Source organism: Capricornis sumatraensis, chromosome 13, assembly GCF_032405125.1.
Source record: "Capricornis sumatraensis isolate serow.1 chromosome 13, serow.2, whole genome shotgun sequence".
NCBI classification, from domain to species: domain Eukaryota; kingdom Metazoa; phylum Chordata; class Mammalia; order Artiodactyla; family Bovidae; genus Capricornis; species Capricornis sumatraensis.
In genome coordinates, this window is record NC_091081.1 from 64,601,611 (window position 1) to 64,673,699 (window position 72,089).

Sequence of the window (72,089 nt, forward strand, 5' to 3'; positions counted from 1 at the left end):
CTTTAGTTTTCTGGTGGCAAGAGACTGACCCAAGGAAGTGTTTCTCTATCCTTAGTGTCTCTGACTCATCTAGGGGTCTTGTTAAAATGCAGATTCTGATTAAATAGATTTGAATCCAAGTGAGCCCTAAGTTTCTGCATTTCTGACAAGATCCCAGCTGATGCTGTTGGTCTACATGAAACAGGGTGAGTAGAAATGTGCTACAGTATTCCTGGAGGCCTGTTCCCACCCCCTCACTTAATTATCAGCCCAGTCTAAGCCCTTTCTTTCCCTGCCATTTGCTGTTTTACCTGCTTTCTGACTGCAGAGTCAACCATGTCATGTGATGGAAACCTTTCTCAGTCCTGTGGGTTTGCATGGCTTTGGAAACATTCAGTCATTGGGAAGTGTTAAACAACAAGGAAAAATGAGTGGATGGAGAGGGTACTGTGTGAATGGAGGAGGAGAGAGAGTGGTGAGTGTGCGTGTGTGTGTGGGGGGGGTGGGGTGGGGAGGAAAAGGATATAATAGGTCTCATTGGAATGTGGAAATGTGTGTATATAAAAGACCTGTTAACTCTTGTCTAAAATAGCATAACACCCCAGCATGGTTGGGCAAGTATAGCAGCAAGATGGAAAAAAAAAAAATCTAGGGAATGTCCAAGAATATTTTGGAATGATACAACACTCATGGTTTCTTTTTATCCTGTTGCAAGTTGGATATAGTTTTCTGCTGTTCAGAGTTTACTCTGTTCCCTATTCTGTCCTGCAGAGATGAGGTGAAAGGCACTACAAAGGGAGAAATTTCTACTGTCTGTGGCCAAACAGTATTCAGGATGTCACTATTCTAGTTTCACCTAAATCTTCTTTCCAAAGTGTTGTTACGTAATTTCTCTGCAGAAATCCCACTTAATGCCTCAACCTTCATGATTTTGCTCTTTTTACTGTTTTTAAACCTTGTTTTTATAAAAATTGTGTATCAGTGGTGGGGAATTATTTTCTTTTCTTAAAAATAAAGCAGCACCAAATTTCCATTGTCAATTTCCATCCCTTCCCCATGTCAGTTCTCTTCAGTGAGGAATTTTTTTTTACTATTATTTATTAGTTTTCTCTTATTTATCAAAGTGTCTCCTACAATACTTACTATTACCAGGCTTTAGAGAATGAAGATATTTTAGAATAATGCAAATAATCAAAATCTCCAATGATCAAATGGCTGTAAAACAGTTCAAAGAATTTTCCCTTATAGAAGTTTTCTGAAGACCTGGTCTTTCGCTAAGAGACTCAGGAAGTATTTGGTAGGCCTGTCTGTAAAATAGTTTCTGTGATTTTTATTTTCCTCTCATGATGGGAAGAAAACCAAAATGCAATATGCAATAAAAACAACAACAACAAAAAGAAGATTGCTAGATGTATTGAGATAAAATTCCAACATTTAAATTCAGATTTCATCACACAGCTCTGTTTTTCTATCAGGTTTATATTTCACATCTATGTGTGCAGTACTGTAGTTTAGGCATCTCTGTGGAAAATTTATACCTGTTCAGAAAAAAACTAGCTTTCATGGAGATGTCACTGGGAAATGTTACTTTTTATTGCTTGGACTATTTAGGATTTTATATGTGTAAAGTGCTATACAATCCCCATCAGTGGTTATTCCTATAAATAATTTCATGACTTGGTTTATTACTGCTATATCCATTTTACAGATGGTAATACAGAGGAATGGATTACAGGAAAGCTGAAAGTAGGTCCTACAATCACAAAAGTTTCCTAGACTGTTGTTTAAACTGTAGACTGCAAATGTGTCTCCTTGTGTTAAATATCTGATAAAAAAAAATGAAATATGTGTGGACTTGGCATCTCTGGAGCTGTGTCTGGGTTTGTTAAACGAAAAATGAGGAGATGTGAGTCAATTACATAATATTATGGGGAGACAAATCCCTCTTAGTAAAGGAAACCGTGGGTCCTGTTGGCCCAATGGTCTTCCCTGGCAGGATGAAGTCTGCTGGAACATTGCTCAACTCGTTTGTTTTCATAAACATCACTATCCTATCCATCATGGTACCAGAAATAGCTGCCTTGCACATTCTTCTTGTAATTATAATTCCAGTCCTGAAAATGTGTCCCTTAGATTCTTAAAGGTCATTTTAAGAATACACTGCCGGGACCTTAGAGAACAAGGTTTGGACAAGAAAGTCTGTCTCTAGAAAACATCCACTGAATTGAGTGGAGGTATTTTAACCATCTTGTTCTGTTTGCCTCTGGCTATGAGCATTGGCTTTAGAAACTTTATTCTAAAGTGAATGAGCTGGTGGGATCAGTATGTATTCACATGCAGAAGGTGGTAGGGATCCTCCATACCCTTGTATCAGAAGGTGGAGTCCCAGAGGTTCCCAATAAGATTGGCCTCTCACTTCAATGGGGCTCTTGCCAGGCTCTCAGCTGATGTAGGGCCCTCAATTTTTCCTCTCTATGGGGAACAAGCCCCCATGTGTCCAGCCTCATGAAATTCATTTTGTTCTTCTGACCACCAGAACTGTAAGATAATGATATCAAGTTTGTCCTAATTTATTACAACAGCAGCAGGAAACTAATACAAGCAATTTTGCCTTCATGAACTTTTCCTCCCTTAAAAGAAATGTTAAAAATTATTTTATGATTTTGTTAATACAAAGATGAATGTATTAATATTATAAATTGAAACATTCTTTGGCTTAACAGTTTCCTTTGTCTCCTGATTTTAAAAGAAATTGGAACATTTTCATAGGTACTTAAAAGTATCCTGGGCTCTGGGCATAGGGCCAAGTGTGCCTATTGGACAGGTGGGCTCTCCCTATAGGTGTGTGTGCGTGCTCAGTCATGTCTGACTTTGTGACCTCATGGACTGTAGCCCGCCAGCCTCCTCTGTTATAGAATTCTCCAGGCAAGAATACTAGAGTGGGTAGTCATTCCCTCCTCCAGGGAATCTTCCTGATCCAGGGATCGAACCCAGGTCTCCTGCACTGCAGGCCGATTCGTTACAGTCTTAGCCATCAGGCATCTCTATCCAAATCTTTCCCATCGTTTACCATTCAGTACAGTCAAGTACATGCCAACTGAGGGATTTCAGAGATACTGGCTTCTTGCTCTGTTGTCTCACCTCTTTGCGTTTGAATGGGGGGATGTTTTCCACTAGTGAGGATATGTATTTCAAGCAGGAGAAGTGAAGTGGAGTGAAGTTGCTCAGTCATGTCCGAGTCTTTGCGACCCCATGGGCTGTAGACTACCGGGCTCCTCTGTCCATGGGATTTTCCAGGCAGTAGTCCTAGAGTGGATTGCCATTTCCTTCTCCAGGGGATCTTCCCAACCCAGGGATCGAACCCGTGTCTCCAGCATTATAGACAGACGCTTTATAGTCTGAACCACCAGGAAGCAGGAGAATGTTATTCAAAGTGCCTCTCAAGTCCCATGACATCAGTATACACAATAAACACACAATACCCTCACTGTATACACCATAAACACACAGTAAATACTGGTTGAGTGAAGAACTGTGACAAGACTTGTCTTTGAGTCCTGTTTCCTGGAATATTTTGCCTGATCAGTTTACCTTTCTTTACTTTTGTTGCAAATAAAAGAAGAGATTATGGTTAAAATTTGAAAACAGATGTGGATATCCTTTATGTTTAAATAGCATCCACTGTTTGCAAGACATTTTCACGTACATCATCTCTTTTGATGACCTGTAAAGAAATTTATGATTTTAGGACAGAAATATTTTATCATGAACTTACATAAAAATGTTGGACTTCCCTAGTGGTCCAGTGGTTAAGAATCTGTCTTGCAATGCAAGGGACACCAGTTCGATCCCTGGTCCAGGAAGATCCCACAGGCGACGGGACAACTGAGCCTGTATACCAGCAGTCTGGAGCCGGTGAGCCACAGCTACTGAGCCTAAGTGCTGACATTACTGAAGTCCAAGTGCCTGGGGACCATGCTGAGCAACAAAAGAAGTCACTGCAACGAGAAGCCTGTGCACACAACTAGAGAGTAGTGCACACAACTAGAGACTAGTGCCCGCTTGCCACAACTTGAGAAAGCCTGTGCATAGCGATGAAGACCCAGTGCAGGCAAAAACAAATATTTTAAAAAGTTTTAATAGTGACAGCAGTTTTAATTTTAGAGATAAGTCACTTATAATCCTAAGAACGAATACTTAGATATCTGACTTTTGTCACTTTATAATTTGGCCTATGTGCTCACAGTTCAGTTCAGTTCAGTTCATTTCAGTCGCTCAACAGGAAAGCAAAAGTGCAGAATAGCACTTATACTCCTTAGTCATATATATTGCTTTCCATACTGTGTGAAAAATGATACATCACAAGCTGATGATGATAAACATTAATGCTGTGAATTGGAAATGACAACCTACCTCATTAACTGTTTTCACTTCTCTGACAATTAGAAGCCAAAAAGGCATAATTTCTAGCTTAAAAGCAAAGTTAGATTGAGGGAAGTTCAGAGACAGCTGAGGGAATCTGCAGCTATAAGGCCTCGATGCTTATGGAGCTCACAGGGGTAAATGTAGCCACGTTCCTGAGTTATGATCCTAATTCAGGATCTGCAGAGTCTATGCTAATTTGTCACTGTTCTGGAAAAGGCTACATGGAAAAAGATCTGTTTCTAGAGATTTTCAGGAAAGTAGCCAATTCAAACTGCTCAATGCTGAGACATCATTTCTGGCTGGTAGCAAGTTCTTTCTGTCATCATGGGGCTGGCTTGAGAATGAAGAAGAATGTCTTCATAGCAACTGTTTCCTTTTTTTTTTTTTTTTCAAGTTTCAGACTATTTATTAATCCGTGTAAACCCCAACAGAAAACACCAACATGATTTCATGCATTTAGAGGGGAGATATTTCCTGATTAAGTGGAAAATTCTGTGGACAGCTTCTGGGAGACCTCCATTCTAAGCAGCTTTATAGTGAAATGCTTCATTTAGAAGTCTGGACCTTCTTTATTCAGTTTTCTGTAATCTACCTTCACTGAATAGAACTTGTATTGATCATTAGGACCCAGCTGGTTCCAGGGTTCTGGGTTACTCTTTTTGGCCCACCTGACATCGTGATTGAACAAGGCCAGGTACAAGACGTGCAGTGTTGCTCCAGTACCTCCTGCTCCAGTAAATATGAAGGGGGATCAAGCTATGATGCTTCTTGGCCTGACTGATGATCTGCTGGGGCATGGTTGTGACAGAGGCCTCAAGTCCAAACAGAGAGAAAAACTAACCTGCAAGATCCAGGATTAAACAGCCTCAGATACCGACTGTTTCTGAATTCATATGTGCTCCCCACACAAACGCGTGTGTACACATTCACACATACACACCAGCACCCACATCTTTAGCTCTGTCTTCCACACCAAATGTATGAACTCATTCACTAGCCTTCAAGTGTCCTCGTCAGACCAGTTCAGTCCAGGTCTGGAGAAACCGGTGAGATAGATGGATACATTCCATCAAATTAATTCCTCATTTCACACTTGAAGTTTTGACAGGATGTCCATCTCGAGAATCCCTTGGACAGCAAGGAAACCAAACTGTTCAATCCTAAAGGAAATCAACCCTGAACATCCACTGGAAGGACTGATGCTGAAGCTGAAGCTGCAATACTTTGGCCACCTGATGTGAAGAGCTGACTCACTGGAAAAGACCCTGATGCTGGGAAAGATTGAGGGCAGGAAGAGAAGGGGATGACAGAGGATGAGATGGTTGGATGGCATCATTGACTCAATGGACATGAGTTTGAGCAAACTCTGGGACATAATGAAGAACAAGGAAACCTGGTGTCTGCAGTCCATGGGGTCACGAAGAGTCAGATATGACTTAGCAACTGAACAATAACTGGCCTCCAACTGTAAGAAGGCCTTGTACTCTGTTCAAGGGCAACCAAAGGAAGCAGAGGACTCCAGAATTAAGAAAATTGAGTGGCTGTTCAAAGATCCTCCCTTCCATTATTCTCCCATCTTAATGCCTTCCCAGGCTGCCTATGGTTAGGCGCCTTTTAGAAAGTTACCCTCATTCAAGTTACACCCTGCCACACCTCCAGGCCCCAGGATGCTTGTGTCTGAGTTCCCAGCAGTCTTAAAGCCTTGCCAACAGCAGACAGAGACGTCCCGCGGAGCCCTGGGTGGAGAGAAAGCCTGGAGTTGCACAACAGTGACCCACTTGGCACAGGGGCTGAGCCATCCTGCCGGGCCCTAGGGACTCCTTCCATATCCACATCCTCTGGGATTGTCCCTTAGAGAGCTCTCACAAACACACTCACCGAGCCACAGTCGGGGGACATCAACAGAAACCCATGGAAACAAGGCCCTGCCCCTGTGGCATTCTGAGTCAGCTCCGTAGTGTGATTTATCAGCCGCCTGAAAAAAGCAAATACTGCTAGGGCTGGGCTGGGACCACGAGGTGTAAAGGTGTCATGGAGTTGAAAAAAACAGGGGCGGGTCTAAATCTCCCCCCGCCCCTCTTTCCTGCCAGAGAAAATTATTCCAGCGTAAACATCTCTCTTTAAATTTAGAGTATCTTTGTGCAAGGAAAACTACTTTATTACTCAACATTAGTGACACTCACTTTGAACCTTAATTCTAAAAACCACAGAATTTAAAAAATGCTGTAAATAGCTGACATGAGTGTTCTTCCCCGGCTTTCAAAGGAATTGTTTTTGTAATTACTGAGCAGGGTGAAGCTGAATTGTCCCCCGCAACCTTTACCCTTCCACCCCTACCTTCCCCCCACACACACATAGTAAACAGGAGAGGGTAATGAGATAGCTCAACTAAAAAACATTCATCATATTCAGATGAATTAATAGTGGAAAAGTTTCAGTGCATTCCTAATGCTTAAAAAAAAATCTTTTTTGTTTTAAGTAGTTAGGTCTCTATTCTAGTTCTGAGTACAAATAAATGCCTGATGTAGGGTGTAAGCCAAATTCCAAAATGTAGCAAAAACAGTGCCTGCATATTTGGCAGGAATTGAAACCAGTTCAGGTCAGTGTCTGTTTCTGTCCAAAGAAGAGTTTCTGCATTTACACTGGGCTAGGAAAACAACACAGGAAGACCTGGGGAACAACAAGTAATACTGTCAGCTCCAGGGCCGGGCTGGCCAGAGGAGAATGTTGAGAACAAGTCTGGAATCACGGCTTAAGCTCCAGGTTGGGTTGGCATAAGGTTTGGGGTAGGGAGTGAGGGGGGCAGTGAGCAAGAGAAAGAGAGGGGCTGGATGCATTGTTGTAGCAAAATTGCCTTCTCCCATCTCAGGCTCTCACCTTGCAAATCACCCTCTCTTAGCAAAAGCACATCTTACTTGTTAACTCCTCCCCTGCTCGCTAACCTTTTCAATCATCCCCCTTCTTCGTTTCAGAATGGCCTTCGGAACAAAGCAGCGTTTTAAAGCCTTTCCCACTAAAAGTTCGCCCCTCCCCCCCTTTAAAGAGGCAGTGTGGGGGTGATTTTCTTTTCTTTTTTTTTTTTAATTTGTTTTTCTGCAGTCTCCTCTCCTGAAGCTGTCATTGTTTGGAGGTTGATGGATATTTCTTCAGAGATACCATCATATCGCTTGTTATTGTAACACTTATTGGTGATAAAGTTCAGCCTAAAAATTAAGCAGCTGCAATGTAGCAGCACAAATTAGTTTAATGTAAGCAGTCAGGAGCAGCTGGCTGGCTCAGGACTCGAATTTAGCTGTGGGGGGAAGGGTTCTGTGACGCTGACAGTGTTTTTTCCCTCTACATAAACATTTTTGGCTCTTGCTGCTTTTGTGCTGATCATGTGACAGTGTCCCTAGGCAGATAATTTATTTCTGTGGCTTTCATGAGCAATCATTAACCTTCAGACATTGAGTTTGCTTTTTTTTTTGCTTTGTGGCATTTGTTATTATTATTATTATTATTTTTGTATACTAACTAATTCAGAAAGTGTCAGGAGAAAATTACAACCAATTTATAATAGACTGCAATGCATAATACTTATGTTTCTATTAAAGCAGACCTTGCTTACAAGACCGTTCTCATAGTTTAGTTGGTGTTGGTGGATCAGAATAATTATTTTCACTGTGGCTGTTGTGGGGACGCTCCCTCTGTCTCCTTCCGCTTGCAAGGCCGCTGCAAGCTGGTCTCCCAGAGATTGGATTTAGAGATCACCTCCAGTGGTCTTCACTGACTCCCTAGGAGGCTGGAACCCCAAGAGCCTCCACCGAGCTGGGAACCAGACTTCTGGAGTGGGAGGTGGACTTGCTCGATTCCATCTTCCTTCAACAACTGACACCCCAGCCTTCTGTAAACAGTGTGGCCATTTGTAGTCAGTCACTGGAGCTAGAATAGACTGAGATTGAAAAACAAAGAAAATCAGAAACTGTGTCCTGCGTAAATCTGTGGGGGTGGCAGGGGACAGAAATATATTTCTGCCATCTACTAATCATGCCCACGGGTTTTCTGAGTTTATCTGTTGTATCCTCCTCGGATCTGTTTGTATTGCTCAGCCATTTCTGCCAACCAGTAATTCAGGAGTAAAACGCACAGGGTCACTCCTTGGTGTCTATCATACACGATATCTTCAGACACTTGCAGCATGCCGATTATCTCGTGGGTATTGTGCGGGCCCTCTTAGATATTCATTTATTCATTCTCTCATGGTGCAGGGTTGGTGGGGGAAACACTCAGGACTACTTGCACAGAGGGATTTGATAAAGTGTATTTATAAACCCCAATGGATTGTGTTCAGTGCAAAATAAGAAGGAAGAGCAACTCCGTGTCTTTCTTACTTGTTCAAAAGATTTCAGTGATAAGAGTTCTTCTTAATTGATCCTAATATTTTGTAAGAATAGATGTATAGGTCTTATTTAGGTTGCAGCATGAAAATTCCATTCTTCTAAATGAATGATTCAAGAGCTCAAAACAAGGAAAATTGATGCTGTCATTTTAAAAAACATTTTGAGGCAGTATCAATGAGCTAGGTATTTCACAGGCCGAACATGAGGAAGAGCTTGAGCAAATGATAGAAACAAAGATGCCAAAGTGCTTGGGTCATCTTCGATGTTGCATGAAAATGACTGAATGGGTCCCATAGGTGTAATTAATGTGGGTGGATACAAAGCTGTACCCTTGCTGAGGTGGCGGGTGGGGCTGGGGGGGTTGTGGGCAGAATCTGGCATCTTCTTTGTCCTCACCCCAAAGAGAGATTTCTTTTCCAAACATAGGTCCCTCGTGTTCTGGGCTTTTCCCAAGTCTTTTTAAGCATTTCTTGTTCACTGAGTCCACCCCACACGATTGGCAGGACTGCATTATGACTTTGGTGCTTTATCTAGAAAGTAATTCCCTCACTAAGCTGAGGACTTTTGCCTTCAAAGACCCCTTCCTCCACATTGATAATCATAGTTTAGGACTGTGTTGATATAAAGATGTGTACAACATGGGGTGGATTCATTTTTATGTATTCATTATTTTTATGTTATTTTTCTCTTCCAATTTGAAAAGTAATGAAAATGAAAATATTTGCATGCACCACTGAAAGTATCTTAGACCCTGGGCACTGTGCTTTCTCTGCCTAATGTAGATGTTGGCTGCAAGGGTGGGCACAAGCACATAGCTGATCTTGGCCCAAAGGGAAGAAAATGTAGGTGAAATAACCAAGTACAAGTGAGAAATGCCACAGGGGTACTCCTTCCCTCAGATTAAAGCAGTCACAGCTTTATTTCCAGACACTCCTTTGTCACAGGCTTCAGGGTGGTGTTTATCTCCTGGGATGAGACTCACCTGGGGGGTGCTCTTACTTGCTCATTGTGTTGAACTCTTTTCCAGCCCATCTTGCTCTGTTTGGTCCTGTGTGCCTTATCTGAACCAATATGCCCTCAAACCCCATTCTAGAATGCACTCTCCTGTGTTGTATTGCTCATCCCTTCACCCCGAGCGTTGCTCACCAGGATCACAGCATCCTGCCATGATCTCTGTCTGTGCAGCCTTCCCCCTTGTATGGACCCAACAGGACTGTTTCTGAGACCCTCCTCTTCGAGTCAGCTTACCTGTGTTACTCCCACTTCAGCCTTGTCATTTTACCATTTGAAACCCTCTTAACTTTCTGCTACTTCAGCCCTACCTCTCAATTTATCTCTGAGTGATCTTGGATAATATATTTGTCTTTTTTTTTTCATTTTAATTTTTAGTTGGAGGATAATTACTTTACAGTGTTGTATTGGTTTCTTCCATACAACAACGTGAATCAGCTCTAACTATGCATATATTCCCCCTCTTGAGCATCCCTCCTTCCTCCCCACACTCCCACCACCCTGCCATCTCACCCCTCTAGGTCATCACAGAGCTAGTGAGAAGTTCCTATATAAAACAGGATAATTTATTCTTTAGCACGTATTCTTATCACTACAAAATAGATTGGTAGCACTAGTGGTAAAAAACCTGCCTGCCAGTGGAGGTACGGGTTTGATCCCTGGGTTGGGAATATCCTCTGGAGGAGGGCACAGCATCCCACTCCAGTATTTCTGCCTGGAGAATTCCATGGACAGAGTTGGACACTACTGAAGCAACTTAGCATGGCACAGCATAGCCAACTATGTATTAAGTAGGGGCTTCCCTTGTGGCTCAGATGGTAAAGAATCTGCAATTCAGGAGACCTGGATTTGATCCCTGGGTTGGGAAGATCCCCTGGAGAAGAAAATGGCAGACTACTCTAGTATCCTTGCCTGGAAAATCCCATGGACAGAGGAGCCTGGTGGACTACAGTCTGTGGGGTTGCAAAAGAGTCAGACAGGACTGAGCAAGTAAACAGGAAATGTACTGAGTATGCACAGTGGGCCAGGGACTGTGCTAAGGAATTTGCTTAGTGATTGGTATGCATTCTCTCTTTTAATAAGGATGAAAGATATAAGCAATAGATATGTGGTTTCATTAATCTCATTGTATAGATGGGGAAACTGAGGCATAAAGAGATTTAGTAACTTAAAGTTTCCCAGAGAGAATGGGACATCAGGATTACAGCCCCGACAGTTAGATCCTAGAACATTAGTCTCAATCTTTATTGCTATGCTCCTATGCTATTTGTAACACCTACCTCATAGAATTATTGGGATTCACTTTCATACTGAGCAGTATGAAAAGGCAAAAAGATAGGACACTGAAAAATGAACTCCCCAGGTCGGTTCAGTTCAGTTCAGTTCAGTCGCTCAGTCGTGTCCGACTCTTTGCGACCCCATGAATCGCAGCACGCCAGGCCTCCCTGTTCATCACCATCTCCTGGAGTTCACTCAGACTGATGATCAGTGGAGAAATAACTCCAGAAAGAATGAAGAGATGGAGTCAAAGCAAAAACAACACCCAGTTGTGGATGTGACTGTTGATGGAAGTAAAGTCTGATGCTGTAAAAAAGCAGTATTGCATAGGAACCTGGAATGTTAGGTCCATGAATCAAGGCAAATTCAGTTCAGTTCAGTTCAGTTCAGTCGCTCAGTCGTGTCCGACTCTTTGCAACCCCATGAACTGCAGCACGCCAGGCCTCCCTGTCCATCACCAACTCCCGGAGTTCACTCAGACTCACGTCCGTCGAGTCAGTGATGCCATCCAGCCATCTCATCCTCTGTCGTCCCCTTCTCCTCCTGCCCCCAATCCCTCCCAGCATCAGAATCTTTTCCAATGAGTCAACTCTTCCAGTGAGGTGGCCAAAGTACTGGAGTTTCAGCTTTAGCATCATTCCTTCCAAAGAAATCTCAGGGCTGATCTCCTTTAGAATGGACTGGTTGGATCTCCTTGCAGTCCAAGGGACTCTCAAGAGTCTTCTCCAACACCACAGTTCGAAAGCATCAATGCTTCAGTGCTCAGCTTTGCAAGTGGCCAAACAGGAGATGGCAAAGTGAACACTGACTTTTTAGGAATGAGCGAACTAAAATGGACTAGAATGGGTGAATATAACTCATATGACCATTATATCTAGTATTATGGAGGAAAATCCCTTAGAAGAAATGGAGTAGCCATCACAGTCAACAAAAGAGTCTGAAATGCAGTAATTGGATGCAATCTGAAAAACAACAGAATGATCTCTGTTTGTTTCCAAGGCAAACCATTCAGTATCACAGTAATCCAAGTCTATGCCCCAACCAGTAAAGCTGAAGAAGCTGAGGTTGAATGGTTCTATGAAGACCTACATGACCTTTTAGAACTAACACCCAAAAAAGATGTCCTTTTCTTTGAGGGGACTAGAATGCAAAAGTAGGAAGTCAAGAGAAACCTGGAGTAGCTGGCAAATTTGGCCTTGGAGTACAGAATGAAGCAGGTCAAAGGCTAACAGAGTTTTGCCAAGAGAATGCACTGGTCATAGCAAACACCCTCTTCCAACAACACAAGAGAAGACTCTACACATGGGCATCACCAGATGGTCAATACTGAAATCAGATTGATTATATTCTTTTCAGCCAAAAATGGAGAAGCTCTATACAGTCAGCAAAAACAAGACCGGGAGCTGACTGTGACTCAAATCATGAACTCCTTATTGCCAAATTCAGACTTATATTGAAAAAAGTAAGGAAAACCACTAGACCATTCAGGTATGACCTAAATCAAATCCTTTATGATTATGCAGTGGAAGTGACAAATAGATTCAAGGGATTAGATCTGATAGACAGAGTGCCTGAAGCACTATGGACGGAGGTTCATGATATTGTACAGGAGGCAGTGATCAAGACCATCCCCAGGAAAAAGGAATGTAAAAAGGGAAAATGGCTGTCTGGGGAGGCCTTACAAATAGCTGAGAAAAGAAAAGATGCGAAAGGCAAAGGAGAAAAGGAAAGATATACTCATTTGAATACAGAGTTTCAAAGAATAGCAAGGAGAGATAAGAAAGCCTCCCTCAGGGATCAGTGCAAAGAAATAGAGGAAAACAATAGAAAGAAAGACTAGAGATTTCTTCAAGAAAATTAGAGATACCAAGGGAATATTTCATGCAAAGATGGGCTCAATAAAGGACAGAAATGGTATGGACCTAACAGAAGCAGAAGATATGAAGAAGAAGTGGCAAGAATACACAGAAGAACTGTACAAAAAAGATTTTCATGACCCAGATAACCACGATCGTGTGATCACTCACCTAGAGCCAGACATCCTGGAATGTGAAGTCAAGTGGGCCTTAGGAAGCATCACTACAATCAAAGCTAGTGGAGGTGATGGCATTCCAGTGGAGCTATTTCAAATCGTGAATGATAATGCTGTGAAAGTGCTGCACTCAATATGCCAGCAAATTTGGAAAACTCAGCAGTGGCCACAGGACTGGAAGAGGTCAGTTTTCATTCCAATCCCAAAGAAAGGCAATGCCAAAGGATGCTCAAACTACCACACTACTGCACTCATCTCACACACTAGCAAAATAATGCTCAAAATTCTCCAAGCCAGGCTTCAACAGTATGTAAACCGTGAACTTCCAGGTGTTCAAGCTGGTTTTAGAAAAGGCAGAGGAACCAGAGATCAAATTGCCAACATCCGCTGGATCATCGAAAAAGCAAGAGAGTTCCAGAAAAACATCTATTTCTGCTTTATTGTCTATGCCAAAGCCTTTGATAATGTGGATCACAACAAACTGGAGAATTCTGAAAGAGATGGGAATGCCAGACCACCTGATCTGCCTCCTGAGAAATTTGTATGCAGGTCAACAAGTAACAGTTAGAACTGGACATGGAAAAACAGACTGGTTCCAAATTGGAAAAGGAGTACATCAAGGCTGCATATTGTCACCCTGCTTATTTAAGTTATATGCAGAGCACATCATGAGAAATGCTAGGCTGGATGAAGCACAAGCTGGAATCAAGATTGCTGGGAGAAATATCAATAACCTCAGATATGCAGATGACACGACACTATGGTAGAAAGCAATTAACTAAAGAACCTCTTGATGAAAGTGAAAGAGGAGAGTGAAAAAGTTGGCTGAAAACTCAACATTGAGAAAACTAAGGTCATGGTATCTGGTCCCATCATTTCATGGCATATAGATGGAGAAACAATGGAAACAGGGAGAGACTTTAATTTTTTGACCTCCAGAATTACTGCAGGTGGTGACAGCAGCCATGAAATTAAAAGACACTTGCTCCTTGGAAGAAAAGCTATGAGCAACCTAGACAGCATATTAAAAAGCAGAGACGTTACTTTGCCAACAAATGTCTGTCTAGTCAAAGTTATGGTTTTTCCAGTAGTCATGTATGGATGTAAGTGTTGGACTGTAAGGAAAACTGAGCGCTGAAGAATTGATGCTTTTGAACTGTGGTGTTGGTGGACTGCAAGGAGATCCAACCAGTCCATCCTAAAGGAAATCAGTCCTGAATGTTCATTGGAAGGACTGATGCTGGAGCTGAACCTCCAATACTTTGGCTACCTGAGCCAAAGAACTGAATCATTGGCAAAGACCCTGATGCTGGGAAAGATTGAAGGCAGGGGGAGAAGGGGACGACAGAGGATGAGTTGGTTGGATGGCATCACCAACTCAACGGGCATGAGTTAGCGTAAGCTCTGGAAGTTGATGATGGACAGGGAAGCCTGGCGTGCTGCAGTCCATGGGGTCACACAAAGTTGAACACAACTGAGCGACTGAATGGAAATTCTTAGCAAATACGTTTCACGTCTCCTGTGTGTTGAATCTCCTGTCTCTGCTCAGGAGACAGGTCTAGAGAAAGGTCAGCAGACCTAGAAGGAGAATTGAAAGTGCTGGATCACATGTACTAAGAACTTCTCAGGGAAAAAAAGAAGATAAGTTAATCAGAAGTTAGGAGCAGATGGGAGGGTAGCTGGGAAGGCTTTTTAGAGAAGAAAAAGTTTAGACCTTCAAGCAGGGATACATTGTAGATAGTTGAGAAAAGAGAGAGGGAGTTTCTTGGTCAAAGCAAAGGTTAGGCAGGAGGCCAGGTATTTTTCTGGTTTCAACCATAGGCTTTAAAATAGTCAACACCTGGCAGTTACAGTTTTGCCTGGAAACTTCTGTCCTTCTTTCAATGGCTAGTTATCAAATTAAAGTTACTTTAAGCAGGTAGAGAATGAGACCAGAATGAGATTCACATACGATTAAGGAGAGTGAGTCAGAGTGAAATCATTTATTCATTCACTTATTCATTTTTCATCATTCCTTACTGAATACTATATTCTGAGTAGTATAGGAAACTTCCTGCAGATCACACATGAAAAGACAGTTCCTGTTTTCAAAACCTAGTAGGGCAAAGAGATAGGGAAATATAAACAATTACTACTGAATATTATCAAGGCCCTTAGCAAAGTATGCAACAAATGCAGAAGCTACCCTGAGCAAGGAGCTCCCGTCTCTTCCTGTCTTTGGATCAGAGAACACTTTATTTAGTTAGAGGTGTCATTTGAGTTGTGGCTCAAAAAATGAGTAGGTGTCATTGACTTAAAAAGGTAAGGAAAGGTGTCCCAGGCAGAGAGATCAACATATGGGAAAGAGAGCCTGACAATGCAGAGACCTCCAACAGTTTGTTATCACAGGAACTTCAAGTGCTTCTTTGGAATCTGGAGATGAGGTGTGGCTGCAGGCACAGTGTGATTTCAGAGGACAGAGTGTTCAGCAGGGGAAGTTCCCACAGTTCACATGGGCAGTGGAGGAGGGGTAACTAGGAGGAGAAAGATGGAAGTAAAAAGACAAGTTAGGAGCTCATGGTGATCTTTTTGGTGTTAGATGATGAGGACATGCCTCACCAGCATGTCAATGCAGAGAGGCAGGAGATACGGGTTCCATCCCTGTTGTTATTGTTGTTCAGTCGCTCAGTTCAGTTCAGTTCAGTTCAACCGCTCAGTCATGTCTGACTCTTTGCGACCCCATGAATTGCAGCACGCCAGGCCTCCCTGTCCATCACCAACTCCCGGAGTTCACTCAAACTCACGTCCATGATGCTATCCAGCCATCTCATCCTCTGTCGTCCCCTTCTCCTCCTGCCCCCAATCCCTCCCAGCATCACAGTCTTTTCCAATGAGTCAACTCTTCCAGTGAGGTGGCCAAAGTACTGGAGTTTCAGCTTTAGCATCATTCCTTCCAAAGAAATCCCAGGGCTGATCTCCTTTAGAATGGACTGGTTGGATCTCCTTGCAGTCCAAGGGACTCTCAAGAGTCTTCTCCAACACCACAGTTCAAAAGCATCAATTCTTCGGTGTTCAGCCTTCTTCACAGTCCAACTCTCACATCCATACATGACCACTGGGAAAACCATAGCCTTGACTAGACAGACCTTAGTCGGCAAAGTAATGTCTCTGCTTTTGAATACGCTATCTAGGTTGGTCATAACTTTTCTTCCAAGGAATAAGGGTCTTTTAATTTCATGGCTACAATCACCATCTGCAGTGATTTTGGAGCCCCAGAAATAAAGTCTGACACTGTTTCCAGTGTTTCCCCATCTATTTCCTATGAAGTGATGGGACCGGATGCCATGATCTTTGTTTTCTGAATGTTGAGCTTTAAGCCAACTTTTTCACTCTCCTCTTTCACTTTCATCAAGAGGCTTTTTAGCTCCTCTTCACTTTCTGCCATAAGGGTGGTGTCATCTGCATATCTGAGGTTATTGATATTTCTCCCGGCAATCTTGATTCCAGCTTGTGTTTCTTCCAGTCCAGCGTTTCTCATGATGTATTCTGCATAGAATTTCAATAAGCAGGGTGACAATATACAGCCTTGATGTACTCCTTTTCCTATTTGGAACCAGTCTGTTGTTCCATGTCCAGTTCTAACTGTTGCTTCCTGACCTGCATACAGATTTCTCAAGAGGCATGTCTGGTATTCCCATCTCTTTTAGAATTTTCCACAGTTTCTTGTGATCCACACAGTCAAAGGCTTTGGCATAGTCAATAAAGCAGAAATACATGTTTTTCTAGAACTCTCTTGCTTTTTCCATGATCCAGTGGATGTTGGCAATTTGATCTCTGGTTCCTCTGCCTTTTCTAAAACCAGCTTGAACATCAGGAAGTTCACGGTTCACATATTGCTGAAGCCTGGCTTGGAGAATTTTGAGCATTACTTTACTAGCCTGTGAGATGAGTGCAATTGTGCGGTAGTTTGAGCATTCTTTGGCATTGCCTTTCTTTGGAATTGGAATGAAAACTGACCTTTTCCAGTCCTGTTGTGCCCAACTCTTTGTGACCCCATGGACTGCAGCATGCCAGGCTTCTCTGTCCTTTACCATCTCCTGGAGCTTGCTCAAACTCATGTCCATTGAGTTGGCTCTGTTGTCCCCTTCTCCTCCTGCCTTCTGTCTTTTCCAGCATCAGTGTCTTTCCCAATGAGTCAGCTCTTTGCATCAGGTGATCAAAGTATTGGAGATTCAGCTTCAGCATCAGTCCTTCCAATGAATATTCAGGGTTGATTTCCTTTAAGGTTGATTGGTTTGATCTCCTTGTTGTCCAAGTGACTCTCAAGAGTCTTCTCCAGCACCCCTGTTCAAAGGCATCAGTTCTTCGGTGCTCAGTCTTTTTTACTGTCTTGCTGTCACATCCAAACATGACTACTGGAAAAACCATAGCTTTGAATAGATGGACCTTTGTTGGCAAGTAATGTCTCTGCTTTTTAACATGCCATCCAGGTTTGCCATTACTTTTATTGGCATAAAAGATGCCAAGCATCTTTTATTTCTGTGGCTGCAGTCACCATCTGCAGTGATTTTTGGAGCCCAAGAAAATAAAGTCTGTCACCATTTCCATTGTTTCCCCATCTACCTGTCGTGAAGTGGTGGGACCGGATGCCAAGATCTTCATTTTTTGAATATTGAGTTTTAATCCAGGTTTTTCATTCTTTTCCACCTTCATCAAGAGGCTCTTTATTTCCTCTTCACTTTCTGCCATAAGGGTGGTGTCAATTGCATATCTGAGGTTATTGATATTTCTCCCTGCACTCTTGATGCCAGCTTGTGCTTCATCCAACCCAGCTTTCGAATGATGTGCTCAGCATAGAAGTTAAATAAGCAGGGTGACAGCCTTAAATAACCTTGATGTACTCCTTTTCCAATTTGGAACGAATCTGTTGTTCCATGTCCAGTTCTAACTGTTGCTTCTTGACCTGCATACAGATTTTTCAGGGGTAGGTAAGGTGGTCTGATATTCCCATCTCTTTAAGAATTTTCCACAGTTTGTTGTGATCTACACAGTCAGACTTTAGCATAGTCAATGAAGCAGAAGTAGATGTTTTTCTAGAAATCTCTAGCTTTTTCAATTCCTGGGTGAGGAAGATCCCCTGAAGAAGGGCATGGCAACCCACTCCAGTGTTCTTGCTTGGAGAATTCTGTGAACAGAGGAGCCTGGCGGGCTATAGTCCACAGAATCAGACAGAGTCAGCCACAGCTGAAGCAACTGAGCAGTCATGTACCCACACAGAGAATGGCAGCAGTCATTTCTCTTATTAACCCCAGTTCTGTTCTATGAAGTTGCTACAAACACTGAATTAGAGGAAATACAGGGTTATGTTCATGTGAGCTTTTGGTCATGACATTTTCATTAGCTGTTTAATACATATCCTTGTTATAGGTGTGTTTCTATTTAAAGACACTGTGTTGGTCAGAGTTCTCCAAAGAATATATATTAATATATATGTATATAGAGAATATATATGCAGTATATATATAATTATATATATATTATATATACACACACACACACACACACACACACACACACACACTATATATATATTGTGCTTCCCAGGTGGCTCAGTGGGTAAAGAGTCAACCTGCAATGCAGGAGACGTGGGAGAGGTGGGTCCTGTTCCTGAGTTGGGATGATCCCCCGGAGGAGAGCAGAGCAACCCACTCTAGCATTCTTGCCTGGAGAATCTCCCATGGACAGAGGAGCCTGGCGGGCTATAGTGCATAGAATCGCTAAGAACTGGACGTGACTGAGTGACTGAGTGTGCACGCATACTATATATTATGTATATGGAGTATATGTGTGCTAAGTCGCTTCAGTCATGCCTGATTCTTTGCGACCCTGTGGACTGTAGCCCACCAGGCTCTTTTGTCCATGGGATTCTCCAGGCAAGAATACTGGAGTGGGTTGCCATTTCTTCCTCCAAGATATCTTCCCATCCCAAGAACTGAATCCTTGTCTCTTATGTCCCCTGTATTGGCAGGCGTGTTCTTTACCACTAGTGCCACCTGGAAAGTTCATATAGAATATATATACTAATATAGTAAATATGTATATATATATATATAAATAAATTTATTGCAAGGAATTAGCTCATATGATTATAGAGGCTGAGAAGGTACATGAGTTGCCATAAGCAAGCTGAAAATTCAGGAAAGTTGGTGGTGTAATTCCAGTCTGAGTCCCAAAGCCTGAGAACCTGGGGAACTGGTGGTGTAAATCCCAGTCCAGGAGTAGAATTCCTAGCTCCAGGCAGGCAGGAGGAACAAGTGACAAATCCCTCCTTCTACCTTTTGTTCTATGTAGGTCCTCAAAGGAGTGGGTGATGCCTGCCCACACTGGGGAAGGCAATCAGCTTGACTGATTCAAATGCAAATTGCATCAGAAAACACCTCACAGACACACCCCCAAATAATGTTTAATCTAGGCACCCCAAGGAGCAGTAAAAATGACACATAAAATTAACCGTCACAGACTCCTTGTTCAACATATAATGTTGGTTCACTAACATTGATCTCGAAGCCAATGACAATAGAACTCACGCCTGAACAGGGTGTACCTGACACAGCTCTTTTCCCTGTCAGCACGTCTCTGTCCTCTTATGCTTAGGAACACTAGGCAGCCCTTCAGTGGTCTTCATTTGGAAAGTGAAATCCCCAACAAAATACACAAAAATGTGGAAAAGGTGGCTCTACAAAGAGCACTTGTTTACTGTGAAGTGAAGTCGCTCAGTCATGTCCGACTCTTTGCGACCCCATGGCCTGTAGCCTACCAGGCTTCTCGCTCCATGGGATTCTCCAGGCAAGAATACTGGAGTGGGTTACCATTTCCTTCTCCAGGAGATCTTCCTGACCCAGGGATTGAACCCGGGTCTCCCGCATTGTAGGCAGACGCTTTACCGTCTGAGACAGGAGACCCTTAACCAGAAGGCAGAGCACTGCCTCGATCCCCCTCTCTGGGAATGTGGGGTCCAACCCTTCAGGTTCTTTTCCATTCGTCACACATCTGTGAATGATCAGGGAACATCGTGTGTACTGATTTGAGGATTATAAATAATTTATAACGAGCAGGCAAATGAATGAATAATGAATTCATTGAATAATGAGGATGGGTTGCATTTCTTTAAGATTAGAAAAATTTCGTTTATGACATGCCTTTAAGACATGAAAGTCAAGTGAGTTGTTGGATTAGAAAATAGGTACTTGAGACACATTAGTATTTAAATGGCTGAACTATGCTGACTGTGTAAGAGACTGTTATGGGCTGTAGGAAATTGTTTTTGTCGTGTTTAAGCACATGCATGATGTTAGGATGAAGAGCGATGGTGGCTGTTGTGAGCTCAGGGTCAGGGCTGGCTGAATATGTCAGACATTGGAGGAACCCTGGCTCTTCCTGAGGTGAGCTTCTATCTGTATTACTGCCCTCTCTGTCCCACCATGGAATTTAACATACGTTGGGCTCTGGGTGACATCCCAGAGAGGGATCCAGGAGACTGGATTCCAGATCTCTACAGTTCAAGTCACTTTCAGGGTTAATGCTTCAAGGAGGTCTAAAGTCTCATGGGAGGGGATCTGAAGTTGACAGAGAGCTCTGATAAGAATTCATGCCCCACCCTTTGTGTTACTTTTTTTTTTTTTTTTTTATAAATATACCATCTTATCCTTAAAAATTTTTTTTTATTTGGCTGCCTTGAGTCTCAGTTACAGCGCATGGGATCTAGTTTCCTGATCAGGGATCAAACCCGGGCCCCTTGTGTTAGGAGCATGGCGTCTTAACTGTGCTGCACTTGGCTTATCATGCAACATTTAAACCCGAGGTGTTTAGATTCTGTGGAGAGATTTACTGAATAGAAGGGAAGATGCCGGCCTGGGGAAAAGGACTTGATAATACCTTGCACAATTGAACACCAGCTGGAGAGAAGCCCCTCTGCTTTCTGTTGTTATACTTGGATTTAACTGAATGACTCCATCTGAAAGCCACCACTGTGCCCTGTGAGTAGTAGCAGAAGCTCATGTATTGCTCTGGGTCCCCAAGAACATCTGAGAGAGACCAGGAGACCACATTTGAAATACAAAAGTTGAGTTGCTTTACCAGAGGTAAACATAGTGCCGAAATCTTGCATGTGCAGCAATTTCTGGAAATCAGCTCCCTGCCTTCTCAGATACAGATCTCTTGAAAGCATGAAGTGAAGCATGAATCCAAATAAAAATTGTTTTTCAAATAAGTATTAGGTAACACCCAGTGGGGGCGGATAGTTCTTCTACCATGCAATGCACATGTGTGGTTCAGTGTTTCACTATTAGCAGAAGGGAGCTTAGAGAGATATTATAAATATTTACTATACTTTATTAAATTTAGGGTAAACAGGTACCTCCACCAAAGGGTTTTTTTTTTTTTAAAGGGAAAAAATTATAGCCATCACAAAAGAATCCTCTTTCGTTTATTTTATGGCTAAAGTGATAGTTGGTCAGTCATGTCTGACTCTGTGACCCCATGGACTATAGCCTGTCAGGCTTCTCTGTCTGTGGATTTCTCCAGGCAGGAATACTGGAGTGGGTTGCCATTCCCTTCTCCAGGGGATCATCCTGACCTGGGGACTGACCCCTGGTCTCCTGCTTTGCAGGCAGATTCTTTACCATCTGAGTCACCAGGGAAACCTAAAGGACGGCTCTATTTAAATTAATAACCTGTTATGATTCTGTGAGAGAGGCAGGTGGAATCCACAGGGGCAGGCATGGCGCTTGGTCTTGGCATTGCCCTTGTTTGCACTTAGACATCAGAATTCATCTCTCTGGCACTTACTCTGCATACGAAGAGTGCATGGCAGCAACGCCTATCCCTTGTTCTTGCCATGGATGGTTGTGAATCATGGTCGAGCGTATGGTGTGCTTGAGAAAGGTTTGCTTCTAGTGCAAGCCTACCATGGAGTAGGTTTTGGGTTCACAAGCATATTTAGAGCTGTGACTAGAACTGAGTTGAGTTACTAAAAAATGCAAGACATTTAGATTCCTGGGAGTACCTGATCATTATAAAATGATAATGGTAAGAAAACCACCGCTAAGACTTTCCTGACTCTAGAGAACCTGATAATGTACATGAGAGAGGGCGTTCTAGTTCTTTGGAGTTCTCTTTCTCTGTTTTCTGTGCTGAACTGTTCTCTTTTGCCCTTTCTGCTTCCTTCCCCTGGTTTTCCACTTCCTTCATCCGGTATATATACGTTTTTCTTTACTCATTTCTCTCTTACTCATAAGTGTGTGGAATCCACACTTAAAGACTCAACATGTAGTGAGGCTGAGGAGTCTAGTGATGGACTTTTATTGGGAACGACAGAAAGATTATATTACAATGTTATAGTTGCCCAAAGCAGAGAGGTTTTGCCATTCAACAGTTTAGCTGATTTAAGGAAGAGTGGGTATGGAGGGTTGTGTCTGAAGAGATAACAAACAAAACCCCAAAATGAATGCCATCTGAGATGCCAAGCCATTGAGGGTCTACTATCAAAGTCACAACACTCAGGAAATGCCCAGATAGTGTGGTTTTCATTATTAGTATTTGTATTATTTTTGAAATGTATGGGGTACGTGTGATAAAGTCCACACGTAAAACTGGCTCTCTTGTGATTTGGTGAATGAGATCTCCTAAATTAAAGAAGTTTGATTGAAACATAAACAGTAGGTAAGTGCAAAAAAAAAAAAGTTACTGAGTTGAGAAAAACAGTGGTTTGTAATTGAGTGAAATAATACTTTGTTTTATTTTTTTTGATTTGTTTTTAGTGTAGAATTATTTTTGATGAATTAATTTAAATTTAAATATAATTTAGTTTATTTCACTTCTTAAAAAAAAACAAACTTCAAGGTTTCAAGTTCTTGTGTTCAGCCCCTTCAAATGTTTATGTGTTATAGATATGTTATGAATATCCCCTCATATTTTCTGTCTTCTTTCAAGGCTCCTCTCCGGGGTCAAGGCCTCTTTTCAGGCATTCTGAACTTTGCGGGTAGGCTAATCCTTTCCCATGAGGGACCCTGAACTTTGTGCTCAGACTGCTACTGTAGCAGTAGCTACATCTCCAACGAAAGCACATCTGCAGTCATATGCTATTTCCTGTCAGGAGGCCCTCTTTGAATTTCATGGCCCCTTTTGGGGCCATTGTCTTATCTCCCCATATCAGCCCCTTCCCAGCACTTACCCCCTTTTGTATCATTGTCTGTTGGTCTCTCCTGGCTGAACTGTAAGCTCTGAGAGGACTAAGACCACCTTGCTTGCCCTGTACTTGTGTTGTAACACTTACCATGACAGTTGGTCCTTGAGTGGAATGAATATTTCACCTGTCAACCAAAAATATGTTTTATCAAATTGTTTCTGAAGTAAACAAATTTTTAAAGATTTGCATGTCAAGTTTTCAATCAAATTTATTGGAATTGCATTCCAAATGCAAATGATTCTGTCCATTTGCCAGTGTTAACACTGAGGAGTCCTTCCTTTTCCAGCCATCAGTGTTGTTGGTCGACTCCTACTCATCCTTTCTATCTCAGCTTGAACGCTGCCTTTTTTTTTCTCCTGGCATCTTCCTCTCTCCTCTTGCCCACCTAATCTGAAACAACTTCTCAGAAAATAATCACTCATCATACCCTTTATTCTCCCCACATCTTTTATCAAAAGTATAAATGATAGATTTTTTTTTTTCTTATGGTTTGTCTCTTCTACTAGATTGTAAATTATGTGAGGGTAAAAAATTATATATTTAGTCAGTATTATATCTTAGCACCTAGTACAGAGTCTGGCACATACCAAATTTGCAATAAATCTTTGTAAAATGATTTTTTAAAATATTTTCTGTTGTTTAAAAAGTGCTATAGGAATACATAGAAAAATAAGATATTATCTTTAGCCTTAAGGGGATTCAGGTGTCTCTGATGTCTTCAGGTTGAAAAAGACACATAGTGTATGAGATAAGGAGGAATGAAAATGTCCAGAGATTGTGTATGGGAATATTTTCTTACCATAAAATATTTAATAGTTGTACATTTATGAAACATTGATTAAGAAAATTCACAAAACTATATATTTATTCATTAATGCTATTAAATAAGTTTATAAATTGTGAATCAGAGCATTATATTATTTTGAGGGATATAGTATATATGGTAAGAGATATATACTAGCAATTTTTGCTAAATTTAAAGTTTTGTAGCTACATCAGTTCAGTTCAGTTCAGTTGCTCAATCATGTCCGACTCTTTGCAACCCCATGAATTGCAGCATGTCAGGCCTCCCTGTCCATCACCAACTCCCGGAGTTCACTCAAACTCATGTCCATCGAGTCGGTGATGCCATTCATCTCATCCTCTGTCTTCCCCTTCTCCTCCTGCCCTCAATCCTTCCCAGCATCAGGGTGATATCAAATCTCTTGCAATAACAGCCCCAGGATCCCCAAACTTTGATTGCTGGTTGTCTAGGGAATAATGCCAAGATGTGAGAAAAATCCCAGAGTGTAGCTGAAAGAATATCCATTCAGGGAAATGCCGACTTTTAGTTCTTGTGGCATTTAGGAAGGCCCCTAAATTTGGAACTGTTTTTACAATTTCATCTTCTCTTCAATACTATGTGTATTAATTTCCTCCTTAAATAACCAGCAGTTGCTCTGACATGTTTAGTGATGACCATGTTTAGTTAAGAACACACTGTTATCTCTTTGTTTTAAGCTGTGATAGACAGTATGGAAATAAACACTTGAATGTACAACAAGCTATAGCATTGTGTAATAGGTAGAAGCAAAACCCATAAATAATCAAATGAATGCATAAATATTTACAGAGTTTCACTGCTTAGGGAATTGAAATAAAAAGAAATACTGTCACCCTTCTTTTAAAATTTTAGTCAGTAAGCCTTCAGGTAAAGCAAAGACCTTCTAGGCAATAAAACTGAAGTAACAACTAACACTTATCTTGGGCTAAAATACGCTGGGTGTCATCCTAAGTGATTTATAGGTATTAATTCATTTAATCTTTATGTTAACTGTAGTGGATGCTGTGGTGTGTCAAACAATATCTCCCCCAAAGGACTAAGACATTCATTCCCTCATTTCCTGAAGTGTTGTCCTGCTGACAGCTTTTAGTTAAATCTCTGCCCAGAAATTGCCCTTGGCAGAAAGCAGCTGCTTTGCCCAAGGCTGCATACCTTTCCAGGGATAAGTGAAAGTGTTAGTCACTTAGTTGTGTCTGACTCTTTGGGACTCCATGGACTGTAGCCCGCCAGGCTCCTCTGTTCATGGAATTCTCCAGGCAAGAATACTGGAGTAGGTAGCCATTCCCTTCTCCAGAGGATCTTCCCAATTCAGGGATTGAACCTGGGTCTCCTGCCTTGCAGGCAGATTCTTTACCATCTGAGCCACTAGGGAAGCCCTGCATCCAATGATTGGTCAATTCAGAGATACAAAGATCTGGTTAACTTGCTGCAATCCAGGATATCTCTGCAGGACCATTCCAGCTTCAGAGCTCTTCTGTGGGATCAGCTGAGGCACTGCTGCAGCTGCTTCCCTGTTCAACTTCATCCTCTCTTACAAGTGGCTGCCCTCACTGCCTTTCTGATGTTTCCCCTCAGAGAACTCTCTATACACATTTCTATCTCAGAGTTTATTTCCTCAGAAACTGGAAGATAATCATTATCAACTTTGTTAATTTTTTTTTCAACTTCTTTATTATTCTCATTTTATAGGTAAGTAAACTGAGGCATAGAGACGGGTAATCATCCACATTTACTTGGTCAGGATTCAGACCCCACTTCCCTAGCTCCAGAATGAATGCTTGTAGCCACTGTGCTCTGTCTTAAAGTAAGACGAGGAAAAGAGATGGGCTCTGCCCGTTGTGACTCTGCCCTCCTCTCAGGTGTAATCACACTCTGTGTCCTCTCATCTCCTCCTGTTTCAGTCAAACTGGCCTTCCTTCAGTCCCTTTACTGGCCACGAATGAGTGAATGAGTTACTAAGGGTACAGACAGTGGGTTGGAATATTAGAATCTAGGCTGGTAATGATTAGAATCTAGGGAGAGGATTTGACTGCAGCAAAGAGAAGAAAAAATGAAATGTAACTGATATTATGGTTCGTAAGTAATAATTTATGAAATGTAAATCTGAAGTTCTCAGCTTGGGGGTAAAACATTTTGTGCTCAGCACAGTATTAAGTTCTTATTGTAAGGCATACAGGAAATAATGTCTGTGTCCTTTGGAAATTTGTAATCATTTGGGGAAGAGAAAAACACTAAAACACTATATAAGGAAGAACAAAAGAATACCAGAAGTTAATATGTAATCAAGAGTAAGATAATGTGACATTTTCTAAATATATTTATGAGAGTACGTAGATGAAATTAAGAAACAAACCACAAAATATTGAGATAGAATTAATTACTTAAAAGTTAGTGTTGAGTTTGTGGTGTATTTTCATAACTTGAAAGGAGACAGAAGATTATTCTTGACAGAGGAAACAGATGGAAATCATGTGAAGAGAGTCATTGTCTCATTTAATCTCATAACATTTCCCTGAGATGAGTGTTATTATCAGGATTTATGAGAAAGTTGAGGTGCAGAGAGGTTAAGTAACTAGCTGGCACAAGCCAGGTTGGTGAGCCAGGGTGCCAGGGGCTGAACCTAGACAAGCTGCTTTCAGAGTGCATGACCTTGCCCACCACCTTTGGGGGCACAAGGTTTGTGGTGACGTAGTAGATCAGGTAGGCCAACTGACGAGGCTCTCAAATTTGTAGGCTGGGAGAGTTTGGAAAGATCCATTAGGTAATCAGAGACCTTCATGGTCAGGTAAAACAGGCACTTGAAAGTGAAACTGATGGGCATTTTGATTCAGCTCTAGTCATTACTGGAAGAGTTGCTTACTCATTTTAAGACTCACTTTCCTCTATTCTAAAATGGAATAGCAAAATTTAACTTTTTGAATGGTAGTGAGGATTATATATAATGTATGTGAAGCAATTTGCATGGCACTTGTGATGATTGTTGTGGGTACTCTGCTAATGGATGATAGTTGTTGTTTTAGTGTAGATGATTAAACCTGAGTGGAAATTTCTGGAAAAGATGGGATCATAGGGCAAAATACTAAACATGGAATTTTAAGAAGACAGAGATGGCTACATGGGGCATGGTGGGCTGAAAAAAAGGATGGGGTAGAGGAGCTGGGTGTGGGTAAATTATCATGATTTAGGATTCTCCCATAATATAAGGACACGAGTGGGGAGTGGGGGCAGTGGCGGTGGAAACATATGGAAGGAGTAGCGCTGAGGAGGAAGGGTTGACAAGATTCAGGACACAGAAGACAAGAGAAGAAGCAGTGAAAACGGTCAGATGATCTGGAGATCAAAAGGTTAAGGGAAAGGAAATACCATTGAGGAGAAAATGGGGAAACTGAGGAAGATGTAGTTCTTGAGTACATGGTGATAAATTCTGATGTTGAAATAAAGAGAGCTAAGATTTATGAAAAAGATTGAGAGGAATTTGAACGGTGAAATTAAAACAATTTTTTAAGCCGATGATTCCATTGACTTTGGTCTTGTGAAGATGGGATTTCTGGTTGTAGCTTTTCTGCTAAAATTTTGAGGAAAAGAGAACCAAGAAATATGGCTGCTTGACCTAGTGCCGTTGTTGTATAATAGGGAGCTGAAGTCATAGGAATGTATAAGACTGGGTACTCAAAGAAAAGCAAGATAGATTCACATATGTAGATCACATAAGGGGTAGATCCTTATGTGAGCCTTTCCTATGTGGATTCCATGGTATTCTTCCTCTGAAGCCTACAGTTCTAAGATCAACTCTATGATTTTTTAGATTTTTCACTTTTGGGGGTGATTTTAGAATAAAATTTCAAGGCCATTGTGTTTCTTCTGTTCTTTAGCTTTAACAGCAACAGGATAGAATGCCTTGCAACACCAAAGGATTCAGGAGAACTATTTCTGTTTTTCCAGAGGGCTTAATAAGGAAGCAACTTATTCTCTCTGAGGAGAATGACACTTCACAGAGGCCAAATATATTTCTGTAAATTGTAAAGGATAATATTGTTCCAATTAAGCACTTCATGCTCACAGCATAGAGGCCAATTTGACCTTATACAAATAGGACAGAAGGAGAAAAAAGATGCAATTGCCAAAAATGCTCTCACCTGAAAGATAAATGTCACAAATAAGCAGGTGCCAAAAAAGTTCTAGAGAAACTAGAAGCATCACTTTATTTTTTCAAAGTGATGATGGATAGATGAATTCATAAATTGAGAAACTATAGGGAGCTGGAATCAGGGAATTTGAAAGTATCAGCCATGCTGAGCCAAGTAGACTCTAGAATTTCTTATTTTCCAATAACAAAGCCTAAAGCCCTCTGGCAAGCAGCCCTATAAAAATTTTTTATTATTAGTTCATCAGATGAAGTTAACTCTGAACACTTAATATGTATTTGTTTTACAGTTGGTGATGGCTTCTAGAAGGTTTCCCCAGAATTTACCTGCTCTAAAAATGGTCAAGGCCAGGTGCTAATTAAGGTCCATGCTTTTCCCTTTCTTGCAGACTTCTAAAGAAAGATGGAGAACAAAAACCCCAGAAGAAGCCTTTCCTTAGTTCATCTGTGAGTCATAGTGTTGTCTGTTTTTGTGTTTTTAAAATATACAGTGAAAAATTCTTTCTACAGTCACTGAAATATCTCAGAGGTGGGAAAGACGAGGAACTCACCACTGTACTTAAAATTCAATTAGCTTGACTGCAGGCTTGGCATAAGATTAGCTTGTGTAGTGATCTTTGCCTCTCCTTATAAACTCAAATTTTATTCTCAAACATGTAAATGTTCACACTGAAGGATCAATAAATGCCCTGCAAACTTTTTTTTTTTTTAAATTAAAGAAATGTTTCCTGTTCGAGGAAAGAAACATACTTGGGAAAGAAAGACAGTACAATTTCATATCCATTGATCAGGCATATTCTCATGCTACCTGTGACTCTTTTGGAACAATTTCTCATTGAAGATTCCCAGTTTCTATTCTGTAAGAGGAACCAGAGAGCAAATTGCCAACATTCACTGGATCATAGAGAAAGCCCAGAAAAACATCTACCTCTGTTTCATTGGTGAAGTGTCTGTCTACAACGCGGGAAACCTGGGTTCAGTCCCTGGGTTGGGAAGATCTCCTGGAGAAGGAAATAGCAACCCACTCCAGTATTCTTGCCTGGAAAATCCCGTGGATGGAGGAACCTGGTAGGCTACAGTCCATGGGGTCGCAAAGAGTTGGACACGACTGAGCGACTTCACTCACTGTTTCATCGACTATGCCAAAGCCTTTGACTGTGTGGATCATAACAAACTGTGGAAAGCTCTTGAAGAGATGGGAATACCAGACCATCTTACCTGTTTCCTGAGAAACCTGTATGATGGAAGGAAGCAATAGTTAGAACCTTATATGGAACAACTGATTGGTTCAAGATTAAGAAAGGAGAATGACAAGGCTGTCTATTGTCACCCTGTTTGTTTAATCTGTATGCTGAGCACATCATGAGAAATGCTAGGCTGGATGAATTACTAGCTCAAATCAAGATAGGCGGGAAAAACATCAACAACCTCAGATATGTGGATGATACCACTCTAATGGAAGAAAGCGAAGAGGAACTAAAGAGCCTTTTGATGAGGGTGAAGGAGGAGACTGAAAGAGCCGGCTTAAAACTAAATATTAAAAAAAACTAAGATCGTGTCATCCAGCTCCATTACTTCAAGGTAAATAGAAGGGGAAATGGTGAAAGTAGTGACAGAGTTCCTCTTCTTGGGGTCCAAAATCACTATGGATGGTGACTGCAGCCACGAAATCAGAAGATGTTTGCTTCTTGGCAGGAAATCTATGACAAACCTAGACAGTGTGCTGAAAGCAGAGACATTGCTGACAAAGGTCCATATAGTCAAGGCTACAGGCTTCCCTCTTAGTTGGTAAAGAATATACCTGCAAAGCAGGAGACCTGGGTTTGATTCCTGGGTTGGGAAGATCCCCTGGAGAAGGAAATGGCAACCCACTCCAGTATTCTTGCCTGGAGAATCCCAGGGACAGAGGAGCTTGGCAGGCTACTGTTCATAGGGTCACAAGAGTCAGACACAATTTAGCAGCTAAACCACCACAGTGGTCTTCCCAGTGGTCACGCATGGTTGTGAGAGCTGGATTGTAAAGAAGGCAGAGTGCCGAAGAATTGATCCCTTTGAACTATGGTGCTAGAGAAGACTCTTGAAAGTCCCTTGGACAGCAAGGAGATCAAACCAGTCAATCTTAAGGGTAATCAATCCTGAATACTTGTTGGAAGGACTGAGGCTGAAGCTGAAACTCCAGTATTTTGGTCATCTGATGCGAACAGCTGACTCCCTGATGTTGGAAAAGATTGAGGGCAGAAGGAGAAGAGAGCGTCAGAGGATGAGATAGCTGGATGGCATCACTGATGCAATGAACATGAATTTGGGCAAACTTTGGGAAATGGTGAGGGACAGAGAGGCCTGGCATGCTGCAATCCATGGTGTTGCAAAGAGTTAAGCAAGACTAGCAAGGAATGATCCTAAAGCTGAAACTCCAGTACTTTGGCCACCTCATGCGAAGAGTTGACTTATTGGAAAAGATTCTGATGCTGGGAGGGATTGGGGGCAGGAGGAGAAGGGGACGACAGAAGATGAGATGGCTGGATGGCATCACTGACTTGATGGACGTGAGTCTGAGTGAACTCTGGGAGTTGGTGATGGACAGGGAGGACTGGCGTGCTGCGATTCATGGGGTCACAAAGAGTCGGACACGACTGAGCGCCTGAACTGAACTGAACTGAACTGGGCAACAGAACAACAACAATATGTCATACAAAGATGTAATATATTGAATTTAGCGGTCAGATTTTAGCTGTTTGGCTTCTTTGGTTGATGACTGTCAAGTATGTCAGTCATGTCAATGGTGGTAAAAAACCTTTGCAGCATCCTAAACAGGCGTCTTCGCTTGTGACATCCTCCCTCTTGCAGTGGTTGCTCATGGAGATTACTCCTCCAACTCCTCTTTTCCTCCCAGGGAAAAGGCTCCAAAATGGTTTCCAGTTGTCTAGATTATCTTATATTTGGGTTAATTGGGAATCTGTCAGTTCAAATATTCAATCCACATACTTCTTTTTAAAAGTAACATCTTACAGGGAGCCCCATGGACAAAGGAGATCCTGGGATGTAGTGCTGGGGAAGGATGCAGATGCAAGGAGGTGGGGATGAGTGTATTAAACTTTTTCTTATTCTAACGCCCAACTAGTGCTGACCTGTATTGTTGCTACCTATGAGAAAGAAGAGAAATAACACCCCAATTCTTCTTACCTCATGAGTTTCTGCTCATGAAACAAGAATGATTTCAACTCAGAGCACAGCCTTTGCCTCTCAGTCTTCATGTTAGGCATGGGTGCCAGGTCTTGCTTCTCTATCTACCTGTGTTTGCCCCAAAACTCTTATGCCTGCAGTAAATGAGCAGCAATCCTTCTTTATTCTTTGCCCAATGCTGTACAAAAAATAACCTGCTCTTATAGAGAATTACTAAGCTAACATTGATGCTGTATTCTTTCTTTAGAGGAAATTTTAAAAAGCATATTTCTCATTAAAGCATCAATATTTTTGAAACAGTTAAATAGGAGGCTACTTTAAAAATATTCTAGCTGGTTAAATGTGGGATATGAAAAGAGTCAAACCTAAGAAGTTTCCTTTGCTCTGTGCTTATTTATTTTCACCATATTATGAGTTAGTTTTGTTTGCTTCAAGCCTTTGTGTTTTGTTTTGTTTGTCTGATTTGGTCCTTTGATGACATAAGTTAGGTCAAACCTGATGACTCTCTTTTTTTACATGTTCTCTTTCATTTGCATCATTGCTGGCTTAAAAAAGGGCTCCTCCTCACAGATATTTGTTATTTATTTGTGTTCTTATTTACTTAGCAATTTGTTAAAAAATGTTGATCTTTTCTTATGCTAGTTTGCCTCTTCTATCACTTTTCTGGTCTATTTTAATTTTATTTCTTTATAGGCTTTCAATTTCTTGTTGATACTTCTTTTAAAATGAATATGCTCAAATTCCAAATTGTATGACCTTTTTCTCTAGTTTTTAGCTTTATGAGTGCTATTAAAAATAATTTATTGTTTTAGTTTGTTAAAAAATACAGGTTTGAAAAATTAGCAGAACAGTAATTACTTGTTTAAAAAAAATGGGGAAAATGCAAATGTGACAAAATGGGCATATAGTGAAACTTTTTAATATTTCTTTAATTCCACTCCCCAGATGCAACCACTGCAAATAGTTTGGTATATATATACACTTTCAGGGGACTTCCCAGGTGGCACTAGTGGTAAAGAGCCTGCCCACCAGTGCAGGAGACGTAAGAGCCACAGGTTCGATTCCTGGGTTGGGAAGATCCCCTTGAGGAGGGCACGGCAACCCACTCCATTATTCTTGCCTGGAGAATCCCCATAGACAGAGGAGCTTGGTGGGCTATGGTCCATAGGGTCTGCAAAGAGTCAGACATGACTGAAATGACTTAGCACATACACTTTCAGGTATTTTTCTATGTATAAACAAATTTATATCTATCTTTATCTACCTATTATATATTTTTAAAAACAAATGGGACATACTTTATGAGGTCAATCCTCATTACCTGCGATAGTTACATTCTATAAGGGTGCTATGAATCCTGAATCAGTGAAGCTCTGCTCCTAGAGAAAATATAGGGATAGGTTCCTATGAGCCTCTGGTCACAACACTTTTGTCAACTGATCAATAAGTATTGGTTTATAGGTATTTCTGTTTAAAGATACCTAAGTTAATATATATAGTTAATTCACTAACCTTGGCCAACAGCACTGTGACTCATACCTGAACAAAGCTTATCTAAAATATCCAGGTATTTTCTTTGAAAAACACAGACTTCTTATGCTTAAGAATACCAGGCAGCCCTTTTGCAGTATGTTTGGGGGCCATTTTAAACAGAAAAATCAAATGCAAAAGCCATGGCAGCAAATAGACCATGAGAAGAACACGTATTTATAGTATGAGAACTGGTATGAGAAGGAAGTCACCTTGTCCAGCCTCAGCTGGGAACATGCACGTTGAGTGACTCAAATATTTTTGCTACTCTGTGCATATCTGTGAATGATTGCCAACGTGCTGCAAGTATTGACTGTGGGGTTATAGGCAGAAAATCTGCAAATGCAGAATCTGTGGATAATGAGGATTGACTGAGTATCTTTCTATAGTGTGTAATTCGTTCCCTATAATTATCGATAGACATGGAACTGATAGACATCCTTCCACGCTATTGCACACGATGTTTAGTTCATTCACCCCATGTTTCTTGAGCATATCTCAGGTACTGTGCTTAGTGCTAGGATACTGCGCTGAACAAAACAGAATCTGTGTTCATAGAACCTACGTTCATTATAAATAGATAATATAATGCTTGGTGGTACTCTGAAGAGAAACAGGACAATTAAGGGTAGAGAAGGACAAAGAAAGTGATTGGCTAGCATGGTTAGAGAAGGACTTTCTGATTAGATGACATTTGAACAAGACTTGAATGAGCCAAGCAGATTGAAAAACTAGTGATTATATTTTAGGGGTCCTTACTTACATGGTTCTAGTGGTGGCCTTATGTCTTTCTAAGATTACAAAATAAGATGTTTAACTGCAGTCACTTATGACTACTGCCTCTTTCCTCTCCAGCTTCCCCTCTGGCATATTTCTGCTTGTATTGAGTGTTGCTGACTGTGAGCATTTGGGGGACTAAGGTAAGGCAGTGGTATGTTGGTGAATGTTTAGCAACAGGTGCTCAGGAAATGAAACCCTAGTTTGTAGCACTTGTCACTTTCTGTGGTGTAGATACTCCTACTACAGACAATTTCAAGCTTGACAAGAGATGTCCAGTAGTATATAATTTCCACCATGCAATACAATAGATGTAACTTCAGTTCATTCTAAAGGAGATCAGTCCTGGGTGTTCTTTGGAAGGAATGATGCTAAAGCTGAAACTCCAGTACTTTGGCTACCTCATGAGAAGAGTTGACTCATTGGAAAAGATTCTGATGCTGGGAGGGATTGGGGGCAGGAGAAAAAGGGGACAACAGAGGATGAGATGGCTGGATGGCATTACCGACTCGATGGACGTGAGTTTGAGTGAACTCTGTGAGATGGTGATGGACAGGGAGGCCTGGTGTCCAGCAGTTCATGGGGTTGCAAAGAGTCGGACACGACTGAGTGACTGAACTGAACTGAACAGGAGCATAAATTAGTATAGTCCTTTGAACTTTGAGTTTTCTGTAAAGTGGTAGTTAGATCTAGAGACTTGATCAGATTAAGGTTGTTTGTTTGTTTCTTTGACCAGACTACGTCATTGGTAGTATCAGTCTATCCCATACATCCATCAGTAGATCTATTGTATATAATAGTCTTGCCTTAAATATTTATCAACTGTAAAGTCAAAAGGGAAGTTGCTCAGTCGTGTCAGACTCTTTGTGACCCCATGGACTGTAGCCCACCAGGCTCCTCCATCCATGGGATTCTCCAGGCAAGAGTACTGGAGTGGGTTGCCATTTCCTCTTCCACATAAAGTCAAAGGACAGCTGTAAATGATTTGTTGAACATTCTTCTGGAACAGTGAGTCTATAAAAATAGGCAAATTTAGGTTGTCTTTGTAAGGATGTTATATTATGACCATAATCTCAAGAAGCAGCAGCACTGACCAAAGTGATTCTGACTCTGGAATCTTGGCAATATAGGTAGAGGAGATGATGTCATTTCTAGTCATTGGTGAACTAGTAGGAGAAGAATCTAAAGTCTTCCGTGTTTCTCAGTGTTGAAGTTAAAGGACTGAAGCTATTATTTATAGCTATCTTGATTTTTCCCTGGAGGAGGGCACAGGAACCCACTCCAGTATTCTTGCCTGGAGAAATCCATGGACAGAGGAACCTGGTGGGCTACAGTCATAAGGTCACACAAAGCTGAACGTGACTGAAGTGATTAGCATGCATGCACGTCTTGATTTTTAAGGTAAAAGAAATAGCACCACATTTCCTTATTACTCTATAGCAGGAAAAGCTAATAAGGCTATAAGAGATGCTTTTTAAGCAGTGTTTTCACCCTGATGGGTGTCTATGAGGTCTCCTCTGTGGCTCAGCCTTGGTGTGTTCATGACTATCATTTTTGGCTCAGCCTTTTCCATTCCTGGGAGTCTCCATCTCCCTTCTTGCTTTGCATTCTTGACGTCAGTCCATCTATGACTCTACTCTGGTTGGTAACTCTTAAATTAGACAATCTTTTCTCCTTTGCCTTCTAGGATCAACAACACCACCCTCTCCCTGCTGCTGCTGCTGCTGCTAAGTCACTTTAGTTGTGTCCGACTCTGTGCGATCCCATAGACAGCAGCCCCCATCCCTGGGATTCTCCAGGCAAGAACACTGGAGTGGGTACCCTCTCCCTCCCTCTCAACAAGTACACACAAATCAGCATGTTCTCATTCTTCTGCTGTAATCATGGATTACCCTGACAGAACTATCAGCCTAGACTCCATCCTGCCCCACCTGGCATCTTCTTCCTCCCAGTTGACTTGGTAGTAAACCTCTGTGCATGACCCCTGGTTAGTAAATTTGTGAGGACAGCAGCTGTATCTGTTATCTATTTTAACCATTAAATCCATAGTATTTATTGCAGACCCAGATTAGTAAATAAGTATTGCATAACTGAATAAATGAATGTTCACTTAAGTTACTATATAAGATTCTATTAACTCCTACATTTCTTTCTTGGCATGTCTGAAGCTCTGATGCTGATACTTTAATGCAATTTAAGATGTGCCCAACAAGGTGGCCAGAGTGGCTTTGCCATAGAATACTCAAAAATGATGCACATACTTCAGATACTTCAGTCGTCATGTACAGTTGTGAGAGCTGGACCATAATGAAGGCAGAGTGCTGAAGAATTGATGCTTTTGAAATGTGGTGCTGGAGAAGACTTTTGAGAGTCCCCTGAACAACAAGGAGATCAAACCAGTCAATCCTACAGGAAATTAACTCTGAATACTCATTGGAAAGACTGATGCTGAAGCTGAAGCTCCAATACCTTGGCCACCTGGTGTGAATAGCCAACTCATTGGCAAAGACCCCGATACTGGGAAAGATTGAAGGCAGAAGGAGGAGAGAGTGACAGAGGATGAGGTGGTTGAATGGCATCACCAATTCAATGGACAGGAACTTGGGCAAGCTCCGGGAGATGGTGAGGGACAGGGAGGCCTGGCATGCTACAGTCCATGGGATCTCAAAGTCGGACGTGACTTGGTGACTGAACAACCACTTCAGATTTAGAGGGTGGGGTTTCCTCAGAGATATGCCCCTGCTCCAGAAATGGTGCTCTCCAAAGGTCTGGGCTCGGCATAATTTGCAGTGCCTCTCCCATGCTTCCTGCCTTTCCACAAGTTGCAACTACTCCTCTTCTCCAGACACGCTCCATGAGGAAAGCCGTTGCAGACTCCTGCCCTGACTCCAGTCTTTCACATTGTCACCTAGTGAGGTCCATGGAAAAGAGTCTAAGAGTGCCTGTGGACTCTCAGTGTCTGTGACTCCCAAGGCTTCTGTATTTAAGCTATCACATGCATACAGCTATTCTGTATGTAAGCTATCACATACTCAGCATTTTAAATTCATTAAATCTGTTAGCTGAGTTCTTCTTTCCTAATTGTATCTCTTCCTCCTATGACTGGCCCAAGATGAGGTAGTATTCATGTCCCTTCTTTATTTGGAAGCACTTTTCTTAGATTTCAGGCTAGTTGGTGTCACTGTAATCTCCATTCCTTCATCACTGTGATTTTGTATATTATCCAGCTTTTCCTTGTTAGGATGAAAGAAACCCTCTTTCTAACTTTCTAAGCAGAAGATGGAAGTCCTCGGAATATTTCCTATGTCATGTCTTCACTTTGCCCTTACTCCTTTAATTATTCAGGGATTTTAGTTTATAATCAATGACAAAAGCAAAATGTTACCTCTACTCATGACCATGTTAGTCACTTTCTTAATGGGATGATGAGCTCTGGGTCAGCCAAACTTTAGATTCTAAGCCAGTTCTATGTCTTTTTAATAATAAGCACTAATATTTATACTGTGTCTGTATGTGTTAGGGAGTGTCCTAAGCGTTTGCTTAAAATAATTAGTTGTTTAACCCTCATTACAGCCCTATGAGGTAGATAATATTATTGTCATCCCCATTTTAGCGGTAAGGAAATTAAAACTAATTGGCTCAACAGGTGGTGGCAGAACAGAGATTTGAACCTGGGAGGTCTGACACCAGGGAATATGCACTTAATCTCTGTAATACCCTTCTTGTAATGCTGTGACTTGGTGAGGACTGCATGGGGTAATATAGGTAAAGGCTTTAGCAGGAAGTGGTTCATGGCAGGAGTTCAATTAATGCTGGGGAGAAAGGCAGGGTCTGCCACCTTCTACTTTTTTTCTCCCAGGCTTTTTTTGTTTTATTTTTTTCAATTAATCTTTTATTTTGGAAGAAGCCAAATATCTAATTGTTTTCATAGTAAAGAGATTAGTATAATGTAGTTTTACGTAGCATCAATAAATACGAATCCATAGATACTCTTGTTCCTCTATACCTCTTTCTATATTATTTTGAAGTAAATCTCCTGCATCACATTATTTCACCCATAAATATTTCAAGGTATGTCTCTAAACAATAAGAACTCTTTAAAGACACAGAAGTAAAATACCATTACTGTATCTAAAAATAGCAAAAAATAATTCCTCAACATTATTAATCATCCCAGCCATGTTTATATTTCCCAGTTGTTGCTCATATTCTTTTCCCCATGAGTTTGTTTGAATGAAATATAATTACAAATAAGGTCCATAAATTGCAATAGGTTCCTAGGTCTTGTATGTTTCTTTTACTCTATAGCTCTCCTCCACAATTTTCCCGCTAGTGATTTGATTGGAAAGAACTGGATTGTCCTGTGGGTTTCCTGGGAGATTCTTCCCCAGTGTGGATGATTGCATCTTCACAATGATGTTCCCCTTGTTCCCCTGTTTCCTGTTTTTCTTGTATTTTGATAGATCTAGAAAGTTGGTCAGATTCAAGCTTTTTGTTTGTGTGTTTGATTTTGGCAAGACTACTTCATAAATGCTGATGTCTACTTCCTACAGGAGGTATAAGCTTTCTGATATTTCTCTTTTTTAGCATATTGGCTGTCATTCATGATTATGCCTAGATCCACTCACTCAGTCAAGGTTATAAATGGTGCTACTCTACTCCCTCTGTTATACAGAAGACTTCTATGAGGAGAAACTTCCCTATGAACTGCTTGTTTACTATGATTTACAGTTCTTTTAAAGCCTCTTGATGAAAGTGAAAGAGGAGAGTGAAAAAGCTGGCTTAAAGCTCAACATTCAGAAAATGAAGATCATGGCATCTGGTCCCATCACTTCATGGGAAATAGATGGGGAAACAGTAGAAACAGTGTCAGACTTTTTTTTTGGGGGGAGGCTCCCAAATCACTGCAGATGGTGACTGCAGCCATGAAATTAAAAGACACTTACTCTTTGGAAGGAAAGTTATGACCAACCTAGATCGCATATTGAAAAGCAGAGATATGATTTTGCCAATGAAGGTCCGTCTAGTCAAGGCTATGGTTTTTCCAGTGGTCATGTGTGAATGTGAGAGTTGGACTGTGAAGAAAGCTGAGCACTGAAGAATTGATGCTTTTGAACTGTGGTGTTGGAGAAGACTCTTGAGAGTCCCTTGGACTGCAAGGAGATCCAGCCAGTCCATCCTAAAGATCAGTCCTGGGTGTTCACTGGAAGGACTGATGCCTAAGCTGAAACTCCAATACTTTGGCCACCTCATGCGAAGAGTTGACTCATTGGAAAAGACTCTGATGCTGGGAGGGATTGGGGGCAGGAGGAGAAGGGGACAACAGAAGATGAGATGGCTGGATGGCATCACTGACTCGGTAGACATGAGTTTGAATGAACTCCGTGAGATGGTGATGGACAGGGAGGCCTGGCGTGCTGCGATTCATGGGGTCTCAAAGAGTTGGACACAGCCAAGTCCATTTTCAACACTTTAAAAAAAGATAAAACACCTCAAATTTGTGGAAAAGTTGATAGAGTATGCCTCTTACCTAGAGGTACCAGGTATTAAGTTTTTACCACATCTATTTTATCTATCCCACTGTATATGTAGAACCTCCTAGAAGTAGGTTGTAGTCATCATTACAGCTCATCCCTGAATACTTCAGCATTTAGTTCCTAGAAACAAGAACACTTCTCTACATAACCAAATACTATATTTTTATAAGAAAGAGATTTAACATAAATATAGTATGTAACAATCCATATTAAAATTTACTGTTGTCCCAATGAAAGTGAAAGTCACTCAGTCGAGTGTCTGACTCTTTGCGACCCCATGGACTATACAGTCCATAGAATTCTCCAGGCCAGAATACTAGAGTGGGTAGCTGTTCCTTTCTCCAGGGGATCTTCCCAACCCAGGGATCAAACCCAGGTCTCCTGAATTGCAGGCAGATTCTTTACCATCTGAGCCACCTGGGAAGCCCAAGAATACTGGAGTGGGTAGCTTATCCCTTCTCCAGCAGATCTTCCTGACCCAGGAATCGAATCAGGGTCTCCTGCATTAGATTCTTTGTCCCAATAATGTCCTGGAAAACTCTTTTAAAAATTCAAGAACCAATGAAAGATGATTATAATATTCCATCATATTTCTTTTTCTAGCCTTTTATATTCCTTTGTGTATTTCCTCTTGGTGAGATAGAAAGCAGAATGGATCTGACCCAGAGCCCATTAGCCTGCATTATGTTGCCTGGTGGTAGGGCAGGGGCGGGGGAGGGGGGTCATGTATATCTACTACATAGGTGATACTGTTTACTTCTCATTCAGTTCAGTTCAGTTGCTCAGTCATGTCCAACTCTCTGCAACCCCGTGAACCGCAGCACGCCAGGCATCCCTGTCCTTCACTAACTCCCAGAATTTACCCAAACTCATGTCCATTGAGTTGGGGATGCCATCCAACCATCTCATCCTCTGTCGCGTCCTTCTCCTCCTGCCCTCAATCTTTCCCAGCATCAGGGTCTTTTCAAATGAGTCAGTTCTTCACATCAGGTGGCCAAAGTATTGGAGTTTCAGCTTCAACATCAGTCCTTCCAATGATCATCCAGGACCGATCTCCTTTAGGATGGACTGGTTGGATCTCCTTGCAGTCCGAGGGACTTCTCATTGCATCCTATCGTTACTTCTCATTGCATCTTATCAAAAGGCACGTAATGTCAATTTGTCCCAACACTGGTGATGTAAAACTTAATTCTTTGGTTAAGTTGAAGTATGACCAATTGCACACTTTAAAGTGAATTTGAATAGCACAATAGCAAAGGACAGTTCAAAGTGAACAGTATCATAGCAAAGGGATTTTTTTTCCCCTTGTAACTAACAAATATGCGGGCTAGCAGTTTTAGATTGTTTGGACCTTCTCTTTTCCCCAGAGGTGTTAACATCTACTTCTGATCTTGCCTGGATCAGTTATTACATTGGTGGCTGCAAAATGATGATTTTCTAATGTTAATATGTCGGTTGTAGCTGATATTCTTCTGTGAAAGGGAGCTTTCTCTCCTCCCCCATGTTTTGGAGTAACAATATTGATTCATAGATTCTTGTTTGATTCAATGCCATTATAATGCATTTACATCGTTATTCTTTTTCATGTTTAAATTTTTCCAAATTCGGCCTATATGAGCTCCTTCAAGATGGCTCCTGTGTTCTTTGAAATATATCCCCATTGGTCTTTGAGCCCTTCCTTGCTTCCTGGCACAGCTAGATGTTCTGGTTCATCTTGTCCCCCAGTGCTTGAGTCAGCAGCTTCTTCAAGGAGCCCCTTAGAGAAACTGTGATCTGGGTGCCAAATATGCATGTTGCTGTTGAAGTGTTATTACTTCAGGCCCTTTCAGTAGGAAAAGTGGGATACCTTTTTTTCCTTCTTGCTAAAGCAGAAGTTCAGATTAAGCAATCTCAGAGTTCCTTACCTTTCCCTTCTCCATGTTCGTATCTTTCTTCTGCCACAGTGAGAACTGTGATTCTGAACACTATTAATAAATTTCATTCTCTCTATCCCATGGTATTCACAAATGTTTTTAAAGAATTATTGTATCCGTGCCTCTCCCAACAACAAATCTACAGTGAAGTTTAAAATTTCTTCATAATTTATTGTTTTTTGGTCCCTAGACTATCTTCCACTAAAATAGGGTTTCTCAGGCTGAACATTCTTTATGTTTGGGGCTGGATAATTCTGTGTTGGAGGAGTTGTCCTGTGCACTGTTAGATGTTTTGCACCGTCCCCGGGCTCTCGATATTAGATACCAATACTCCCTCCTCAACCCCAGTGAGGCAGTGAGAGATGAATGTAAACATCATCAAATGTCCTCCGGAGGGCAGGGTGAAAGTCACCGTCAGTTGAGAGCCACTTTACAAGGTGGAAGATATAGCCGGAGGACTGGTTTCAAAAGCTACTTAAATTAAGCTTATTATGCTGTTGTATTATCCATTTGATATAGTTATATTCTATATTTGATATTGATGTCTTTTTATTTGTGTTCAACCTTAGCATTTTGTTTTTCTTTTATCATTTTAAAATTAAATTTAATTTGTGAATAAATAAAGCATCTACATCATTCCAAAGTAAAAACTTCATAAAAAATATTCTGTAAAGTCTCATTTCCATTCTCAAACCTGCCACTCTGTTCTTGCTCAGGATACTGTTTTTGTTAATTTCTGGTTTATCTTTCTTACACAAATCATAGCATATTATACATTCTTTCTGCAACTCGATTTCTTCATTTAAAATATATCCTGTGGTGATATCACTTCAAAACAATTCATAGATATCTTCACTTTTTACAGCTGCTCGTTACTCTGTTGTGTGTCTGTTCCACAGTTTACTGCCCTGTTAGGGATGAGCATTTAGGGTGTTTCCAGTGTTTTGATAACACAAATAATTTAACAGTGAATAAGCTTGTGCACATGTTGTTTTGGATTTCTGAAGATATGTCTCTGAGATAAATTCCTAGAAATGGAATTGTTGGATCAAAGGGTAAATGCATATGTAATTTTGTTAAAGATTGCTAAATTCTCCTTTATGGGGTTTATCTTGTTTTCCATTCCCACCAAGGTGTGAGAGAATGTGTTGTCATCCCTTGAATTTGTGCCAATCTGATAGGTGAGAATGTCAGTATAGAATTAGTATAGTGTTGACGTGTGTTTTTTTTTTTAATTGCAGTAAAAGTTGAACATCTTTGCATATGTTTATCTGTTTGTGTCCCTTTCTACTGTGTGTGTGTGAACTATTGGGTTGGTCAAAAAGTTTGTTTGAGTTTTTCCAGAAAATATTATGGAAAAAACCTGAAAAAACTTTTTGGCCAACCAAGTATTTATGTTTTGCTCTTTTCACTTTAATTTATATAATAAGTTAAGGAGAGCTAATCAATATATTTGTAGTATTGAGCCATCCTATTCAAGAGAAAATAAAATTCATTTTTTGATGTCCATTTTCATGTCTTTCAAGAGTAGTTTAAAATGCTAAAATTTTTCTCATGTAAGAGTCTCTCATGCTGCTTGTTAAATTTACTCCTAATTACTTTATCTTTCGTGTGACTTTGCAAAACATTATTTTTTCTCATTGGTTATAGTTTGTATATTTGAAGACTGTTGAATTTTGCATGTTAATTTTATATTCTGATATCTTGCTGAATTATTTTATTATTTTATCTTATCACCGAATAGTGAATGTTTTCCAGGGATTCCATCATGTCATGTAAAAATAAAGATAGTTTAATTTTCATTTAAAAAATTTGCATGTCATGTCTATCTGGAATCTTCTGTCCTTTTGTACTCTCCATTGTTGCCCTTGCTATTCATATGAACTGAAGTTATCTTTGTTTTTTCTTTTTCAGTAAGTTACCAAATGGACACAAGTAATACAGGCTCTACAGCCCTTTGGGCATGATCCTAGTGACATTCCAGAAAACAAGGAATCTGCCAATATGTCCCCAGCTGAAGCTGTCACCTTCTCCTTCAAATCAGGTCTTCCACTGCATTCTTAGTTTATTCCTGGTTGTTCCTAATTCATGACTTTAGCTCTGATTTTTCTTTCTCCTTTGCATGCCTGCTGCCACGCCCAGGTATAGATTCCCATTATTTCTTAGAATAACTGCTCCTCTTCTCACTGGTACCCCTTATATAATCAGTCTATACAACTCCTAAGTTCAGTTCAGTTCAGTTCAGTTGCTCAGTCGTGTCAAACTCTTTGCGACCCCATGGACTGCAGCACGTCAGGCTTCCCTGTCCATCACCAACTCTTGGAGCCTACTCAAACTCATGTCCATTGGTCATGCCATCCCACCATCCTGTCCTGTCATCCCCTTCTCCTCCCGCCTTCAGTCTTTCCCAGCATCAGTGTCTTTTGCAATGAGTCAGTTCTTCACATCAGGTGGCCAAAGTATTGGAAGTTCAGCTTCGGCCTCAGTCCTTCCAATGAACATTCAGGACTGATTTCCTTTAGGATGGACTGGTTGGATCTCCTTGCAGTCCATGGGTCTCTCAAGAGTCTTCTCCAACACCACAATTCAAAAGCATCAATTCTTCAGCACTCAGCTTTCTTTATAGTCCAACTCTCACTTCCATACATGACTACTGGAGAAACCATAGCTATGACTAGATGGACCTTTATTGGCAACGTAATGTCTCTGCTTTTTAATATGGTATATAAGTTGGTCATAGCTTTTCTTCCAAGGAACAAGTCTCTTTTAATTTCGTGGCTGTAGTCACCATCTGCAGTGATTTTGGAGCCCCCCAAAATAAAGTCTGTCACTGTTTCCATTGTTTCCCCGTCTATTTGCCATGAGGTGATGGGACCAGATGCTATTATCTGAGTTTTCTGAATGTTGAGTTTTAAGCCAACTTTTTCTCTCTCCTCTTTCTCTTTCATCAGCAGGCTCTTCTGCCATAAGGGTGGTGTCATCTGTGTATCTGAGATTATTGATATTTCCCCCAGCAATCTTGATTCCAGCCTGTGTTTCATCCAGCCCGGCATTTCTCATGATGTACTCTGCATGTAAGTTAAATAAGCAGGGTGACAATATATAGCCTTGATGTACTCATTACCCTATTTGGAACCAGTCTGTTGTTCCATGTACAGTTCTAACAGTTGCTTCTTGACCTGCATACAAATTTATCTTAAAGCATAGGTCAAATCATGTTGCTTTCTTGATCAAAAACCTTGAAAGCTCCTTTTAGTTTAATTTTAAAGTATCTCCTCCTTTGAGGGTCCCTTTAATTGAGTTTGGGAAGGAAATGGCAACCCACTCCAGTATTCTTGCCTGGAGAATTCTATGGACAGAGGAGCCTGGCAGGCTACAGCCCATGGGGTTGTAAAGAGTTAGACACGACTGAGCAACTAACACTTTAATTAGGTTCTTACTCCTCATTGTGACCTTCAAGGCCCTTCCTGATCTAGTCTCCACTATTTTTATATAACATCCTTTATTCCAGTATAAGAATTCCACACTTCATTTAACTTTGGCTGCTTGCTGTTCTCTGAATCTACCATAAAAATTTCTCCTTCCTACATTTGTGTCAATTTTTCCTGTTTTCTGTTACTTTTTTTTCATCAAATTCCGACCATATTTCAAAGTCCATCTCAAACATCACATTCTCCATTAAGACTTTCTTTAAGCCTTAATCTGGAGAAGGTACTGGTGACCCACTCCAGTACTCTTGCCTGGAAACTCCCATGGACGGAGGAGCCTGGTAGGCTGCAGTGCATGGGATCGCTAAGAGTCAGACACGACTGAGCAACTTCACTTTCACGTTTCACTTTCTTGTATTGGAGAAGGAAATGGCAATCGAGTGCAGTGTTCTTGCCTGGAGAATCCCAGGGACGGAGGAGCCTGGTGGGCTGCCATCTATGGGATCGCACAGCAGCAGTATGCCTCAATCAAATATATTCTCTTCCTCATTAACCCCAATGCAGTTTGTACTTCTCATTGATACTTACCTGATTATATTGACTTGTGTGCTTGTTTCAGGTTTTTATTCTCCTCCCTACTGCCACCTGTACTGATGCAATATAATCTTCAGAGCAAGATTTTAGCTAAATCATCTTTGTATTTCTTGAATCAAGAAGCACAATCCTTGATATGAGTTCAATAAGTTATTAACAAAATCAATGGAGTGTAAACTGCCAGTTTGTTTGGCATCTACACAAATGCTTTTTATCGTTCCAGCTTCAAGTTTGGGGAAAGAGGGCTTCCTATTAGGACAATATTTAACTGAGATTTTTAAAAAATGAAATCATATTTATGCTACCTTTTCCAGTGCAGTTTTCATTGTAAGAAGATTCCAAATTTTCCCTTAAAAAAGTTTCTAAAAGTCAGGACAGAACAGTGACCCAATATAGTACCGGCCCTAACCTGTTAAATGTAGGCAAACACTATGACCAGGAAATCCTGAGGGTAGAGAGGAGAACCATGAGACCATGTAGTCAGATGATGTGACATCAGACCCATGGTGCAATTCAAAACACAGCTGTGGGGCAAGAATCTGGAACCAACCATGTCTCTTTCTCTGCTGTTTCCATCCCCCAGCTGAGGTGATGTGGGTTTTAGTTTTCTTATTCTAAACAGGTTTCACCCTTATCAAGATAAGAGCTTTTCTTTTTCCATGCACCTTACCCTCATTTTATTCACTAACATCTCTTTCTCAGCCAAGTGAGAATAGTGATTTTCCAAAGCATTCTTGATTGATATTTGATATTGCCCATAACTCTGCAATTAGAGACAATGAAAGTAGGGCACTAATTAAAAATAAGTTTTTGTTGTTAAAAATAATATTTATGTAGGCAATCTGTAGAAGGAAAGAGGTAAAATTGAGGAGATATCATATATCTCAAGATACACTTTAATGTTTGTCTATCTGTTTATATCATCCTATTTCTCAGAGTAAGCTAACTACAAATTGTATAGTGGTAGAATGCTAGCTTCTCCTTTTGGGAGTATAGAAGTTGAGTTTTCAACAAGCAGAGCGTGGTTATGGTTGGATAGAATAATATAAGACTGCGTTTTACATAGACTGTTTCCTTGAAAGAAATTTGGGTTCTTCATAAGCATTGCATCATGAATCCTTCCAACATCCTTAGGAGGAGAGTGGAGTTATGGTTCCATTTAATTAATGGAAAAATTAGAAAAGAGAGGGTTTGAGTTTCATATTTACCAGTGACCATATGGATATGACCTATACAAGCCTTTTGATTCTCTATGTATACTTGTATGAATTACATCTCTCTGTTGCTCTATCTGTGTGTGTTAGTTGCTCAGTTGCGTCTGACTCTCTGTGACACCATGGACTGTGGCCTGCCAAGCTCCGCTATCCATGGAATTCTCCCAGAAAGAATACTGAAGTTCGTTGCCATTACCTTCTCCAGGGTATCTTCCCGACCCAGGAATTGAGCCCATCTCCTGGTGGCTCAGAGGATAACGTGTCTGCCTGCAATGCAGGAGACCCAGGTTCGATCCCTGGGTTGGGAAGATCCCCTGGAGAAGGAAATGGCAACCCACTCCAGTATTCTTGCCTGGAGAATCCCATGGACAGGGGAGCCTGAGTGGGCTACAGTCCACGGGGTCGCAAAGAGTCGGACATGACTGAGTGACTTCACTTCATTTCACTTCCTGCATCGCAGGCAGATTCTTTACCATCTAAGCAGCCAGGGAAGCCCTATCTATACTTGTATAAATGATATCTCTCTGTTCTGGTTTTATGTTTAGTTATATTTCTTTGCTTTTGCATTAGGCTGTTTAAAAATTATCACATAGAAACTTTTTGTAAATATCCTGTATTATGAGGTATCATCTTTAAACTTCTCTGTTGTAGTAGTCCAACTGGAACAGGGCTTTGCTGTATCCCATTTATCTAGAGGTTGCATCTCAGTTGCTTTAGCCACCAGGAATATACCCACAATCTCAAATTCGAACTAAGGCTGGTCTTAGGTGGGAAATTGCTGTCACAGAGCTCATGAATCTTACCTTATATAGAAGATAGCACTAGTTCAATCACTCAAGCAATATGTGTAAAGCAAACAATAACAGGACATCAATCTACTGACATCAGCAAGGAAATAATACCTGAAAAAGGATGGTGAGTTCTAAAAAGCAGTCTGCTATGGGTGAGAGTATATGAAAGATTGTGAACATTCTCAGAAAAAAAAAAAAAAGGCTGTTTAAATGACAGCAGCCTAGTAATGGAATCTTGTTTCTAGTCCTTTCTCACAGTAGTTTGGGAGTGTTCTCTTACATAGCTCTGAGACAAGGAACAAAATGGCAGTGGTAAATATGCAAGGTTAATTTGGTATGCTGACAATTCTTAGTGAGGCAATTAGAATTGTTATATTTTGTAATTCTATGAGGTAAGACATTTGAAATTCTATTTTAAAAACATTTCTAATTTTATTTCTAACATCAGAAATGGTTAAAAAGTAATTCCTGAAGTAATATATATCAGGGAATGAGGATCTCCTTCTTTCCTCCAAAGGAGAATGGGTTGTCTTTTACTGAGTATAAGTCTAAAGTCGGAGCCAATCCGTGAGTGAGTTGCATACTGTCAGAGGGTCTTGACATTTCTGCTAATGATCTGTGGACAGGAACACCTGGTGATGGTAACAGAGGTGAAGATCAACAGAAAAGAAGCCATGGGGGCCTCCCTGCATCAGTCAGACTGCCATTAACTGACCTTTGGTGAGTTCCAGGTTCTAGATTGTATAGAATCTACTTGGTGTGGAATAAAGTTTGTCTGCAAATAAACTTATTCCAAGGAGAAAATCTGATTGTGTGCTTTCTGTATTCCCATACCTGTCTTTAAAACCACAGAATATTTTGGATTCAGTGTTCATTGGATCATTTGTCATTATGGCAAATAATTTTCGGGTCTCATAGCACTTGAAAAACATGTTTTGGAGATTCCGTGTAACATTCTGGGTGGGGTGGTTTTTCAAAGGCTCAATCTTATACACAAAGCAGAGCTATAAAACCAGCGATTAGCACTGATGCAACAGCTTCCCAGCTATGCTGAATATGCAGTGTTCTGAATGCTTTAAGCCCATGCTGGCCTGACACGTCTCAGGGCTAAATTGTGTATGCTACACATGTATAATCTTTATTCAAACAAACTCAGTTTCTGCAAAAGTCATTTGATAATGAGAGTTTATATGTATTTCTCTTGAAAAATTATGAAATATTTAATAGATGTAAAATAAGAAGTATTATAACAAACTATACCCCTTTGTTTACCATCTAGTTAAGAAAGAAAATATTTCTAATTATTTTGAAGCTCCTTGTCATTATTTCTCACTCTGGAGATAACCACTATTGTGACTTTTGCATCTATCATTTTAATCTTTTCCTAGTAATTTATATACATATAAAACTGTGATAGTATACATATGGTGAAACTATGTATGTTTATGGTAATATACATGTGGGAAAACATATATGATGGCCAAAGTGTAATGGAAAGGATCTATATCTATATCTATATATATATATATAGTATTGATAATAATAAATAGTTATAGTTTGGCAAGTTTTCTAACTTTATATGAAAGGCATAATATTTTATGCCTTCTGTGGTTTGCTTATTTGTTTAGAATTTTATTTTTTAGATTGATTCATATGCATGTGGCTCATTAGTCTTCTCTGCTGGGTTCAGTTACATAAACATACCACATGTTATGTGCTTACTTCCCTTTTGGTTTATACCTAGGTTGTTTGCAGCCTATCAGGAACATTCTTGTATATCTATCCTTATGTACACAAGCAAGATTTTCTCGAGTATAAAAAGTGGAATCTGCGTGCCTTCAACTTTCCTAAATAATACCAGATTGTTTTCCAAAATCAGTGAATCAGTTCACACTCAGTGGCTGATAGTTCTCATTGCTCCACATTCTCTTCAATCTCTGTGGTAGTTAGACCTTCAAGTTCTTGCCAATGTAGTAGGTATGAACTGGTATTTTGTAGTGGATTTAGTATTATTTTCCTTTGTTTCTAAAAAGATTAAACTTCCACGTATATGTTTCTGCTTTGGTTAAATGTTCATTTTGTATGCCCTTTTTGTTATTGAGCTGTTAACTTATTTTTGTCTGGTTTTAGATGTTCTTTATATATTCTGGACACAAACTTGTTTTTCATTAGGCATGTATGTTTCAAATATTTTCTCCCAGATTGTTATCTTCTCAGTTTCTTTTGACACAGTCTGTTATTTCTTTAAAATTTTGCCTAAGGTAAATACATACTTTCTACTTAGTATTTAAAAAGGTAAAATTGGATTAATTATAATGTTCAGAATTTCTATATGGACATAAAAATCAGAAATGGTACATTCATGCTAATTGTTTTAAAAAGCAAAATGGCTGATTTATGCTTCCTAACAGACTCTCCAGCACAGCCTATTGAGATGATATCTAGTCTTAACCACATAGATTTCTTTATTTATTTAACTGAATCAGTCATTGTTTTGGGTATATCCACAAAGTCTGTACATTAACCAAATAGCAGCACATCTCTTTCCTTCCAACATCCAATTTCTGAGAGAAGCCATCTATTCTTGTCTCTCCTTCCTTATAATCACTCATACCTTCTCTTCCGGTGACCTGGCTTCCCCGTGACTTGTTTGGAAACTGATCTTTCGAAGATTGCAGTGAACTTGCAGTTTCCAAATTGAATAGCCTCGTTTTTAGATTTGCCAGGTTAACAAATAAAAATACAGGATTTGAAGTTAAATGTGAGTTTCAGATAAACAAAGAATAACTTCTTAGGATAAGTATGTCCCAATATATGTCTCAAATATTTGCCCCTCAGCCCCCCACCCCAAACACATTCAATAGAACACAAAGTACTGTCAAAATGCTTCAAGTATTTATATTAATAATTCCCTCATAGTGATTATAATTCTGGAGTGAAACAAAGATATGGAAATTTTGGTATTTAGTACATGTGATACATTTATAGAACAGTGAGCTCTGATTACATTTCTGTCTAATCAAATGCTATTCCGCCAGTCTCCAGGCCTGAGACATTCCCTCCTTCAGCTGGATTCTCCCTAGGCAGTATGATTGGGGAAGAAGATGCAGACTAACATCAATTATCCTAGTGGGAAGAGTTAGAACCTCAGAGAACGGCTGTAACCAAGAGAATCCCATTGTGAAGACAAAAGAGGTTAGGCTGGGGAGGTTGGGGGTGAGCAGGGTGGGAAAGTCTTGGAATTGTGCCTGAGGCGTGCCTTTCTCTCCTCTAATCCCCCATCAAGTGCTTTTCCCCAACTTCTATCCTCTGGAAGGAAATGCAAAAGACTAATAGATACAAACTCCAAAAAGAGTAATTAAAGCGACAGTAAAATATCTTGGAAGGGTTTCAAACAGGTGAGGGAATGTGGTCAAGAGCCTTTCTAAATAAATGTACTTTTGTTTGATTTGAACTTTTAACTGCAGGAATAATTTCAAGAGGTAAATGTTTTGAATTACAGATTTTCAATAACTTGGAAATAAGAGTGATATATCATAAACAATGGCAATATTTAACACTTAAAAATAACCCAGCATGTAAAAAAAAAACCAAAACCAAAACCAAAAAACCAGAATTCCTAAAACCACGAGTCACTACTTCTTCAAAGTTCTAAGTCTTGAGTCATTCCTTTAAGTATTGAGAGTTTTCCAAGTAGCTCAGTGGTAAAGAATCCACCTGCTAATGCGGGAGACATGGGTTTGATCCCTGGGTCAGGAGGATCCCCAGGAGGAGGAAATGGCAACCCACTCCAGTACTCTTGCCTGGAAAATCCCATGGGGTCACAAAAGTTGGACACAAATGAGCATGCATGCACAAGGCATGATTAGATATTGAAATTCAAAATTTCATTTAAGATCCACCTTAAAAGTCATTGTCTTCTTGAAGTCTTCACCTATCTCAATGGTCTCCATCACTAACTCAGAGCACATTGCCACATTTCATTTAGTCCTAACTTACTGTGGCTGTGTACTATGGTTTGTTACAAGTCCCTGCCTACTCTTGGTCATCACTCCCCTAAGGGAAGAGTTCATGCCTCATTTTTCATTATTTCTCCACTGTTCTTAGCCCTGAATTGTGCTTGAAGACTGTTGACTTGAACCTCAATTAGCCTTAAAGCAAAGAAAAAATGATTCACATTGCTCAACTGGCCTAGAAGGGTTCTTGTAGAAAAATGTTATATATGTATTAGTAAAGGTAAAATAAATTGGCAATATATTGTATCTCCAGAATGATACCTTGATAATCTGTCTTTGAGTCCACTCACATTCAAGTCTTGGAAAATACTTTAAAATTTCAAAAGAGACAGTTGTATATCTGAGATACAAAGATGTATTTAAAAAAGCAAGGTCTAAAAATATGCTTGACATGTAAGCAGGGAAAGGTCACTTTTAAATGATGGGTCTTTCTCTTATCTGAAAAGTCAGAAAACTTTTAATATGTCTTCAAGGAGAAAGTTTGAGAAACAAAGAATGTGGCCTTTCCTCCAAAGGCTTCAGCTATATATTATCATGGAGTCCTGGGTCTACATGTGGAAACTGATGGTGTTAGGCAACTTGCCTAAAGGGAGTCATTGACTGGAGCTGGGAAAAATCTCCCAGCTTGTGCCATAACCCGTAGACTGTGTTGACAGAAGTCAGGCTCCACAGACTGTTTTGTAAGTGTAATATTAGCATAATGTTAGCAAACAATAAAGCAACATCTGCTATAGACATGGCCAGAGAAATCATTTTATAAAAAGCACAAAATGACCTGGGAGAGAGGAGGTAAATCTGAGAAATATGAGCCCTATTGTTGCTAACATTTTTATTGGAGATTTACAGAGAAATGAATGTTCAACCAACCCCCCCACCCCCCCCCACCCCCACCCTGAAGAGTAACTCAGGGAACATCCGAGCCACCAAAATTATCTAGCACAAAACTTCTCTATTTCTTGCTTCTGAACAGCCCAGGTTTCTTGTTATCTGACAGGGACACAGCTTTACTGAAATGATGGTATCCATGTTTTACATGGGGGAAGGTATACTGAAATAAACACTGAAATAAGCGCTAAAATTTTTTTTTACATGTTTTACATGGGGGAAGGTATACTGTAATAAACTCTGAAATAAAAAATAAGCCTGGTATTAAGAAGGTGGCTTAAAGAGTGTTCCCCCACAATGTTTCTATGAAGAAAAGTAAGCATGCCATTTAGAGCATGACTAGAATACTGGATTGCTACCATTGGCTTTTCACAATTGGGATAAAATATTAATATATGACCAAATCCTAACACTCATTATGAAAACACATATGGAAAATCCTTTTCATTCAGAGCAGACAACTGGGAAGCACTGTCTTAGCCACAAGAATGTGTCCCTATTAAGGCACCAGAACCCTAGACTTCAGTGCTGCTGCAATTTGCCACACAAGAGCTATTATTTTGCTTCACATTTCTCACAGGACTTGAGTTTGAAGCTCTAAGGCAACAAGTGATGTGACAACAGCATTGTCTTCATAAAGATTTCAAATATGTGGAGGTTCCCACTGTTTGACCTATTTTTGCCACTCACGCTTTATATACTGAGAAAGTTTCATGCATACAGTGACCCCATTCATGCTTAATGGTTCTTATCTCTGTGAATTTTTATGTGTAAGCATATAGACATACATGTATTTTTTGTGTCCAAATGCATACTTTTTCTTAGATGACAGGATGAATAATCTGAATATTATCAATTATTTCAGCATTTTGATATAAAATTATAGTCAGATGTCTTAAATAATTTACTTTTTTTTCTAAAACTTTTTTATTGGAGTAGAGCTCATTTACAGTGTTGTGTTAGTTTCAGGTGTACACCACAATGAATCAGTTATACATATATCCATTCTTTTTTAGATTGTTTTCTCATACAGCCCATTACAGTGTGTTGAGTAGAGTTCCCTGTGCTATACAATAGGCTCTTTTTTTTTTTCTTTTGATTGGAGCATTTAATTCCATTTCTTTTTAATGACACAGCCACTGTGGAGAACAGTATGCATATTCCTTTAAAAACTAGAAATAAAACTACCATATAACCTAACAATCCCACTATTGGGCATATATCCTGAGGAAACCATAATTGAAAAAGACACGTACCCCAGTGTTTATTGCAGCACTATTTACAATAAGCTAGGACATGGAAGCAACCTAGATGTCTATCCACAGATGAATGGATAAAGAAGTTCTGGTATATATACACAATGGAATATTAGCCCTAAAAAGGAATACATTTGAGTTAGTTCTAATGAGGTAGAAGAATTTACTTTTCAAATCCAGAATTCTTTAGGCAAAGAGAATTAGGTTTAAAATCCAAAAAGCAAAAACTAAAACATAAAACCCCCTCAAACCAACAGGATTTAATGTATAAAATACAATGTGCCAGATTCTCTCTATCACCACCCTCTAGCTAGTCATGAGAAATGTACTTCGGAAGCTTTGTCAATTCTTTCAGGCCACTAATACATTAGTGTACTAACAGCCTAAGAATTGATGCAACTATTAAGAGTGCCTAATTTACAACTCAGAGTAAGTTATCTAGTGACTGAATCTCTCTCAAGCATAATGTTATTGCCTGAATCTCAAAAAAAATCAGATAATTGTTTTCTTGATGAATTTAAGGCAATAATAGGGGGATAGGCTTCATCCACCCATTCTCCATCATTTATTGATTCTTTTATTTGACACGCTTTTTTGAGTGACTACTCTGGGCTCAGCACTGTTTTGTATTCTAGTGTGCAATGCTTTGTTAGTTTGACAAATTCGTCTTTTAGGAGCTTATATTTTAGTGAGAGACCCAGAACAACAAATAATTAAATAGACAAATAGATCTCCACTAGTGCTGAGTGCTATGAGCAAAATAAAGTGGGGCCACTTTTTGTTGGGGGGATTAGGGAAGTTTCCCAAGGAAATAATATTTGAGCTGAACTCGGAATGGTGGAACTAAACAGCTTCATGAAGGTCTGAGAGGGTGAATGGTTCTAAGCAGTAGGAATAGTAAGTTTCAGGCACCTGGGGGAACAGCCAGGCCTGAGTGGTGAGCAGGAGGGGGCGTGGAGCGGAAGGTGAGGGCAGAGAGGTAGACAGGGATTTGGCTCTCTGAACCACACTGAGGAGTCTGGCCTTCTGTGACAAGAAGCCATTGGAGTGTTCTAGTAAGCCACAGGCTTGATTTATGTTTTGAAAGATTATTCAGTCTATTGGGTGGAGAAAGCATTGTGTGTGTGTGTGTTTTGTTTTTTCATTATGGTTTATTGCAGGATACTGAATACAGTTCCCTGTACTATACAGTAAGACTTTGTTGTTTATCCATTCTCTATATAATAGTTTGCACTGGCTAATCCCAAACTCCCAATCCATCCCTCCCTAACCACCTCTACCCCTCGGCATCCACAAGTCTGATCTTTATGCCTGTGAGGCTATTTCTGTTTCATGAATAAGTTCATTTATGCCATATTTAGATTCCACATGTAAGATGAATCATATGATGTCTTTCTCTTGTGACTTGCTTCATTTAGGTTATAATCTCTAGGTCCATCCATGTTGCTGCAAACGGCATTATTTCATTATTTTTTATGGATGAGTAGTATTTCACTGTGTGTGTGTGTGTGTGTGTGTGTGTGTGTGTGTGTGTGTACCACATCTTTATCCATTCATCTGTGAATGTACATTTAAGTTGCTTGCATGTCTTGGCTATTATTAATAGTGCATGTATCTTTTTGAATTATAGTTTCATCCAGATATATGCCGAAGAGTGACATTACTGGATTATATGGCAACTCTAGTTTTAATTTTTTTGAGGTATCTCCATGCTGTTTTCCATAGGGGGAAACAATTGATAGTCCCACCAATAGTGTGAAAGGGTTCCTTGAGAAGGCACTGTTAAGGGACAGAAGGAGAAACAAGAATTTTAGGTGACAGTCTATTGAGGTTTGCTCTAGGGGAACAGCAGTAGGAATGGAGAGATGGAAAGTGGGTGGAAGGGGTGTATTTTGGAGGGAAAGCCTGTGGGGTGTTAGGTTAATGGAAAAAGCAGAATCTCATATGGCTTCAACAGCTCTGTGCATGGTGCTGCCATTTACTGACAGGATAAGTTGGAGAAATAGTAGGTGGAGTGGGGGAAGATGGGGTAGATGATGGATTGGGTGAAAATGCAGAGTTGTCTTGGTTGTTACACTTGAGATGCTTTTGAAACACTCAAGTTGAGGTTGGTGATCACAGGGAGAAAGCAGGATACTTTGTTGATCATCAGATCAGAGCACTGGGGAAAACCAGTGGCTCTCCCAAAGAGGTTGAGAGCATCCTTACAAAGTTTTGGAATCAGAATTCCTAAATCAACTCCCCCCTCTGCCTTTTCTTTAAAACCTTCTTTTTATCTTTAAAGTCCTCCCCTTTGCCTTACCTTTAAAATCCTTTTGGTTACCAAAGTGGCGTGAGTGCCTGGGGACAATGAATTAAGGCCGAGTTGGAAAGGTTTGTAGACTTCACTATAAAAACACAATTTCAGCACAGTGTCCCCACCCAGCTCTTCCAGAGCACTTCCCCTACCAGTCGGGTTTTCTCTAATCCGTTTTGATCCACATGCCCATGACAAATGTGCAGGAAAGAGAGCTGGTTGTACGTGTATTGCTCATTCCACTCATCCTTCCAGGAGAACAGGCTATATGTTTATAACAAACCAGTAGAACTTTGGGTGGGAAATGTTTTTCCCCTGTTATCAGAATGCAGCCAGACTTAAAGAAGACTGGTTATCTATTAGTCATTTGGTATTCTAAACACATGGGTGTGGGCTCCCCACCTGGCTGTGGCTTTCGTGATTTGTAACCAAGTTTGTCCCAATTAGGTTGTCTAAGTGCTGGAGAGATTAAGCTTTTTGGCGGTTCAACCAGAAGCCCAGTGCTTGGGCCAGAATCTTGATAGTGTTGTAAATTCATAAAGGACAGAACTGACTTCTATGAATGTAACAATGAAGTAAAGTGAGTGCTTTAAAATGAACATTAACAACAAAAAAATAAACTCATAAATGAGCTTGGATCTTTAAAGGCTCATTAGGAAAACAAATGCAAACCCGAAGCATGCTTTCAACTCCTTTAAAAAAAAAAGGTCTTTTAGGAATGGTTTGGGTTGCAGGCATGAAAATTCTTTTTAAAACTGACGTTTCTTATTTTTGATTGAAATTTATTTATCATTGTGGAAAAAAAGATCACAGTCTTTACAGAGTCATAGACCTGGGTCAAATCCAATCTATGCTTCTGCTGCTGCTAAGTTGCTTCAGTCGTGTCCTACTCTGTGAGACCCCATAGACGGCAGCCCAGCAGGCTCTACTGTCCCTGGGATTCTCCAGGCAAGAACACTGGAGTGGGTTGCCATTGCCTTCTCCAATGCATGAAAGTGAAAAGTGAAGGTGAAGTTGCTCAGTCGTGTCCGACTCTTCGCGACCCCATGGACTGCAACCTACCAGGCTCCTCCATCCATGGGATTTTCCAGGCAAGAGTACTGTAGTGGGGTGCCATTGCCTTCGTCACCAATCTATGCTACATTCTGGATTTATGACTTCTTTGTTCAATGTACTTCTTTGAATTTTTATTTACTCATCTGGAAGTTGGGGAAATCATGACAGCCAGTAAATATATGTATGCATGTCTTAAATTCAGCAATTCTACTTAGAAAAATTATCTGAAGGAAGTGATCACAGGACTCCACAAAGTCTTCTCTGTGAAGAATGTTCATATGAAATATTGAAATACTGGAGTAGTAAATACCCACATAAAAGAATACAGAATAGTAAGTAGAGATGATTTTGTAGAAGAAATTCAGTAAGTTGAAAATCTGTTCAGAATATATTATTAAGTGAATAATTATAAAATTATGTACTGTGTGATTATCTCTTAGGTGAAAGAGCATATTTATAGACTCACTCATAGAAAAAGTCTAGACAAATAAGCATGGTAATGTCAACAGTGGTTAGATCTGAGTGGTGAGAACTTGAAGGTTTGGTTTCTTTTTGCTACTTTTCTAGATTTTCTAGACTTCCTTCAGCGAACATACTCTAATTTTATAATTATTAAAGAGGTTTTAAAAACAAACACTAATATCCATCTTACAGATTTGTGGTAAGGATTAAATTAGGTGAGATGATTTATAAAATACGCTTAGCTTAGTGACTGACATTTAGGCGGCATTTTCCATTATTTTTACCCAATTTAATCACTCATCATGGATTTAGCTCAAAATGATTTTTGACCTAACAAAAAATGAAAAATATTACATTTCCACCAGTAAAGAGTTTCCAGCATTGAAGATATTCAAAAGAATGTATTGCAAGCTATGAAGGCAGTTTTAAAACAGTTGTACCTGAAATGCTTTGAACAATGGAGGTAGGGGGTGGAGATGGACACTGAAATCAGCATTTATACTTAAGGTGACTAACTACTTTGGGATCTTCATTTGGACATACTAGCTTTGTATTGTTTGTTTAAAAATCTGTCATTACTACATAGCCACATAGGGTACCTAGATAAATAGAACAATATCTGACTCAAAGTGAGCAATTAATCTGTCACGATAAATGCCCCCTCTTCTTCAGGCTGATAAAAAACATCTTGTCAGAGCCTCTGTGTCTTTCCAGAAACACTGTGCTTGAGGCCTGCTGCTTTCTCTTAGCAACATTCTTCATCCTGCAGAAATGTAGAGGGAAGCTTTTGTGGGTATGGTTGAAAGACAGCTCATGTTGTCCATATCTCTCTTCTGGGACTATTTATCTCCCTCCTGTGCTGGGCTTCTCTCCCTCCACCCATGTCCCTTTTCCCCTCCCCCACACTCCTTCTTACCTTCCCCAGTTCCCTCCTATCTCCCTTCCCTTATGCTGAGCTCCTCTTTTCTCTTCTTTAAAAATCTCTATTTTGGTATTTACCATAGGATATCGTCAACATTAGTTTGCTTATCTTGCTCCTGCACTGGAGTTCCCTGAGGCCAACCACTTTCATGTCATCTCCCAGAGCCTTCCTTTCTTCCTTCTAGTTTTTCATTGGCAAAGTGGGAACTTAATGCTTCATTTAGGGGTGTGTTGTGGGCCATTCCATTGCATAATGGAAGCAGAGTTCCTGGCACATGTTAGGTACCCAATAATAAAAGCTATTATAATGATCAATTGTATTACTTATTTACTTTTGTACCCTTAGGGCCTGCCTGGCATAGTGCCTGATGTGTGATGGCTGCAAAATAAATTTCTGGTGAATTAGTTTATAAGCTTATAGAATATGGCTTTAAAATACAAAAAGAATGTCTCTTTGTAGCATTTATAGACTTGGGCAATAGTTCCATGCACTGCTTCTTCTCACTTTTTTCCCCCCAAACATCCTGTCTGGTATCTATCCCTGGGCACTATCTTTCCTAGCCATTGAGAAAACCAATGGCTACTGAGTCGGACATGACTTAGCGATTAAACCACCACCACCAAATAGCTATAGAAAGTCTATTGACACATAGATGTAGCTTAAGAGAGTTAAAGAGGAATTTTCTGCCTTGATCGTCACATCCTTTATCTACATAGTTTATTGCTTAAGGACCAGGGTTTTTAGTTTTGTTAATCTCTACATTCTCTCTGAATCCAGCAACTAACTCCTGGCCGCAATAATCTGATTGAGAGGAAATCCATTCTGCTGCTAACTCCAGACTCCCCCTGGTCTGTTCCAGTCTGGTCACCTGTCTCAGTGTTGACAAAACCCGTCAGCTCATTTGCATTCCACCTCCTATCTTTCCCCTATTTCTTTTGAGGAAGATGTTTGTGAATTATTTTAAGCCAGTTGAATCACTCTGAGAGTTAAGTGCTATATTTAAGCCTTTGAGGAATAGTTGAGAAGGAATGATTTAGGGATGTGAACCATTTCACAATAATATCCCACAGAAACTTCAAGTTTGTGGTAAGTTTCAGCATATTAAGATACTAGAGATAAGTAGGTCATTGTTCTCAGATGCAAAATACTAAGGTGCTGCTGCTGCTGCTGAGTTGCTTCAGTCGTGTCTGACTCTGTGCGACTCCATAGACAGCAGCCCAACAGGCTCCGCCGTCCCTGGGGTTCTCCAGGCAAGAACACTGGAGTGGGTTGCCATTTCCTTCTCCAATGCATGAACGTGAAAACTGAAAGTGAAGTTGCTCAGTCGTGCCCAACTCTTAGCGACCCCATGGACTGCAGCCTACCAGGCTCCTCCATCCATGGGATTTTCCAGGCAAGAGTACTGGAGTGGGGTGCCATCACCTTCTCCGAAGGTACTCAGTAGCAAAAAGAAAGCAATGGTATATGGTGCAGGTGAGACACATAAGAAGCCACCTGCTGCTGAAGAGAACGCATCCTTACCAATATCTCTTTGCTCTTTCCTCTGCCTGGATGTAAAACTTGGTCATTTTATTGGGACCACTGTCTCCATGTTTCTGTCAGACTTCTTGCTCTCCTATCAGTCCATGCCAACAGGTAGTCAGCTGCCGCACCATCCTCTGCTCCAAAGATTGCTCGGTGGGTCCAGGGCCCCAGGGGGCTTTACAGGGGGAGTAGAATTCTGTCAGCCTATCATAAGGGGTGAGCCCTCTAGACTGATTATCCCACTTGTTTTTCATGAATTTTTTCTGAGCCCTCAGCCCACCAACCGAAGGAAAATACCCCACTGAAAAATTTAGGACGTCTTCTCAGATTCAGAGGTCAGATGTTTCATCTTATCTCAACATTTCTAGATCTTTATATTGTTCCCATCTCAGTCATGCATATAATTTACTGCACATCCTTGTGTGCCAGTCTATACCTTTTTGATCACTGGTGCTGTTTCGTTTTGCTATCTGTTTGTCCCTACCACCCTGGCTCAGTGTATTATTCCAGTAATAGACTGTGTGCAGTTAGAAGGGAAAGACCATGTTACTGTTGTTCTTTCTTTTTTCCTTTTAAGGTGATCAGTGAAGCATCAAGTATAATTATGACTTAATAAGTGCTTTTTTGTTGATGATGATGAAATGTTCTTTCATAGTTACAGACTGTACCTTCCTGTAATCCAGATATTGCAGGTCATGGAGAAGCAAGAGTGGAATATTAAAGTTGATGAAATCTGGAGTGATATCTTTGTTATTAACAAGCTGAAAATTTGGATAAATTTTTAAACAATTTCTTTATATACACTGAACCAGCTATTATCAGGGGTTGAGGATGAAAATAAGTCCACAGTTTTCACCATGGATTGTGGAGTTTGGATAAAGACAAAGGACTTTCTAAAATGCCAAGATTCCTCCAACCTTCAGGGAAATAATCTACTCCATGCTGATAATTTTTTCCAGTGAGGGCACTAGATACTTCTCTATACATGCAGTTTCTTCTGACATGCAGAATACTGGGAAAATCTACCACTAAATTTTGGAGATGTTGCCATACTCACTAATTTCATAGGGAAGAAAAATGGTTGCCATAATAATTTTTCTTGTGTTGGAGCTGTTGTTCCTGGTAAAAATTCATACTTTTGTTGAATTAGGAGTTGGTATTTTATCCAGAATGATCAATAGAAATATGAGTATGGGGAATTTTAAATTAAGAGATAGAAAGGAGCCCAAGAGTACTTGGGAATAAGGAAGCAGATGCTTAGAGAGATGACATTTAAGAATAGGTGGCTCACATAACCCATCCTGTTGGGCTAGGGGTGAAAATAAGTCCAGTTTTCAGATTCCAGTCTAGTGCCCTTTCCAATGAATGGTGCTACCTCTATGAGCTCTTGGCACTGAAAATAGGGTAGGACATATAGATGTTGAGAAATTGCTCCCAAGTTTTATCTGTTTTGTATAGAAGTCTTCATAATATTTCACTGATGGCTTTACTTTTTACCGACATATTATTATGGACACAATCACTATGCTTGTATATACAGAACATATATGTGTGCGTGCATGCTAAGTCACTTCGGTAGTATACAACTTTGAGACCCTATGAACTATAGTCTGCCAGGCTGCTTTGTCCATGGGATTCCCCAGGCAGGAATACTGGAGTGGGTTGCCATGCTCTCCTCCCAGGGAATCTTCCTGACCGTGGGATAGAACTTGCATCTCTTGCACCTCCTGCATTGACAAATGGGTTCTTTCCTACTAGTGCCACCTGGAAAGCCCATGACGCATACATGTTCAGTCGCTTCAGTCATGTCCGACTCTTTGTGACCCTATGGACTGTAGCCCTCCAGGCTTCTCTGTCCAGGTGTTATCCTGGCAAGAATGCTGGAGTGTGTTGCCATGCCCTCCTCCAGGGGATCTTCCCAGCCCAGGGAACGAACTTGGGTCTCCTGCACGGGCAGGAGGATTCTTTACGCTGAGCCGCTGCGGAAGTCGTGGCACATATATACCGGATGTGTAGTATGATGAGACGCTATAATGAAAGCTTTAGTTTCAAGTAATGCTGAGCCATCACTCACCTGGCCTATAGGTCTCCATGAGTAAATAAATAAATAAATATCATGGCAGCAAATATTTGGTGTGGGGTAGAAGGACTGAAGGACTTCTCAGGTGGTGCTAGTGGTGAAGAATCTGCCTGCCAATGCAGGACAGTAAGAGATGTGTGTTCGATCCCTGGGTTGGGAAGATCCCTTGGAGGAGGAAATGGCATCTCACTCCAGTACTGAAGTGACTTAGCACACTTAGAAGGATTGAAGGTGGGAGAGAGGTGGAAAGAAAGGCTTTCAACTTTCTGTGCTTGTTTTAGGCCAGGTGACTCTAGCTGGGTGGCTCTGGGCTTACTGGCAAAGAAAGGATGCCCCTTTCCTTTCATCCTCCTGTTCCCATGCCCTACTCCTCAGAAGAGTTTCCAAAGTTCTTGTCTGCCATCTAAGGGAAGAGATATATCATCTCTTCCTAAAAGGAAAATGTATTTTTTTATTTGTAGGATCTAGGCTATGGACGGTTATTGTTGTTCAGTTGCTCAGTGATGTCTGACTCTTTGCGACTCCATGGACTGCAGCACACCAGGCTTCCCTGTCCTTCACCATTTCCTGGAGCTTGTTCAAACTCATGTCCATTGAGTCAGTAATACCATCCAACCATCTCATCCTCTGTTGTCCCCTTCTTCTCCTGCCTTCAATCTTTCCCAGCATCAGGGTCTTTTCCAATGAGTTGGCTCTTTGCATCAGGTGGCCAAAGTATTGGAGGTTCAACATCAGTTCTTCCAATGAATATTCAGGATTGATTTTCTTTAGAATTGACTGCTTTGATCTCCTTGCTGTCCAAGGAACTCTCAGGAGTCTTCTCCAGCACCACAGTTTAAAAGCATTAATTCTTAAGCTCTCAGCCTTCTTTATGGCCCAACTCTCATGACTCATCTATAAATTCAAGACAAAAAACAGAAACAAGACTCCTAAACCTTTTGTAAACTCTCCTTCTTTGTATATATATCCTTTTGAGTAAATCCCTCTTGGCCTTGGCTGTGTCACCTGGCACATTTCATGTCACCACAGAAGTACTAAAGTGAGGCTAGCTCATGTCCCTTGAGCTAGTTAGGCTAGCTCACTAGCTTTATAACAAGGCTTTCTTCTTTGTTCTGCTTTTCAGGGCAATTCATTTCCCTGAAGCATAGGTCTCCCCTTCCCAAGAGACTTTAAAAAGTACGTCTCCCTTCCAAAATTATGGGAATCCTAATTTGTAATAAAATCACATGAATGAGTTGTGGTAAGTTTTTGGCAGGATCTAGAAAATAATGGTTTCACTTAAACATGAATCACTAAAACACTACTTCAACACAATTAACTCAAAGCAGCCCTTACTGTTAGAATTAAGAGATTTCCTCCACAAATCTCTCTTCCTTACAGACTTCCAGTACGGAGGTCTACGTACCATTGCACGGTAAACTGTTTCAACAAATCTTCTTTTCCTCCAAAACAAAATAAAGATCCATTTCTTCTCATTGTCTTCCTGAGGACAGCTGCTCAGGTTGCAGAGTATTCATTGATTGATTAAGACAGGAATAAATATATCAAAAGTGAAAACAAGGAAAAGTTGAAAAATGTCATTTCCTTTGAGGGGGATTTTTCAGTAATCACAAGAGGAGCATGGGGACTGATTTCATATAGTATGGAAGGCATTTCAGTTGGGAGCTTTGCTAAGACTGGAGCTTAGAATGTGTACCCATGTTGTCTCATTCTAAACAGAACTGTGCTCAGATGTATATGGCGGTGGTGAGCCCAGGGACACCCTGGGAATGTGAGGTTGTAACAAAATATCAGCGAGAGGTTTGCTTTGCTGTGCAATCAATTGTTATACCAGATTGCTTCTGAGTCACATAAAGGATAACATTATTTTCCAGCAACGTTTAGTTTAAAACATAAGGTAGAGTTGACAATGCTTAAGATGCTGAAGAAAATTGAAACCCTCTCGGCTTGAAGAACTTAAAGTCTAAAAGACAACATGACTGGCAGCCTGAATAGTAGCTTTTACTTTTCTTTTCCTAATGAAGGACATGAAAAGACTTTATCTTTTTATCCTGGCCCCTTTCTTTCTTTTTGCTGCAAATTAGTGTTTGGTCATGAGGAAAGGGGAGGAGGAGGATGTCCATGTTTCAACGTAGAGGCAAACCGTGGAGCTGAGCGGAGAGAGCAGAGCTGACTGGAGAAGGAGGAGGGGAAAGTTTATAAGTATTTTTTTGTTTTAGGGTAGAGTGTTCTTGCCTGGAGAATCCCAGGGATGGCAGAGCCTGGTGGGCTGTGGTCTATGGGGTCGCACAGAGTTGGACACGACTGAGGCGACTTAGCAGCAGCAGCAGCAGCAGCAGCAGCAGCAGCAGCAGCAGCAGCAGCAGGACCAATTAAAAAATACCAACGTACATTGACGTATGCCATGTTTCCTATTAAGAAAATTTGTAGTAATTGTTGAGTTTGATTTCTTCTTTCAAGTAGGAACCTGTGATCTACTCTTCCTGAGGGAAGCCTTTCACACTAGAAACATCCAAGAAGCTGAGAAAAATTCTAACTCACTCTTACTCCTATGGGAAAGATGAACACACAAAGTGGTATGGGCTTCAAAGGCACTTTAGAAGAGCCACATTTTATTTTTCTTTGATTAGATTTGTTGTTGTTGTTGTTCACTTGCTAAGTCGTGTCTGACTGTTTGTGACCCATGAACTGCAGCATGCCAGGCTTCCCTGTCCTTTACTGTCTCCCAGAGTTGGCTCAAATTCCATGTCCACTGAATCAGTGATGCTATCTGAGCATCTCATCCTCTGCTGCCCTCTTCTCCTTTTGCCTTCAGTCTTTCCCAGCATCAGGGTCTTTTCCAATGAGTTGGCTCTGAACATCAGGTGGCCCAAGTATTGGAGCTTTAACTTCAGCATCAGTTGTTCCCATGAATATTCAAGGATGAATTTCCTTTAGGATTGACTGGTTTGATCTCCTTGCAGTCCCAGGGACTTTCAAGAGTCTTCTCCAGCACCACAACTTGAAAGCATCAATTCTTTGGCACTCAACCTTCTGGATGATCCAGCTCTTACATCCATACATGACTGCTGGAAAAATTGTAGCTTAAACTATATGGACCTTTGGCAGCATAGGCTGTCTAGGTTTGTCTTGATTAGATTAAACTTAAACAGCCTGAAAAAGAAAAAAAAAATTCCCTGGCAATCTGGTGGTTAGGACTCCACACTTTCACTAATAAGGGCCTGGATTTGATTCCTGGTCCAGGAAGTAAGATCCCATAAGTGATTCTGCTGCAGAGGGCACAGGTTCAATCCCTGCTTAGGGAAGTTTCACATGCCATCAGTGTGGCCAACAACAACAACAACAACAACAACAACACCCCCAAAACCTCTTTTTATTCTTCCAATAGCATCAAGTCATGGGGCCCAAATGTTTCCCACCAGGGAAAGGTGTTTATCCCTTTTCAGCAAGAAGGATGGGTGTGCAGTGCCATACAACCTGAAAGGTAGGTATAGCCAACTCCATTTTCCAGATGAGAAAAACTGTGGTTCCAGAAAACTGTGTGATTTGCTGGGCCAACAGGTTGTTACTGGTGGAACCAGAGTTCCCACCCAGGTGGTTTAAGTTTCCGGCCTTCCTCTTTCCACCCTGCATCTGTGTTTAACCAATCCTGGAGGTCTCCTTGGCCCCAGTCAGCCTTCTCCAGTGTGGGTGCAAATCCGTTTTCCTCTTTTGAAATCATGCTCCAAAACAGCTTATAAGGAAACTGTAATATTTTACTGACAATCTCCAGAGTCCCGTCAAGACATTGGGTGCTTGAATACAGACACACACAGGTCCACAACCCTTCCTGACCTCCTTGCATCTCCCTCCCCAACTCTGATGACAAGTTTAATTGCTGCCATGATTCACAAATATTTGTAAGGAAGAGGTTGAACTTGTTTCTTCTCTTCAGCCACAGGGAAACATCAAGAAAGAAGGTGGTTTCAGACAGACTTGCTGCAAGAGCCAGGCGACTGGTCTCCATTGTTGGTGAATTTTGTCTGCAAACTTGGCACATCCTACCTCCCAGCTCCACCCAGAGGGCACCCCATTTCATCCTCAAGGTAGTGTTTCTGGCTACAAAAATCTCCAGCCATTGCAAGCTGTCAGGGACCCTGTCAGTTTTCAGTTGGGCTACACTGGTTTGAGCATTCTTACTTGTGCACGTTATGATCTGGTTATCCATGGCCCAATTTCTTTGAGCTGCTCTGCAAATTTGGCCATGATGGATGCACAGCATCTATTTTAGACTCACTTTTTAAATCGTGATCATAAATAGTTTCAGAAGCATTAATAGGAGGACATGCTGTTCCTCATTTGTATCACTGTGTCACTTTGGAATGTCATTAATAATTGGCTTGCATTATCCGTTTACTACCCCCTACTCTCCAAAAGTAATAATTTTAGCTTTATTTTTAGTCTGTGCACATAGTTCTGAAAATGACCAAGGAGACAAGGAGTACTGTTTTGAAGGAGATTCTTTCTGAGCATTAGCTTATCATCTGTGTTCACAAAGAATGAAGTATTCTGCCATTTATTCCTGATCTTACAACAGTGAAATGTCCCTTATAGCTCAAAATGGGCACCTAAAAATCAAAGCCCATGACTATCAATGTATGTAGGATGTACTTTAGTTTTCTTTGTTCTATTAAAAGCACAGAAACACGTCTGACCCAGATTAGTATTCCTCAGGATTAGAATGAATAAGCTTTTCAATTGCTTTGTAACTATATCAAAGTTAATTGGAACACACTATTAAATTTTTTTCTCTGTCCTCAGTTATGTAAGAAAGAATGTGCTTGAGAGTAATATTCCTCATTTGCAATATTGAAACAGAAATTGTATGCAGCATTTCAATTCTCCCCCTTTAGGCAGAAAACATGTCTTAAGGTGACATAGGATTTGTCATAGAAACTTGGACAGCAGTTCATTGGTGGTTGAGGCTGGGCAACACTGGAGACCTGTCTGCATGCTCTCACAGAACCGGGGAAGAGGCAAAGACCACCTTCACCCCTGGAGCCACCTTCACCAGTGACTGTGGTAGAAAAACTCTGGTCTCTGTGCACAGGACAAAGCATGTCTAATGTTCGCGCCAGCTGCCATGGACTGAGGGTGTGTGTCTCCTTAAAACTCAAAGGCTAGAGCCTCAGTGTGATGGTATTTGCATGTGGGCCTTTGGCAGATACTTAGGTTTAGATGAGGTCATAAGGGTGGAGCCCTGTGATGGCATTAGTGCCCTGATAAGAGGTGAAAGACTGAAGTTTTGTCTCTCTTCACCACGTGAGGACAGAGTGAGAAAACGACTGTCTGCAAGCCAGAAAGAGGGCCCTTGCAGGGGAACCGAACCACCTGGCACCTTCATCTTAGACTTCTTAGCCTCCAGAACTAAACTAAGGAAATTAACTAAATGAATTCCTGTTGTTTAAGCCACCCAGCCTATGGTCCTCTGTGACCATAGCCCGAGGTAACTAAGACAACTGCATACTTTAATGCTACCCTGACATTGAATGCTTTACTTATCATTTTATCTTTTAACTCAGTGCTGCCCTGTACTTTGATCTGGGCCAGTTCTTGCATGTAACCTGGAGAGCCTCTCATGTCAAAAGTCATCATGTTGTTTAGTGGAGACAGTTGCATCTCCAACATTTCCACATTCAAAGCCTGATGGCAGATTTCCCTAACCATGGGTACTTAGTTTTCTCTGGTTTGTTTCTTTGATAACTCTGTCATAGCACTTAATACCCCAAACTGGGTAGAAATTATTACATTCCTCTCTAGCCCCGCCATCTGCGCTTCTCCACTAGAACCCTAGCTCTGTAAAGGGCAGGATGTGTTCTTTTTGTTCCTCTTCATACCGTAACATGGTACCCAGCTGCTGACTGGTGACTACATGAGGGGCATTGCTGGGTGTGGTGAACCAGAGAGCACCGCAGATTCAGTGCTTACTTGGCTCCTGGAAAGAATTAAAGAATTCTTTGGATGATGTGTCTTTTCTAGGGTTATTTCTTTCAATCCATCTCTCTGTTCTGGATACTTTCAAACTCATTTCCTTGCTTTGTTTTAAGCTGACCATTCTAAACAACTTGTGACAAGAAGACTGAACTAGGAATTGGGATTCCCCAGAGCTCTGAAGGAGTTAATGAAAGCAGTAACTGAGGGACTAATTTTGGCCAGATCTGTAATTTCAAGCAAATGATTATTTATACTCAGAACCAGGAAGAAATCTTTCCTGGACCCGGAAGATTATATTCTCTGTTTCTCCCCTCTTTTAGGTAGACTATAAAGCTAGGATCATTGAACATTTATGTGTAGAAAAGAGGGAGAAAAGATTTCTCCGATAGGCAATCCTGAGCCCTTGATAATTGCCTAGCATTGTGATGTAAATTCGCATGCGGATAAGGAGAAAGCTGTGGGTGGAATATATGTGGATTTTCACAATGTATTTGATAATTCATTGGAGTTTTTAGTGGGGTATCCCCATGATTTTCTCACTGGGGGAAAGAGGATGATTAGTCACATTTGGGGAAAAACAGGAAATGAAGTGTCTGGTAAACAGACAGTTTCACATGGGGAAATATAAAGGAGACAACGTTCAAGCCTTTGTTTTAACCAGATTCCTTATAAATGAATTTTAGTGCCTAAATTTGTTAATGACCCAAAATTTTAGGGGTTGGGAAGAAAGCTAAACAAAGAGATAAATGCAGAAAGTTTATAAATGTTGGGCTTCATTGGTGGCTCAGATGGTAAAGAATCCACCTGCAATGAAGGAGACCCAGGTTTGATCCCTGGGTTGAGAAGAGCCCCTGGAGAAGGGAATGGAAACCCACTCTAGGATTCGTGCCTGGAGAATTTCAGGGACAGAGGAGCCTGGTAGGCTACAGTCCATGGGCTTGCAAAGAGTCAGACATGACTGAGCAACTAACACACACACACACACACACACACACACACACACACACACACACACACACATCTGTTAAGTAGGGATAAAAATGGCAACTAGAACATGTGAGAGGTTTTTAGGTAATAACCGAAACCAGCGTTTATCAAGAGTCTACCATGTACTGGCCACTTTTTTAAGCACTTCACATGTGTTATTTTACTTGGCCTCCTAAAACACCATATGAAGTTGGTTCTATTATTATCCTCATTTTATTAATGGAACTCAGATCAGAACTTACTCGAGATCACACAAATAGTAAATTGTAGAGCTGGACTTAACCTAGGGAGCCTGACTTAGAACCTATGTACCTTAGCACCACTCTAGAGGACTGACTACATCAAATACATAGAAGATGAAGGGAATAGAAAACAGAAAGAAACATTTTGTTCAAAGCAAAAATTCTTCCAAAAGAAAAAAAAAAAGCTCAGCAGGAAGAGTGATGAAAACCCAAACCAAATATGATCCCATTACTTTATAATTAGAATGCATTTACACTTGCATTTTTGTGGGCAGCTGTTTAATTTAAGAAGGAACTAACCAACCAACAGAAGATTGGCAATAAAAATGGTAGAACAAATGAAAATGGAAGTTTGGGAGAAAGACTTTAAGAATAAAGGTTGAGAAAAGGCTGAGATTATTATCTATGAAATCATAAGTAACATAACTAAAGTAGATACAAAAATTACTCTTGAAATTGCTGGCAAAGTAAATACACAGCACTCATTTAATAATCAACCTATGGTATCACTACCCCAAGAGTTAGTGTGGGAAGAATATACAATATCTATCGCTGTGTTTAAAATTACTACGAATAATTATAAACAACTTCTGAAAACAGAGATGGATCCAGCATGTAAATGTGTGATGCCAGGAAGAGTAGTCATGAGCCTAACCCAGCCAAAAAAAAGCAAGAGAGAAGTTGTACTGCAGTGGTCAACTCTGGCTTTGAAGTCAGACAGACTTAGGTTTAGATCCTGACTCTACAGTTCACTGAGAAGTTATTTAATCCCTCTGAGTTGTAGTTTCATCACCTGCCAACAGCAGATAATTATACTTCAGTGGGCAATTGGGCCCGGCACATAATTGGCACTGAAAAAATGTTGGCTGTTATTATGATTAATATGACCCCATGTATCTCTGTGCAATGTGCTCAAAAAAACTTCCCTCTTCCGTTAGGCTGAAGGATGTTGAGGGTTTCAATTTTATTTTACCCTGAGCTGAGGTTCTTAAGCTCAGCTTTGAACAGACGTTCAGGTCCTCCATGTATGCTGGGAAATTACTGTGACCTCCTTTAATCTTAGGAAGATATGTACTTGTGTGGTAGTCTCTTATAAATTTAAACAGCTTATACTTTCTTGATTACCTCTGCTTAAGAGTTTATAATGACATAGTGATCTCTTATGCATCTCTTTTGAATTTTATTTTCTGGAGGCTTGGTTTGTTTTTGATGATCCTTTTCTGCCTATCCTGTGAGAGGGGAAGGACTTTGTGTGTTTGCTCTTCTTGTGAGAGTGGATTCCTTTTGCTTGCTGTTTCGTATCTTCCTGATCAAAAACCTTCTCGTCCAAGGACCAAACATACTGTTAGTAACAACAAAAATACTCAAATAAGCCTTCTGCTCTGAAATGACAAGCTGAATAAAAGGCAAAGTAGCGTGTGCTTGTTATGACTCACATGTTGCCTAGAATTTCAGAGCCTCTGCCCTATTTTGTTTAAATCAAACGCATCATGTGATCTGGCCACAAGGACTGAGTATGACAATGATGTGCATTTTGCTGAAACAAGGTCAGCAGTCAGAACTGGAGAGCTACACCCTGGGGAATTCAGCTGTGACCATTGCCCAGAAAATTATAATTTAGGAAATTATTTCCTAAATTTCAACAACATTTCACATTTCTGGGCAATGTCATTTTATATCTTTTTTTTTCCTATTTGCCTGGTGAGTAGGTAACTCTTTTTTCAGTGACAACAGTCAGGCTTGACCTAAAACAGAAACAGGAAGAAAGAAATGGTCCAGAACTTTGAAATTATATATTTCCATTTCCATTATATTTATAGTGCCCAAGAAATAAACAAAAAATGATTTTAAAAAGGGAGCACCAGCCAAAACAAATATACAAGGGGAAAGTAAATAGTTGATTAGAATCTGAGATTATGAATATTGCTTTTTTTTTTGTAAACGGGCATCTACCTTAAAGACATAGCATTAGAAAAATGTATAAAATTGAAAACACATTGACAATAAAGCATCTCACCCATCCTCCCTGTACTTTTAGATTAGCTTCAAATTTTCTGATTATAGTCACAAACAGGAATGAAAGGTCAAAGGAGAATTGTAGAGTTTCCTTTAATCTTTAAAACTTCTTTACGTGTTTCAGATGGCATCTACCTGGAGCCTGGGGCCACCACCATAGACTCCTTGCAGTTGTTGCTTCGGCATGTCTGTCATCAGTGGTTTCTGAGATGTAATCCTTTCAGAAATGTAGTCGACATTCTTGTTTGCTTTATAGTAGAAGAACCTCTAATTTGAAAAAGTGCATGTATCTCAATGTTCATAGCAGTGCTATTTACATTAGCCAAGACATGGAAGCTACTAAGTGTCTTTCAACTAAGGAATGGATAAAAAAAGTTGTGGTATATATATATATATATATATATATATATATATATATATATACACACATATACATACACACACACACACACACAATGGAATATTACTCAGCCATAAAAATGAATGGAAATAATTCTGTTCGGACCAATATGGATGGATCTAGAGGTTATTATGCTAAGTGAAGTGAGTCAGATAGAGAAAGACAAATATTATATGATATCACTTATATGTAGAATCATAAAAATAAAACAAATGAATTTATTTACAAAACAGAAACAGACTCACATAGAACACAAACTTATGGTTACCAAAGAGAAAAGGGGTGGGGATTGATGAATTAGAAATATGAGGTTAATAGATATGCACTATTTATATACCTATACTAGAAAATAATCTAGAAAAAAATATATATAACAAGGAATTCCCTGACTGTCCAGTGGTTTGGGCTCTATGCTCTCATTGTGGGGCATGGATTTGATCCCTGATGCTGGGCTTCCCAGGTAGCTTTAGTGGTAAAGAATCTGCCTGCCAATGCAGGAGCTGCAGGAGAAGCAATTTCGATCCTGGCTCAGGAAGATCCCCTGGAGGAGGAAATGGCAATCCACTTCAGTCTTCTTGCCAGGAAGTTTCCATGGACAGAGGCGCCTGGTGAGCTGCAGTCTATGGGGTCACAAAGAGTCAGATATGACTGAGTGACTGAGCATGCGCACATGGGGAACTAAGATCACACATGCATGTAACATGGTTAAAA